This window comes from Rutidosis leptorrhynchoides, chromosome 9 (genome assembly GCF_046630445.1).
Source record: "Rutidosis leptorrhynchoides isolate AG116_Rl617_1_P2 chromosome 9, CSIRO_AGI_Rlap_v1, whole genome shotgun sequence".
Classification (NCBI taxonomy): domain Eukaryota; kingdom Viridiplantae; phylum Streptophyta; class Magnoliopsida; order Asterales; family Asteraceae; genus Rutidosis; species Rutidosis leptorrhynchoides.
The window spans coordinates 173,675,968-173,748,056 of record NC_092341.1 but is presented as its reverse complement, the minus strand read 5'-3'; positions in this window follow the sequence as shown (position 1 = coordinate 173,748,056).

Here is a 72,089-nt window from a genome sequence, read left to right as displayed (position 1 = left end):
AAGTAGTCAAGGGTCAAATGGTTTCATTTAACCTGTTCCAAAAATTTAGAGAGTCAACTTTACAGACTTTGCTTATCGTGTCAAAATAATATAAAGATTAAGTTTAAATTTAGTCGAAAATTGCCGGGTCATCACAATTAAGGGAAATGTCACCTCGTCTAAGCCACCCAATGTCCCGGAAGCAATGCGCATGGCGCATACCTTAATGAACCAAATTATCATCGATGAACCGGAGAAGGCTAAGTCCGAAGCGGGTAGTAGCGATAAGCGTAAGTGGGATAACAACAAGGGGAGATCCTATGATCAAACCCCCGCTAAGAGGCACAACAATGGTGGGAATCCCAATCTGAACACCAACTCGAACCCCAACTACAAGGGTACCCTACCGCAATGCAAGAGGTGCTACAAGTACCATACCGGGTATTGTAACGTTATTTATGAAAAGTGCAAAAAGACCGGACATATTGGCAGAGACTGCAAGATCACCACCATGACTGGGAAGCCGAACCCCAATGGACCGAGAAAGTGTTATGAATGCGGGAAGACGGGCCACTTCAGAAATGAGTGTCCCAACAAGCGAAAGGACGGCGGACCACCGCGTGGTAGAGCTTTCAACGTTAATGCAAGGGATGCAAGTGAGAACCCCGACTTGGTGACAGGTATATTCACTATCAACAATCTATTAGCTTCTGTTCTGGTTGATACTGGTGCTGATAGAAGTTATGTATGTAGACACTTTTGCGATAAGATAAATTGGTCGTTAGTTCCTTTAAAGGAGAGTATGCTTGTAGAGGTAGCCAATGGAAAACTTGAGAAAGTTGACCAAATTAGCCGAGGAGCTATTATCAACATAGCTGGTGTAGATTTTGAGATTGACTTGATACCCATTAAGTTGGGAAGCTTTGATGTTATTGTCGGTATGGACTGGTTGACCAAGATAAAGGCCGATATTATCTGTGGAGATAAAGCTCTTCGTATACCACAAGGAGATGGTGAGCCACTGATTATTTATGAAGAGAGATGTATCTCGAAGCTGAACCTCATTAGTTGCATGAAAGCGCAAAAGATCATGAAGAAAGGACGTCTTGCTGTGCTAGCACATGTGAAAACGTTAGAAACTATGGTGAAGAGCGTGGATGACGTAAGAATTGTGAACGAATTTTCCGATGTCTTTCCGGAAGAATTGCCTGGATTACCGCCACCGAGAGCAGTGGAGTTTCAGATCGATTTAGTGCCAGGAGCTGCACCTGTAGCTCGCGCTCCTTATCGACTCGCACCGTCCGAGATGCAAGAGTTGCAGAGCTAATTACAAGAACTGCTAGACCTTGGATTTATTCAACCAAGTTTTTCGCCTTGGGGTGCACCCATTTTATTTGTGAAGAAGAAGGACAGATCATTCCGCATGTGTATCGACTACCGTGAACTCAATAAATTGACGATCAAGAATCAGTATCCTCTTCCCAGAATTGATGATCTTTTTGACCAACTACAAGGATCGAGCATTTACTCTAAGATCGATTTGCGATCTGGCTATCACCAGTTGAGGGTGAAAGAGAGCGATGTGATGAAGACTGCATTCAGAACTTGTTATGGTCATTATGAGTTTCTCGTGATGACATTCGGTTTAACCAACGCACCTGCCGTGTTTATGGACCTCATGAATCGTGTCTGCAAGCTATACCTGGATAAGTTCGTTATCGTCTTCATAGATGATATCCTCATCTACTCCAAAAGCGAAGAAGAACATGAACAACATCTTCGTCTAGTGCTTGAACTCTTGAGACAAGAGCAACTTTACGCCAAATTCTTCAAGTGTGAATTTTGGTTGAAGGAAGTCCAATTTCTGGGTCATGTTGTGAGCGACCAGGGTATCAAAGTGGATCCCGCCAAGATTAAAGCTATCAGCAAGTGGGAAACCTCCACTACTCCGATTCATATCCGCCAATTTTTAGGTCTCGCCGGTTACTACCGAAGATTTATTGAAGGTTTCTCTCTGATTGCGCGTCCTTTGACCGTGCTGACTCACAAGGGAAAGAAGTTCATTTGGGAACCCGAAAAGGAATCAGCATTTCAAACCTTGAAAAAGAAGTTAACCACCGCACCTATCTTATCACTTCCTGAAGGCAGTGACGATTTCGTCGTTTATTGTGATGCATAGAAAAGTGGTTTTGGTTGTGTACTGATGCAATGCACAAAGGTTATCGCTTACACCTCCCGATAACTAAAGATTCACGAGTGAAACTACACTACTCACGATCTCGAGCTTGGAGCCGTTGTCTTTGCATTAAAACTGTGGAGACACTACCTTTATGGAACAAAGAGCACTATTTTCACCGATCATAAAAGCCTGCAACACATCTTTGATCAGAAGCAACTGAATATGAGACAGCGTTGATGGATCGAGATGCTAAACGACTATGATTGTGAACTTCATTATCACCCTGGCAAGGCCAATGTTGTAGCTGACGCTTTGAGCCAAAAGGAGAGGATGGCACCTCTTCGTGTTCGAGCCTTGAACATCACCATTCATTCGAATCTCAATAGCCAGATCCGAGCAGCCCAAGATAAGGCTCTCAAGGAGGAGAATATATCTCATGAACACCTGAATATTCTCGTCTCTCGATTCGAGGTTAAGGAGACAGGACTTCGGTACTTCGCCGGAAGAATTTAGGTACCTTATTATGGAGATCTACGAAACCTTATACTTGATGAAGCCTACAAGTCTAGATATTCGATTCATCCCGGAGTAGGCAAAATGTACCACGATCTTAAGGAGCAGTATTGGTGGCCGAATCTTAAGAAGGACGTTGCAACTTATGTTGGTAAGTGTTTGACTTGCTCGAAAGTTAAGGCCGAACATCAGAGGCCTTCTGGATTACTTCAACAACCAGAAATCCTGCAATGGAAGTGGGAGAGGATAACGATGGACTTCATTACTAAGATACCAAAGACGGTGAGCGGATACGATACCATCTGGGTTATCGTTGACCGTCTCACTAAATCTGCACACTTCTTAGCCATGAAGGAGACTGATACGATGGAGAGACTTGCTCAACTATACATCAAGGAGGTTGTATCTCGTCATGGTGTACCTTTATCGATCATCTCAGATTGCGATCCCCGTTTTGCTTCCAGATTTTGGCGTTCTTTACAAGAAGCCATGGGAACCCGTCTCGACATGAGTACCACATATCACCCACAGACCGACGGGCAAAGTGAACGCATGATTCAGACTTTGGAGGACATGTTGCGTGCATCTGTTATCGATTTCGGAAAGGCCTGGGAAAGGCATTTGCCACTCGCCGAATTTTCTTACAACAACAGTTATCACTCGAGCATTAATGCTGCACCTTTTGAAGCATTGTATGGCCGCAAGTACCGATCTCCTATTTGTTGGGCCGAAGTAGGCGAAAAGCAAATCACTGGACCCGAGGTAGTCTATAAAACAACGGAAAAGATTGCTCAGATTCAAGAGAGACTTAAGACGGCCCGTGATCATCAAAAGAGTTATGCCGACCTTAAACGTAAGGACTTTGAATTCAACGTGGGTGACCGTGTAATGTTGAAGGTCGCACCTTGGAAAGGTGTGATCCGTTTTGGAAAACGTGGGAAGCTCAACCCACGATACATTGGTCCTTTTAAAATCTTGGAACGTGTTGGACCCGTTGCTTACCGTTTGGATCTTCCAACTCAACTGAGCTCAGTTCATCCTACCTTCCACGTATCAAATTTGAAGAAGTGTCTTGCTGCACCAGAACTTATCATACCACTGGAAGAACTTACAATTGATGACAAACTTCACTTCATGGAAGAACCTGTCGAGATTATGGACCGTGAGGTCAAAACTTTGAAACGCAACAAGATTCCGATCGTCCGAGTACGATGGAATGCCAAATGAGGACCTGAGTTTACCTGGGAGCGAGAGGATCAAATGATGCAGAAGTATCCTCACCTCTTCCTAACTCCTCCATCTACCTCAGCTTAAAATTTTGGGACGAAATTTTCTTTAACAGGTGGGTAATGTAACAACCCAGAATTTTCCAATGTTTATTATTAATATTTATTATTAATACTTGCGCTTTAATAAATGTATTTATATACATTTACTTGTTATCGTATTTGACTTACAATGCCCGACTTGTCTTTGTGACACGCGTACTTTTCACGAATAATATTTTTGAATATTATTTACATTCATGATTATTTATTATTAATCATTTTTAATTAACTAATGTTAGTAGTTAATTACTTGGGCCTTTTAGTTATTTGTTGGTTACTTGGGCTTATTTACTTAATTTTTACACATACTTGGACTTTTATTTCATGGACTAGTAAGCCCACCACTCTTAATGGACTTGTGAGCCTAACATAATAACTAGTAATTCATTAAGGATAAACATGTATTATTTAAGTTAATTTAGAGACAAAGTACTTCAAGCATGCTAGCATCTTTCTCCATACACTTTAACTTATACCTCATTCTAGCTAACACATCCTTCCCATGCTTGAAAGTTACTAGTTGACTTCCCCCATTTATCCACAAAAAAACCGCAGGCCTTTTTACAAGGAGGGAGTTTTTTTTTTTTTTTGTTACATATCTACTTGTATTTCACTTCATTTTCACTCACACTTATTTGCACTTACTTTTCTCTCTAGCATTTTCTCTCAAACTTGGTATGTAGCAACATTACTTCTCCTTCTTTTCTTCTCTAAAAACCGTAGCATATAGCTACATCATCATCATTTGCTTGTTGATTACTTGTTACTTGTGTTTGTTGGTTGTTATTCAAGATCAAACTTCCTAGTTTACATCTCCATGAATCTTGCTTTCTTCAATCTTTTGTTTGATGAAGAAACAAGAACAAGAATCTAAAACTTGTTAGTTTGTGGTTCTATACTTAAGTGTTTTCAAGATCTAGAGTTCATAAACTTGATGATTTTCTTTATGATCATGTTTTGTAGACTTGAATTCTTAAGATCTAAACTTTGGTTTGAATCTTCTCAAGTATGAAGCAAATATGAACATAATACTTGTAGCTTTAATTTATTTCTTCATTTCATTTATTTAAAGTTGTGATGTTGTTGATTTGGTCAAGTATTACTAGTTAATCTTGATCTCATATTTCTTGAAACTACTTTGTAAGTTCAAGAACATGTAAGTAAAACTTTTGATTATAACTTTGTACACTTATGATAGATCTAGACTTTTGGGTCTAGGATCTTCAAGATCTAACTAAGAATTATGTTCTACAAACTTAAGATCTTGTTTATATAAGTTTACTTTCAAGTTTATAGCTTAATATTACTTTTATAACTCTTGTATGTGTTGGATCTAAGATCTTGATGTAACTTTGGTTCATCAAACTTCATACAACTCTTAAGTGAGTTGTGCTACATATCTTAGACTTACACTAGTGTCATGATAGTCAAAACTTGGTTAATATTACTTTTAGAGTTCATGTATGTGTCGGATCTAAGATCTTGATGTAACTTTGGTTCATCAACCTTCATGCAACCCTTAATTGAGTTGTGCTACATATCTTAGACTTGCACTTGTGTTATGATGGTCAAACCTTGGTTAAGACGATGCAAACACATCAACGAGTTGTACACTTGAAGCTATATGCATCAAGGATGAGAACCGTGATGAGAATCGAGCACCAAGAACCCAACAGAACACTTAACCTACTATTTTTTGGGTCTGATCAGAATACCTGGTCTACTAGAAAGTTGATTTTCAGTTAGTTCGGTTCAAGTAGATGATTTTCCGTTTAAACCTCGTCTTAATCCGAGTTACGGTTTAGGATCTATAGCCTCCCGAAAGTCACTACACCCTAGTAATGTTGTGCTGAAATTTCTGATCTTAAACCATCACCACGGTCAAACGAAGATGAGTTTAGTTCTGGAAATTGGTCAGTACCTAGGGGACTCATATACGGAGCCATGGCCACTGGTCTCACCTCATTTCAGTTTGTATAGAGGTGGTGGCGACTGAACGAAGTCAGCCTTTGTTTCAAACCCTAGTCTTTACTTGAAAGTTACTTTACACTTTTTGTTAAATGATGAATGATGATGATACTTAAGACCTAATTTACATACTTTTAAACCTTTGGGAACGATTTACTAACTTAGCACCTTTTGACTTAGGTTGAGGACTTTCGGACCAACTACTTTGCTTACTTTAGCGCGTATCGACTTTTACTACTTAACCACTGTGAGTTATAGCATCCCTTTTTACTTTAACTATTTTGGGAACTGAGAATACATGCGCATTTTACGTTTTACATACTAGGCACGAGTACTTAAACTTTATATATGTGTGGGTTATACAACGGCATAAACTTTCCCCTTAGCTCAGTAATGTTTAGTCATTGGTCTTTGAACCGGTGAACGCGAATCTTAGATATGGATCCATAGGGTTTGACATCCCCACTCGGGCTAGTAGCGCTAGCATTTAATGGGTGTTTAATACTTCGTAAACATACGCACTCGCCAAGTGTACTTTTAGGGGGTGATAAACGTTAAGTTAGTTACCAAGTGCCCACGGTTATACATATACTTTTCATACTGTTTTGAAACGCTGTTGAAGCACTGAAATCTCGTGGCCTACCTTACATTACTGTTATACTTAAACTATAGCTCACCAACCTTTGTGTTGACGTTTTTAAGCATGTTTTTCTCAGGTGCTTAAGGTTGCTTTCTTCCGCTGTTGTACTAGTCTTGCTGATTAGCCACCCGCTGCCTTATTAGAGATGTTACCGCATGAAATATTTTATCTTGCATTCAAACTTTATTACTTTTGAACAATGATTTGTAACGACCTAAGGGTCACGTACTATTATTACTTGCTTCCGTTTATAGAAGCATACTTTTGGTTGTAAAACATTTGACGTTGGTTATGACGTCACCTTTTATCATGAATGCAAACATGTTTTGAAAACGCATATAGTGTTTGACCTTGTAATGATCCTGTTGTTGATGGTCTGTACATGTTGATTTAGTACGGGGCGTCATAGTTTGTGTGGGTGTCGGGTTAACTAGAGGTCTTGAGTTCGAGCCGGGGTTGGAGCAGTTTTTTTTGGAAAGGCTTTCAAAGGTTGAACCCTTTTACTTTTAATTCTATTATTATTGTTATTAATATTGTTATTATAAATTATTATTGTTATGTTGTATGCTATATATAATATAATTAATACTAGTATTAGAAATAAAATTATTATTATCATTAATGCAATTATTATTATTATTATTATTATTATTATTATTATTATTATTATTATTATTATTATTATTATTATTATTATTATTATTATTATTATTATTATTATTATTATTATTATTATTATTATAGTTATTATTATTATTATTATTATTATTATTATTAATATTACTATCATTAGTATTATCATTCTTATCATGTTAGTATTATTACAAATAGATATTTTTTATACATTACAATCATATTAATATTACATATCACTATATTTTTGCTATTAAATTATATTAACTAAACTATATGTAAAATACATCAATTAAAATATAAATATATATATTTTCTTTATTATATATAAACCTTAATATAAATTGGTATTATTAATATGTCATAATGAATATTAGTGATATAAAATATATAAATTAAATATATTAAACACATAATTTAACAAGTATAATTATTAATAATAATATATATAAACTTATTCAATTACGATTATATGTTTTAATATATATACTAGATATAGGTTCGTGAATCCGAGGCCAACCCTGCATTGTTCAGTATCGTCGTATGAATATTTTTACTACAAAATATCGTATCGTGAGTTTCATTTGCTCCCTTTTTAAATACTTTTGCAATATATATTTTTGGGACTGAGAATACATGCGCTGCTTTTATAAATGCTTTACGAAATAGACACAAGTGATCGAAACTACATTCTATGGTTGGATTATCGAATCGAATATGCCCCTTTTTAGCTTGGTAGCCTAAGAATTGGTGTTTATTATAATTGCCACCAATTGACGCGAATCCTAAAGATAGATCTATTTGGCCCAACAAGCCTCATCCGAGTTACGGATGCTTTAGTACTTCGATTTATCATGTCCGATGAGAGTCCCGGAATGATGGGGATATTCTATATGCATCCTGTTAAGGTCGGTTACCAGTGTTCACCATATGAATGAATTTTTAATTCGCGAGTTACGCGTGACAATATATGAAATCTTGTGGTCTATTAAAATGATGAAAATGAATGATTATGATAAAATAATGAACTCACCAACCTTTTGGTTGACACTTGAAAGCATGTTTATTCTCAGGTATTAAAGAAATCTTCCGCTGTGCATTTGCTCATTTTAGAGATATTACTTGGAGTCATTCATGACATATTTCAAAAGACGTTGCATTCGAGTCGTTGAATTCATCAAGATTATTACTAAGTCAATTATAGTTGGATATATTATGAAATGGTATGCATGCCGTCAAATGTCGATGTAATAAAAGTTTATCTTTTAAAAACGAATGCAATGTTTATAAAATGTATCATATAGAGGTCAAGTACCTCGCGATGTAACCAAATGTAATGTATTCGTCCAGATGGATTAGGACGGGTCTCTACAGGTGGTATCAGAGCGGTGGTCTTAGCAAACCAGGTCTTACATTAGTGTGTCTAACTGATAGTTGTTTAGATGCATTAGTGAGTCTGGACTTCGACCGTGTCTGCATGTCAAAAGTTTTGCTTATCATTTAGTGTCGAAAATTATTTGCTTATCATCCTTAAAGCCTAGACGCGTCTTACTACCTCTATTGCATAGACTGTGTATAGATAAATTCATATCTTAGCGTATCTGTTATTGTTACCATTGCCTGACAGCTTCCGTAGATTTCTCCGTAACTTATGGGATTTTAGTATTATATATGCATATGCAAATTATGTATTGCAGGGTACTAATCTACATCCTATAATCTATTTCTTATTGAAAAATCCTTCATCTGATCGTACGAGATGAATCCCTTAACCAGTTAGAATTCCTCGGATTCCGACAGCTATTCCGATATGGAGTTTCACCTAAGCTCCGAAAGCAGTGTCACCAGAATGAATCAACCAATTCATCTGATGGGTTCGTAGCCTACTTAACCATTAGAGACAAAAAGAAGGTGATCCTTTCCATCAACCAAATTCACCTCTTGGCGAAGAACCTGAAGCACTTACCGGTGAACCAGTACGAAATATAATTTTCACCCTCATTTCTCGAATATCTCCTCATGATTACATAATATCTCAGATTCTAAACCTTATTCATTCACTCGTTCCAACCGACAATAATCCCAGAATAATAGAAGAAGTCAACAAACTTTGCGCTCGAGAAATAAATTTGGAGAATATGATGCAAAATTTACCAGCTTCAGCAACATCACCGGCACCAACAGTACCACCAACAACCCAAGTTTCAACATCACACACCTCAACATCTCATTATGTACCTCGAGAATAATCATCGTTCTACATGACGTTCTACATCATTTATCTTCGTTCGACATGATGGTTATGTACCCTCTAATGTTTTAGAGATTATGTACTCTAGTTCTAAACGTAAACCAAATGAGTTTAATATCATATTAACTCATTAAATCCATGATTACATCTGAAAAAAATATATACGTATATATGTTTTCATAAATATTGTAAATAAAAAAAAATTATTTTGTACAAACTGTTAATGGTGAAAATATTTGAACAGGTAGGTAATACCCAAGGAATATTTAGATTTCACCTTAATAAGTTACACTGTACATTCGTCGAAGCTGATTCAACAGTCATTTACTATCCTACTTACAACCACCGATATACGTATCTGTTCACAGCAGAATAACCATTTTCATCCAATTTCATATTTAGATTTTGATTTACCAGAATCCAACAAGTGGCATAATGAAGAAAACATTGGACAAAATAATATTTGTTAGAAAAAAACAAATTAACTATGTAAAATTTTGTTAGAACCCACGCTAACTGTTCCTAGCTAACTGTTCCTAGCTAACTGATTACATTTTATTTATCGCAATTTAATTATCGCAATTTATATTCTCGCAATTTTATTTATCGTCATTTAATTTCTGTTATTTAATTTACGCACTTTAAATATCGGGACATGTATACAAGGTTTTGACATATCATATCGACGCATCTATATATATTATTTGGAATAACCATAGACACTCTATATGCAGTAATGCTGGAGTTAGCTATACAGGGTTGAGGTTGATTCTATAATAATATATATACTTTGAGTTGTGATCTAGTCTGAGACACGTACACGGGTCACGATACGTATTAATTAATTCGAATATTATAAATTAAACTATATATGAATTATGGGACTGTTAACTGTGGACTATCGACTGTGGACTAATAACATTGGACAATTAAAATGAATTAAAATATTGATTATAACATATGAAACTAAACATTTCTTCAAATTTGCTACTTGATTTCATCTTAAACCTCATTTGTATCTTGACGATTACAATCTGCATTCAAACCTTTCATGATTCTTGAAAACATCTCAATCGAGAGGATGAACCAATCGCACTTCATCTACGGAAGAAAGATTTATGCATACAGTTATGTACCTGAAAACACTTAGAACCTGAGTAAACGTATTTGTAATAGCTCCTTTGGCAATGCTATTACCGAAAATAACATTGCAATTCTTTTTCACAATAGTCAGTTTTGTCACAGCTCCAGCAAGTCAACTTCGACTTTTTGTTCGAATCAACATTATTATAACTTTAATATATACGTTTGCCATTGTTATTGTTACCGTGAAACCTTTTATATTCCACCATATTATCGGCAGCGTACCAGCAAACTCGTCGCTCCTTGGCTTAGATCTCTCTGACAAATCACTATATTTATCTATTGGAGTCGTATCATGAATTCAACGGCATCTTGTAACGATGATTACCTTACCAAATATCGGAAGGCATCAATCGATAATCTCAAATTTCTCAGCGATTCTACGACAACAATTATATATATATATATATATATATATATATATATATATAACTTCTATCTCCTGGGTTTACGAACTTCAATTCTGAATTTCTGAAAAGCGCTCTAGCCTATGAATCAGTTTTCTGAGTTTTGAAAAAGCTGATAAAGCAGTGAAAATTGGAGACTGCATTAACAGTCAAAAGTTTGATAATAAAGAATTGAGCAAACCATGAAGGAGACTCTGAACAAATCACAAGGACTAAACTTGTACATAAATAATCTTGATGATTATGTTCCTGATGAAATCTTTGGCGATTACCTTGCTCTTTAATCGCTCTAAATCATTGTGAATGAATTTATTCATCACGATTTGATTCAAAAATTCTAAGATATTATCGTATCTTTCATTATTAATAAGCTCAATATTTCTAAAGATATCTTCATAAATATACTCGTCCGATATTAATTATCTCTCCGCGTTATCTGTGTTATTTCATAAAAGGAAACTGTCTTAGTTTCTATATTCTATAAATCTTCGAATTTAAAATACGAATGTTTTGAAGTAGTGTTGGGAACTGAAGTATGAGTTAGTATAATATAATGACACTTGATCAACATGATTATATTACAGTAAATCATGCTGAGTTTCTAATGGAATGTGATGATTCACAGATCATAACGTCATCATGTGCCATATTACATGATTCTTACATTTTATCTAATCTACAAACATATCAAGAACATATTTTCTTGATAGTCCTATCTTTCCCTTGAATTCTGGTAATATAACTAACCAAGATCGTGCTATTACAATTCCTCTCTTAGAACATTAGTCATGTTCATTCGAAACTCCATACCTACGAATTCTGGATCATTGTTCGTTTGACTTAAAGTCGGGAAGAGAAAACAAAAGTATGGAACTCCAAAATATAAAGAAAATGAAGAGGGTGAATTTATAGTGAAATATCTGACAGAGCAATCGAAACAGATTATTGCATTTCACCAAAGAAGATCCAATTTCCTTAATTACCAAAGAATCAAATCTTATTATGAAGACTTTCTCTAAATTCCTAGAATTTCAAAAATCCACCATGACTACGTCACCAGTTGAGACGAACATGCATTTATTCATTTCACTCTCTTGTGATAGCTTCACTCGTACTCTTCATGAAATCAAATTGCTTTATCTATATTACTCACTGATGATAAACTGTAATTTATAGCTCGTATGTGACATGAAAACATATTTATTGTCAGTCATGACCATCCTAATCAAATTTCGGGACGAAATTTCTTTAACGGGTAGGTACTGTGACGACCCGGAAATTATCGACCAAATTTAAACTTGATCTTTACATGTTTCCGACATGATAACAAAATCTATAATGTTGAGTCTCAAAAATTTTAGAACTATGTTCATGTATTCAATTACCTTCGACCAGTTTCGACGATTCACGAACCATTAATTGTAAATAGATATGTGTGTGTGTGTGTGTGTGTGTGTGTATATATATATATATATATAAATGTAAGTAAATATAATAATTTGAAATTATAAAACATAATTTAAACATTTGTAAAATAAGATAAGTAATTAAGTGTAATTTAAAATGAATTTATATATAAGTAAATATGATTTCCATGTATAATTATTATTGTATGTATATTGTATATATAAAGAATTTATGATTATTAGATATTCAATAAAAGTTATTATATAACATATTATATGATATTACATAACTAATAATATATAATGCAAGTAAAAAATATTGTTGTTATATTAATATTACTACCTTCATTATTGTTATTAAAACAAATATTAATAATAATATTAATATCAATATTATTTATATTAGATACAATTGATTTGTTATATTATTATTATTATCATTGTTAATATCATTATTATAATTATAATTAGTAGTAAAAATATAATTTTAGTTATTATGATTAATATTAGTATTATTATTAGATATTATTATTATTGTTATCATTAAAAATTATTATTATTATAAATTATTATTATTATTATTGTTATTATTAGAAAATAATATATTTTATTATCATTAACATTAATAATATGATTATTATTATTATTATTATTATTATTATTATTATTATTATTATTATTATTATTATTATTATTATGTATTATTATTATTATTATGTATTATTATTATTATTATTATTATTATTATTATTATGTATTATTACTAATATATTATTATCATTAATATTTATTATATAAATTATAAAATCAAGAGGATAAAATCGAATCTGTTAATTTCAACAATCACTGTGTTTAATTTTTGTAAATGTCGGAATCAGTTACAAGTTGAAATCAAAATTTCAGTACAAAACAAATCCAGTACAGATTGATTCGAGCTTTAATTTTTATTTATTTATTCATTCTTGTCCGTTTGAAAGATGCTTGTCGACCATTGTCTTCCTTAAATCATTCAATTCTAGTTGGTAAACAAGTCATTAGAATGTTTCCCTCAACCCTAAAATTATACAATCCCTATCAACTGCTATTTGGTAATTTTAATCAATTTTTTTCTTTTATATATGCCGACTGTCCCTGTTCTTGATTCATTTAATCAAAACCTCAATTTTGTATTTAATTTAAAAATCTGTAATTGTAGTATTGTTAGGAATTGTCTACTTAATCTTTCTGCAAAATCTTATCTCCCAATTCATTATATCGAGTTTCAATTCTCGAGTCAAACTTTTAATTCAAAAAGTTAACCAATTGGTTCATGAAGAAATTTGAATTAGTTTTGACGTTTCAATTACAATTGATGATTCAACTAGTTTCTAATAACGATTTGGAAATTTTTTCGTGTTATAAGTATAGCCTTAAACATTCTAAAAGTTTGAGTTTGATTTTGAGTTCAAATTGTGTTCATCGCGTTTTAATTTGTTTCTGCTACTGCACTAATTTTTTTTACAGCTAATAAAAGAATCACAATTGTTTGGTTTTAAATTCTATTTCACATTTTAATTCAATTTTTAAAACTTATTATCATAATTGATTTGGGGACGTCGGTCGATTCAGTTGTATGAAGAAGAATAAATATAACAGAAAAATAAGTACGAGTTACATTTAAATTAATTGAGTTAATATCAGAAAATCATGTACAGTCGAGTGGTTTGTGTGGGTGTCAGGTTGACGAGAGGTCTTGAGTTCTAGCCGGGGTTGGAGCAGTTTTTTTTGGGAAAGGCTTTCAAAGGTTGAACCCTTTTACTTTTAATTCTATTATTATTGTTATTAATATTGTTATTATAAATTATTATTGTTATGTTGTATGCTATATATAATATAATTAATACTAGTATTAGAAATAAAATTATTATTATCATTAATGCAATTAGTATTATTATAGTTATTATTATTATTATTATTATTATTATTATTATTATTATTATTATTATTATTATTATTATTATTATTATTATTATTATCATTAGTATTATCATTCTTATATGTTAGTATTATTACGAATAGATATTTTTATACATTACAATCATATTAATATTACATATCACTATATTTTTGCTATTAAATGATATTAACTAAACTATATGTAAAATACATCAATTAAAATATAAATATAAATATAAATATATATATATATATATATATATATATATATATATATATATATATATATATATATATATATATATATATATATATATATATATACATATATATATATATAAATGGGTATTATTAATATGTCATAACGAATATTAGTGATATAATATATAAATTAAATATATTAAACACATAATTTAACAAGTATAATTATTAATAATAATATATATAAACTTATTCAATTACGATTATATGTTTTAATATATATACTGGATATAGGTTCGTGAATCCGAGGCCAACCCTGCATTGTTCAGTATCGTTGTATGAATATTTTTACTACAAAATATCGTATCGTGAGTTTCATTTGCTCATTTTTTAAATGCTTTTGCAATATATATTTTTGGGACTGAGAATACATGCGCTGCTTTTATAAATGCTTTATGAAATAGACACAAGTGATCGAAACTACATTCTATGGTTGGATTATCGAACTGAATATGCCTCTTTTTAGCTTGGTAGCCTAAGAATTGGTGTTTATTATAATTGCCACCAATTGACGCGAATCCTAAAGATAGATCTATTTGGCCCAACAAGCCTCATCCGAGTTACGGATGCTTTAGTACTTCGATTTATCATGTCCGATGAGAGTCCCGGAATGATGGGGATATTCTATATGCATCATGTTAAGGTCGGTTACCAGGTGTTCACCATATGAATGAATTTTTAATTCGCGAGTTACGCGTGACAATATATGAAATCTTGTGGTCTATTAAAATGATGAAAATGAATGATTATGATAAATTAATGAACTCACCAACCTTTTGGTTGACACTTGAAAGCATGTTTATTTTCAGGTATTAAATAAATCTTCCGCTGTGCATTTGCTCATTTTAGAGATATTACTCGGAGTCATTCATGACATATTTCAAAAGACATTGCATTCGAGTCGTTGAGTTCATCAAGATTATTACTAAGTCAATTATAGTTGAATATATTATGAAATGGTATGCATGCCGTCAAATGTCGATGTAATGAAAGTTTGTCTTTTAAAAACGAATGCAATGTTTGTAAAATGTATCATATAGAGGTCAAGTACCTCGCGATGTAACCAAATGTAATGTATTCGTCCAGATGGATTAGGACGGGTCTCTACATATTATATGTACATCTTTAATTGTATATGTTTTTAGTACAAACTAATACAATTATGTCAAAATCGCAAAAGAAGTAGAGCATGCATACATCTAAATATCTATAAGGATTAATAAGTAACGATTTTAACTTCAATTGACAAACATGAGTCCCTGCGTTTATATAATATTTTACAAATATTATATCATTTTGATTCTGCCATTTTCATGGCATCTCAATTTTATTTTAATTTTATTCTACTTAAAAAAAATTATACTTTTTGGTCGGAGGTCCACTCAGAAGCAATCTCTTTATCTGTCGAATAGAGAAAATGATGACTTTCTCTACTTTTGAGAGTGTTTTTTACTCTAGGTGGAGAAATGACTTATCTTTATTCTCAGATAGGGAAATGATTGTCTACATCTCACCTCCTCATACACCACACGTTGTGGTATTGTGTTTTGTTATTGTTGTTGTTGTTGTTGTTGTTGTTGTATTATATTAATGTAATTTTTTAAATTTGTGAGCAAACTGTAAATTAGTTTTATTTTATATAAAATATCATGTATAAATAATATTATATTGTTAAATAAAAAACACATCTATTTTATAATATGATATAATATAATATACTATTTTAGGTAATGAAATTTCTATACTCCATATCAAATTAAATTAGAAAATTTAATAATTCAATTAATAGATAGAAATAACTAATAGACTGACACGTGGCATGAATAAAGGAGGAGTTGACATGTGGCAGGAATTAATCAGGAGTTGACACGTAGAATTATTAGCACACGCTTTATATGAAGTATAGATTATTTAGGTTAAACTCAAGGATTTTCTAAACATTTAAGAAATACTCTCTCTATTTTAAATTTCTTTCATTATTAGATGTCTCGCTATTATTGTTTATTTTCATTTCATAAATGAAAAAACTAATATGATAAAGTCATTTTATGTCCTTACCTTATACATATAATACAAAAAAATAGGTAAAAATAGTGAGTAAAAAGAGAGTTAAAAAAAAAATTACATGTGATAGTAAATTTTTCTTAAACTATTTATATTTTTATCTGAGGATAATAGATTTGAGACAGATGGAGTATAAATGTTAAAAAAGTGGTAAAAAACTTAAAGTAGGGTGGTTATTAAACCAGTTACAACGCGGCGTCAGTAGGCCTTGGTGACGGCAACATGGCACCGATGACGCGGGCTAACGCCGCTAACACGGCATCACTGGTGAAAAGGAAAAAAAACAACGGCGTTAGATGTGATGTGTCGGCTTTTTATTTGTTTGATTGGTGTAAATAGGTGACCATTTTCTTTTTATGGGTTTGATTAGTCACTTTGTATCAAATAACATGGATGATCTTTTTTTTTTTTGCTGACTTCCTCGACCTCCATTTATTCATTTATTTCATGGTTGACCCTGAAACTAACTAGCGTTAATTTTTCCCGGTTGAGTAATATCATATGAGTGGCACATGAGGGCATTTTTGTGACGTCCTCCAGATAGGGCCTGGAAGAATAACGTCACTAAATATATCAAATCACGGTTGTATAAACGAGAATGACTCTATATGAGACATTTTATTGAGTTTTGCAGCGGAAGATAAATAGATTACATTGTATTTAATGAACAATGCATTAAATGTCTTTAATTGGTATGATATGTAATGAAGACTCCAAGTATGGCAAGCAATCATCATCAAAACAGCAGATATACAGTGGAAGCAACATTTAAGTACCTGAGAATAAACATGCTTAAAAAGTCAACACTAGGTTGAGTGAGTTCATAGGTTTGTCATAAATAATAATTTCAATAATAGTGTTAGACCACAAGATGTTGCTCATGTTCTTCTTCGCTCTCGGAGTAGATGAGGATATCATCTATGAAGACGATAACGAACTTATCCAGGTACGGCTTGCAGACACGATTCATAAGATCCATGAACACGGTAGGTGCGTTGGTTAAACCGAATGGCATCACGAGGAACTCATAATGACCATAACGGGTTCTGAATGCAGTCTTCATCACATCACTTTCCTTCACCCTCAACTGGTGATAACCGGATCGCAAATTGATCTTGGAGTAGACGCTCGATCCTTGTAGTTGATCAAAAAGATCATCAATTCATGGAAGAGGATACCGATTCTTGATCGTCAATTTGTTGAGTTCACGGTAGTCGATGCATATACGGAAGGATCCATCCTTCTTCTTCACAAATAAAATAGGTGCGCCCCAAGGCGAGAAACTGGGTTGTATAAATCCTCGATCTAATAGCTCTTGTAGTTGACTCTGTAACTCTTGCATCTCAGAAGGTGCAAGTCGATAAGGTGCACGAGCTACAGGTGCAGTTCCTGGCACTAAATCGATCTGAAACTCTATTGCTCTTGGCGGCGGTAATCCAGGCAATTCTTCAGGGAAGACATCGGAAAATTCGTTTACAATTCGAACGTCGTTCACACTCTTCACCTCGGTTTCTACCGTTTTCACATGTGCTAGGACAGCAAGACATCCCTTCTTCATGATCTTTTGTGCTTTCACGCAACTAATGAGGTTCAGCTTCGAGATACATCTCTCTCCGTAAATGATTAGTGGCTCACCATATCTTTGTGGTATACGAAGAGCTTTATCTCCACAGATAATGTCGGCCCTTATCTTGGTCAACTAATCCATACCGACGATCACGTCAAAACTTCCCAATTTGATGGGTATCAAATCAATTTCGAAATCTGCACCAGCTATGTTGATAATAGCTCCTCGACTAATATGGTCAACTTTCTCAAGTTTTCCATTGGCTACCTCTACAAGCATACTTTCCTTTAATGGGACTAACGACCAATTAATCTTATCGCAAAAGTGTCTACATACATAACTTCTATCGGCACCAGTATCAAATAGGACAGAAGCTAAAAGATTGTTGATAGTGAATATACCTGTCACCAAGTCGGGGTTCTCTTGGGCGTCCCTTGCATTAACATTGAAAGCTCTACCACGGGGTGGTCCGCCGTCCTTTCGCTTGTTGGGACACGCGTTTCTGAAATGGCCCGTCTGTCCGCATTCGTAGCACTTTTTCGGTCCATTGGGGTTCGCCTTCACATTCAGGGTGGTGAGCTTGCAGTCCTTACCAATATGTCCAGTCCGTTGGCACTTTTCACAAACAATGTTACAATACCCAGTATGGTGCTTGTAGCACCTCTTGCATTGTGGTAAGGTACCCTTGTAGTTGGGGTTTGAGTTGGTGTTCGGATTGGGGTTTCCACCGTTGTTGTTTCCTCTGAAACCCTCATGTCATTTTGCCGAGTTTTGATCATAGGTCCTTCCCCTGTTGTTATCCCATTTATGCTTCTCACTACTACCCGCTTCAAACTTAGCCTTCTCCGGTTCATCGATGAAAATTTGGTTCATTAAAGTATACGCCATGCGCATTGCTTTTGGAACATTGGGTGGCTTAGACGAGGTAACATTTCCCTAAATGGACTTATTAAGTCCCCACAAGTATCTCTCCATACGCTTGAATTCCGGGGTGACCATGGTAGGACACATCAGGGCTAGTTTCAAATATCTACGATTGTACCCATCGAGATCGTTTCCCACGACCTTCAACTGCATAAACTCAATCTCCATCTTTTGGATCTCGGTCCTAGGGCAATATTCCTCAATCAGGGCCCCTTTGAATTCCTCCTATGGAGTAGCAAACGCCTCATCAATACCTTTTGCTTGAGCCAACGTGTTCCACCACGTTAGTGGGCCGTCAGACAGAGTGCATGAAGCAAACTTGGTTTTATTCGCCTCTGAATAGTTACTAACTCGAAACATAGATTCTAATTTCTCGAACCATCTAGTGAGACCAACTGGCCCCTCCATTCCACTGAAGTTGTGGGGTTTGCAGCTTTGAAACTCTTTGTACGTGCACCCATTACGAATGGGCTGGATAACCAGTGGAAGTGGCGGTGGAGCTTGGAGGTTCCTTTCTGCTAAAGCTGCGGTGACTCATTCATTGATCATCTCCTCGATTTGGGCTACGGTAGGTGTTGATCGTCCATTGGCCATGATGTTCTAAACAAATTTTTTGACTCAAATCAAAATCCAGTATTCAAATAGTAATAATACAGTATATGGTAACCAACATGGAATCAACACATCACATGTTTATTAAGTAATGCAATCCAGGTACAAATACCACAGAATCATACAGTAACGTAAATAGGACACCGTGCAAAAATTAAATAACACAAAGTTCCATTCATTAATAATAAGTTGCATACATCAGCATAATTTTGTACAATACATAAGTGAAACATAAAACTACAACTAGATTACATAATGAAACCTACTACAAAAGCCCTACGGTGAAGGTGGGTGTAGGATGTCCAATACATGAGACATCTGGTCCTCGAGCTCAGTTACCCGAGCACGGAGGATCTCCACCTCCCTTGTCAGTTCCTCAACAGTGGGAGATGGTGGGGCAGGCGGTGTAGTCGATAAGGTTGTTGCTGGTGGAGCTGGTGGTGCAGACGGTCCCACTCCAGATGTAGAGGCTGCGAAGCGGTAAGGCTTACGGATGAAGGGATCAGCAGGATACGGCACAAGCCGCTTACGGGCGGTAACCCTACGACACCGACCATATGCATCAGTGAATGCCCGACCTCCATTAATCCATGGAATGACGGTACCATCGAAACGGTACCGCTTCTTCGGCGGGGTGGAGGGTGGCTGTACAGGTGCATCATCAGGGTCCTCCTCGTCGGAGTCATCGTCACTAGAGTCGTCTGTGGATGAGTCGTCGGATGACGGTTTATCTGAATCATGTGGAGGTGGCTGCACGGGTGGCTGTACTGGCTCTCCTCGGGCAGCCATCATCTATCGGTATCGGGCGGGTCCGATCAGTACGAGATGTCCATCACGGGCGCGTCAGCACCAATGACGATACTGATTACGAAATGAACCTTCCCCAAATTTCTCGAGAATCACAACACCACCGGGATGGTGCTGTGGCTCCTTAGGTACCGGGGCAAGTGGAGCTGGAATCTCCGGGAGGTCCTGGGCTCCATCTGCAGTACCCACTGGGGCAGGCGCATGACTACTAGCTCCGGAGGACGAAGCGCCTGGGTCACTAGAGTGTGTCGCCGACAGGATCGGGAGATCGGCAACAGTGGTAGGTGAAGTGGCTGAAGTGTCTAAATCGCTGCCCAAAATGATAGCAAGTGGAATATCCGACATCTGAACAAGGAAAAATAAATTTTCCATGTCAGTAAGTCATAAAGCAAGCACGTATTAGGCCAAGTAACTACAACAGTCTAAATCATGTGTAACGGTAAGTAGCATGGCAATAACGACAAGTATCATGCAATCGAAAGCAGAAAATAGCATGCAGTAGTGAAATCATGTAATAGCATACGGCATATAGCAGTAAAAGTAAGCAGCAGCATGCAGTAAGTTCTGCGGAAACAAGTAAACTAGCAAGTTGTAGATTAGTCCTATTAGTGAATCCTACTCGGGTCGGTCTTAGACTCACTAATGCAACCTAATTCCCTACAACCAATGCTCTGATACCAAATGTAATGCCCCATACAAAACCATGGTGTACGAATCATCAACAACATGATCATTACAAGGTCAAACACTATATGCGTTTTCAAAACAAGTTTGCATTCATGATAAAAAGGTGACGTCTTAACTAACGTCAAATGTTTTACATCAAAATATGCTTCTATGAATAGAAGCAAAGATAATAGTACGTGACCCTTAGGTCGTTATAAATCATAGTTTCAAAAGTAATAATGTTTATGAATGCAAGATAAACGTTCATGCGGTGACATCTCTAAAGCAGCGGGTGTCTACAGCAAGGCTAGTACAACAGCGGAAGCAGCTAACCTTAAGCACCTGAGAAAAACATGCTTAAAAACATCAATACAAAGGTTGGTGAGCTATAGTTTAAGTATAACAGTATGTAAGGTAGGACACTAGATTTCAGTGCTACAAAGAGAGTTTCAAAACAGTATGATAAAGTATATGTTTAAGCGTGGGCACTTGGTAACTAACTTAACGTTTATAACCCCCTGAAAGTACACTTGGCAAGTGCGTATGTTTACGAAGTATTAAACACTCGTTAAATGCTAGCGCGACTAGCCCGAGTGGGGATGTCAAACCCTATGGATCCATATCTAAGATTCACGTTCACCGGTTCAAAAACCAATGACTAAATGTTACCGAGCTAAAGGGAATGTTTATGCCGTTGTATAACTCACACATATATAAGTTTAAGTACTCGTGCCTAGTATGTAAAACGTAAAATTCGCATGTATTCTGAGTTCCCAAAATAGTTAAAGTAAAAAGGGAATGCTATAACTCACAGTGGTAAAGTAGTGGTAAAGTCGAGTCGGGAAGTAAGCAAGTACGTAGGTCCGGAAAGTCCTCAACCTAAGTCAAATAGTACTAAGTTAGTAAATCATCCCAATAGGTCTTAGTGTATGTAAATTAGGTCTTAAGGGTCATCATCATCCATCATCAAACAAAAGGTGTAAAGTAAGTTTCGTTCATGAAAAGAGTTTAAAACAAAGGATGACTTCGATCAGTCACCACGGCCTCTATACCTACTGAAATAAGGTGAGACTAGTGGCCATAGCTCCGTATATGAGTCCTCTAATTGTGGTAAAAATTCCAGAATCAAACTCGTCTTCGTTTGACCGTGGCGACGGTCTAAGTACGAGTATGTCAGAATTTTCAGCACAACGTTAAAAGACATAGTGACACTCGGAGGGCCATAAATCCTAAACCGTAACTCGGATTAAGATGAGTCTTAAATGATAAATTATATACTCGAACAGAGCTAACTGAAAATCAACTTTACAGTAGCCCAGGTATTCAGGTCTGTTCCAGAAAATAGTAAACAGTAGGTTCCGGTGGGTTCTTGGTGCTCGATGCTTATCACGGTTCTCATCCTTGATGCAAATAGCTTCAAGTGTACAAATCGTTGATGTGTTTGCATCATCTTAACCAAGGTTTGACCATCATAACACTTGTGTAAGTCTAAGATAAGTAGCACAACTCAATTAAGTATTGCAAGTAGTTTGATGAACCAAAGTTACATCAAGATCTTAGATCCGACACATACATAAACTATAAAAGTAATATTGAACTACAAACTTGAAAGTAAACTAACTAATCAAGATCTTAAGATGTAGATCATAGTTTTTTAGTTAGATCTTGAAGATCCAAGACCCAAAGGTCTAGATCTAAAGTTATTAAGTTAAATCCTAAGTAATAATACTTGAATCTTTACTTTAATGAAACCATAAGCTACAAAACTTAGATTTTCATCTTGTAAAGTGTATGTAAGCTTACAAGCTTTTGTTAATGACAAAATAAGTAGACCATAAGCTATAGAAACTTAGATCTTTCATAAGTATTTGAAGTTATAACTAGAAAGTTATACTTTTATGTTCTTGAACTTTTAAAGTTAACTTTTGTTCAAGAAAAATGAGATCAAAGTTAACTAGTAACACTTGACCAACAACAACCATAATCACGATTTTAAAACATGAACAAGTGAAGAAATAAACTTAAATAAACAAGTAAATAAGTCATGGTTGTTCATACTTTAAAGATTCAAGCCAAGGCTTGATCTTTAAGAAAAGTAAACTTTAAGTTTACAATCATGAATCATAAGTATGGGTTTTACAACACATGAACTTTAATCTTTTAAAACTTTAAAGGTAGAACCATAAACTAGTAAGTCTAGATTCTTGTGTGTTCTTGTAAATACAAGATAATATGAAGAATCAAACTAAAGAGTTTGATTCTTAACAATATGTAAGTAATCAACAACAACTAACAAGTATCAAACAACAAACAAAGATAAGTAAATGATGATGATTAAGTGTAGCTAGGCTACGGTTTTGGACAAGAGAAAAGGAAGAAGAGATGTTCTTGTTACTTACAATTTAGAGAGAAAAATGAGAGCAAGTAAGAGTGTGTGTTTGGAAAAGTGAAATGAACTAGTGAATACAAGTGAGTAAGTAATGTAAAAAAAAAAAGATTTTGAATCCCCTTTGGCACAAGTGAGCTGACGGTTAGCAAAGAAAAGGGGAGAGGGAAAGAGTCCACAAGGTCCTTGCATATTTATGGCTTAAAAGATGGTTACAAGGGGTGTTTTCATGGGAAAGATGTGCAAGTGACATGTAACTAGATTCTTTACTAAGTTAATCTATCTAGTTTAGTTTTAAGTAATACTTGCATTTATAAAATTGTCTAATTAGTCCATTAAGGATGTAGGGTGGGCTTCTAAGTTCACTAATCACAAGCCCAAGTCCAATTATGTAATAATCCAAGTAAAAGCCCAAGTAATTAACTAGTAACCTTAGTTAATTAAAATGATTAATAAAATAATCATGAATGTAAATAATATTCAAAAATATTATTCATGTAAAGTTCATGTGTCACAAAGACGAATCGGGGCATTTAAAAGTCATGTATGGTAACAAGTAAATGTATAACAATACATTTATTTAATCACAAGTATTAATAATAATAATTATTAATAAGTAAACGTTGGAAAATTCAGGGTCGTTACAGTTGCGCATGTATTCTCAGCCCAAAAATGTAAATAGTAAAAGGGATCTATAAACTCACAATACGATACGATAGTTTGTAGTAATTATGCGTATGATGGAACTGTACAAGTACAGAGTTGTCCTCGGATTCACGAACCTATATCAAGTATATATATTAACACATATACTCGTAATCGAATAAGTTTATATATATTGTTTCACTTGTTATATATTTCTGTATATATATTTGTATATATATTCTATATATATAAGTATTTGTTTGATAAAATGATCTTTAATACTGATAATGTATAAAGTGTTGTATTGTTTTGTAATAACAATAATAATGATAATGATACTGGTAATTAAATGTTAATAATAATAATGATATAGTTTTAATGATAGTAAAAATGATAATTTTACTAAAAATGATAATAATACTAGTAATACAATAATAATAATAATAATGATAATATTAGTAATAATAATCTTTTTAGTAATAAAAATAATAATAATAATCATAATTGTAATTATAAAAATGGTAACTAATACTTACTAGTAATAATAATAATAATGACTTTAATACTTAGTGATAATAATAATAATAATAATGACTTTAATACTTAGTGATAATAATGATAATAATTAATAATCATAATATTGGTGATAATAATAATAATCATAATATTGGTGATAATAATAATAATAATAATAATAATAATAATAATAATAATAATAATAATAATAATAATAATAATAATAATAATAATAATAATAAATATTAAGGAACTACCTTAGGAGCTTTCCTAAAAAAATGCCAACGCCCGGGCTCGAACCCGTGACCTCTCGCTAAACCGCAACACCCTTAACCATGGATCCATTTCTGTTTTCTAGTTATAATCTGGTTTATATTTATTTTTTATACCATATTACTTGTGTGTTCATCTTCTTCTTTTTCTTCAAAATTTAAATCGACCAGAAACAAATCACAATTTATATCCGTGATTTTGGAGTTTTGAATTAGGATTTATAAATAAAGTATTACCAACAAAATGTAAATGATTTGATAAAAAAAAATTATAAAAGCTGCAACAGCAGTCTGTTCGTAAAAAATATATATATAAACTAAAAATCAAATCTTGAATTCTCGAACGTTTTAGATAATGCTTATAAAATGAAATATGTTTTAAATCATTGTTAGAAACTATCTGGATCATAAATTGAACTTATAACATCAAAACACTTACGAATTTCTTGATGAACACATCTTTTGACTTTCTGAAATTTAAAGTTTGACTCTGAAATTCAAATTCGATAAAAGGAATTGGAGGCTAAGATTTTGCAGAAAGTTTGAGTATAATAATTCTAACAACACTGCATTATTACATTTTGAAATGGCTTTCGAATTCTAGCTTTGAGAAAATATGAACAAAAGCAGAGAGAACGACGGGTTTTTATATATAAAAATAATGTATATGTCTGTGATTCAATTATGATTCAGAGAACGAATTTTATAGCATGATTGTGGTAATTAGAAACAAAATTAAAACCAGTAGAGAATAATGTAAAAGAAGATCAGAGAAAAAAATATAAACAGATCGTGGAAGAAGAAAAAAAATAATAAAAAGAAATCAAGATTATATAAAAAAACTAAAAGCAGTTCACTATGGAAAAAATATTGAAAGCAAATTTTGATCAATAATGCAGATTATGTTAACTAACAAGTTTTTGTATTTTTCTGATTAGTATTAGTATATATATATATATATATATATATATATATATATATATATATATATATATATTAATAATACTTTTAATTAAATTAATAATAATAATAACAATATCAAAATAATACTAATAATAATATAAATAATAATTCTGATAATATTATTTGTAATAATAAAAATAATATACTAATAATCAAAATAATAATCAAAATAATAAAATGATCTTAAATATAATAATTTTTGATAATAATAACTATATAATGTTAATAATAATAATATAAGTAACAATAATAATAATTTTGATAATAATAATATTAATAATAATATTAATAATAATGACAATACTGATAATGATAATTGTAAATAATAATTAATGATAACTATAATATTAATGATAATAATTTCTATTGTTGCTATATAATAATAATGATTATAATAATAATAGATTGTAGTATTGATAATACTGATAATAAAGATATTAATTATTGATATATTATTTAAAAATATAATAATAATAATAATAATATCATTATAACAAATAAATGTTAATACATAATTATTTACAAATAATGGTTTGTGAATCGTTGGAATTAGTCGAAGTTAAATGAATTCATGAAAAGATTTTGTTTAAATTAACTCGAAAATTTTCGGGTTGTCATAATTTTCATCCATTCAACTCATGTTTTTTCTTTTCTCTTTCTCTTCATCTTCTAACAAAACAAACCCTAACGCCTTTAAATTCAAATAAAAAGCTTAAATGAAATCCAAATAAAAAAACACCGATTAAACCTCAAAAAGTGAAGTAGTATCTTGCTCATTTACTTATATCCAGAACTTTTTACCTTAAATGTACATTTGAGTAGTATGCTACGTTTTTTCTATTTCTTGTTTTTACATTTTAGTGGGGAATCGCAAGTACTCTGTTTTGTTGATTTTATATTTTAAATAGTCCATCCGAGGCAGCTACAGCTAAAGATGCTTTACAAGCTACATTTGTGACATCCATAAATGCAATTATGAGCTTTTGTTGTTTGATTAAATTATTGGTCATATGTTTGTAAGAAAATATATACGAAACTGAAAATAAGAATACATATTATCACAAACATAATAATATGTATAATAAATTAAATAATCAAGATAATAATAAATAATCAAGATAAGAGCGGAAAGTTAAACGATCTAACCGAACTGAAGGTTGAATCGGGCTTGTGTTTGACACAATTTCCTTAAACAGATTCTTCGTATGTTTCCAGGGTACACCGGTTCGAAGCATCGTACTACCGGACTTGAACACTTGTCTGAAAGGTAACTGGAATGGGGAGACCTTGTTGCGGCTGAGAGGAAAAACTATTGTGTTTTTGCTCTTAGTATTTGGTGTATCATTATACAAAGCCTGTGGCCTTTATTATATAGTAGAGACTATAGCCTTAGGTTTGCTCCCATAACCAATGTGGGACAAATACCAAAACTTCTAGAGTTTGCACCAAACTAGCAACTTTGAGACTCGATATCTCATTCGCCTTTAATCCGTTATGGACACCCCTTAATCGTTTTAAAGCCCTTGTCAAGGACTATAAAAATCCACCAAATAGTTGCAAATATATGTTACTTGACCGTATAATTATTTATGTCCAATGTTTGGTGAATGATAGTGCTCTAAATGAACATATATTTAGGCGCAATATCCTTCCAATATGTAAAGTTTTCAGTTGAAATTGTTATATTTTCAAGTAATATCCGTTTAAATAAATAAGTGCGAAGACAAAAGAAGAAAACGAAGATTTGAAGACGCAAACGTCCAAAAAAATCAAATGTACAAGATACAATCCAAGTAGTTCAATTTATTGATAAGAAACGTCTAATAATGAGAAAAGTACAAGTCGCGAAACGCAAAGTACAAGGTATCTAAGCATACGAAAAGGCGTTCGAAAATCCGGAACCGATACATGAACCAACTATCAACGTACGACTCAACGGAGCTAAAATTACAGGTCAACTATGCACAAGAATATAATATAATATATATATATAATTCATAATAATAAATAAATATAATATAATATAATAAATATAATATAATAATAAAAAGTTATAATCATTTGAGTGTGAATGATACATGCTGGATGAATGATACAATAATTCTCGGCACCAAAATTTAATAATAATAAAAACAAAAAATTGGCAAAGAAGTCAACAAAAGATCAATTTCAAATGTGCTATAAATAGATGCATTCGACGGATAGTTTAAGGTACACCTTCACATACTTATTTCTCTCTATATGTAATATATATTTATAATTATAATTTTAATTTAAGTTAATAATAATAAGGTTATTGTAAGAATGTTTTACGGGTTTTAAAGTCGGAGTTCTGTCCGTGTAACGCTACGCGATTAATAACCACTGTAAGCTATGTTCTTCCTTTTTAAATTAATGTCTCGTAACTAATTTATTATTATACTTATTTGAGCCGAAGTAATTGTGATGTTGGACTAAATATTAAGACGGGGTTATTGAATTTTTTTTACCATAATTAGGGTTTGGACAAAAGACCGACACTTGTGGACATTGGACTATGGACTATTAATAGATGGGGGTATTGTCTAATCAAATGACAACTCATTGGAATCTGTCAAACCAATATTCAAATTAGTTAATCTAATAATTATTAAATGATTATGAATGTCCTATTTAGTGACGTTTATATGACATCCTTTACAATCATTTAATTAATTATTCGGGTTGGGTAATTGATTATTCAAACTAATCAAGTGGGTAAATTAATATTCATATCTCATTAAAATAGGGGTGGATTACATACAATGGTAATTGGTGTAATTGTTAACAAATTATTAAAACCTTAGATTACACGCAGTCGATAACCTGGTGTAATTATTAACAAAGTATTAAAACCTTGTTACAGTCTGAATCCCTAATTAGTTGGAATATTTGACTTCGGGAATAAGGTTAATTTGATGAGCATTTTATAATTATGACCGATGGACTATTATGGACAAAAACCAAATAGGTATCAAATAATCCAGGACAAAGGACAATTAACCCTTGGTAATAAATTAAAATCAACACGTCAAACATCATGATTACGGAAGTTTAAATAAGCATAATTCCTTTATTTTATATCTCATTGCACTTTTATTTATCGTCATTTTATTTATCGTACTTTAAATTATTGCACTTTTAATTATCGTACTTTTATTTTATTGCATTTTTATTTATCGTCATTTACTTTGCGCTTTAAATTAAGTTATTATTTTGCATTGGGACTTAAAATCAACAAACCGGTCATTAAACGGTAAAACCCCCCTTTATAATAATAATACTACTATATTACTAATATATATATATATATATATATATATATATATATATATATATATATATATATATATATATATATATATATATATATATATATATATATACAAATATAATTGTTTAAAAATATAGTGTACACAATAAGTAGATCCCTGTGGAACGAACCGGACTTACTAAAAACTACACTACTCTACGATTAGGTACACTGCCTATAAGTATGGTAGCAAGGTTTAGGTATATCCCATTCTATAAATAAATAAATAACTTGTGTAAATTGTATCATATTTAATAGTATTTTGTAATATTAATAATAGTATTTCGTATACACCGCTGCACACATCAAGTTTTCGTGGAGTGCTAAAACGCTATATTTTTAATTTATATTTTTAAAAATATAATTAAAAAAGCGTTGTACCCTCTAATATTACGTGTATCAAATATAGATTTTAATGGACTGAGTTAATATTTATTTTTAGCTAAAATTACTAAATTGACGTATGTATAATAAATTATTCAACCGTCAAGTTTTTGTAATTATTTAAAGTTTGAGTACAGACAAGTATAATTCATACAAATTTTCTAGTCACATTTGTAATAAGCATTTGTAATATAGCATTTGTAATATAACCATTTGTAATATAACCTCAAGTAGTGAAATGTGTTAGTTTTTAGTTTTTTTTATAGTAAACACGAGTTCACCCACTCCTCTACATATTCTCCATAAGATTTAAAACAATTATTATAATTCGTACTACTAAAAAAAATAAAAAATTCGATTTGAGCCTGCATTTGATTTGAATATGCACTCCTAATTTTGAATCTGCACTCCCAATTTGAGCTTGCATCAAATTTTAAAATCGATTCATTAAAGGTTTAAATATTACATTTCATAAAAATAAATCAAGTGTAACAATAGTGGAGTGGCTAAGTGCCTTTGAAGTTACTTGGTTGGTCACGGGTTCAAGTCCCAGGAAACCCCTTTCATTTTTTTCCTTATTTTCTTTTTATAGTTTTTAAATTAATTTAGATAACTAATATAGAAATTAAAATCAAATTAGACTCGTTAAGTGTAAATTTAATTTTTGTTATCTTTATAGTTTTTGTATAAATTTAGTGTTAGTTTAATAAATTAGTTTAGATAGTTAATATTGTAGGCTAAATCAAGATAACTAAGTTAATTATAATTAGTGCATAAAATTTAAATCTTAAAATCTTGAAAAACACAAAAATATTATAGAATTTAGTGATTTACCAAAACAGTATATAATTTAATTCACTTAAGCTAGCTACTTCCATAGTTTTAATTTCCTTTAGTTTTAGTTGTATATTTTCGTTTGTATTTTATTTTTTTAGTTCGTAGTTTCTAATTTTGGTAGTTTCTAATTTTGGTAGTTTCGTAGTTATAATTCTAGTTTTAGTTTTTAGCAATTAAGTTTATAAGTAAATTTAAGGTTCTTAGTTTAGTATAGTGCCGTAAAATTTCCCGTTAGAATCTTTTTCTTTAATTTTTTTTAGGATCCTCGATTAAATCGCCGTTTTTAGTTTTAGTATTTAGAATAGATTTTAAAACTTTAGATTTTAAGTCGTCGTATTTCCTTAGAATCCAGTTTTAATTACCTTAGAATTTAGTTGCCGTTTTCCTAATAGAATTGCATTTAAGTTTTAATACATTAAGGCGCAACTTTTTAGACTTTTAAGTTTCGACGTTTTTCTTTCTCATTTTTATTTTTCGACATTTTTTGACGCTCTTTTTCGTTTCTACGCGCTAGTTTTTAGGACATAGAATTTTCTTTATCTTCTTTAAATTTCGACGAAAAATTCTTTTAAGCGGTTAAATTGATAGACATCCAAAATTTTCTGGTTAGTGGCAAGTTGTGGGCTTCTGATTTAAAGGGTCCTGCTACTTGCTGCATCTATTGGCTATTCGAAACGTGGGCAAAATCAGAAAAGTCTATTAATTTGATAAATTATATAATTTTTATCTTTATAACTAATAGGATATTCAGTGAATGCACCGAGCAAAAAGTTTACCACCTTCCGTACGTTCACCACCTGTAACCCGATCAAGACTTCTAGCCAATATTATCGCCATTGATTTTTCTTTAGAATCATCGTCAAGTCGAATAAGTACTCCAATTCAAAAATCCGATAATCCATTTTTTGAACCCGAATTCACAATTGAGAACCCGGAGGATATTCAAGGACAATTCCAAGATCCTGAACCACTAATCATTTCTCTTGAACCACAAACCGTTAAATTGGAATCTTCTAGAGATTCGGATTCAACAAACTCAGATATGGCAGAAATGGAACCTCAAAGTATGGAAGACCGAATGAGAGCCACACGCACGGGCCAAGGTCACGCTATTATTAAGCCAGATGTTAATGCGCCAGATTATGAAATCAAAGGACAAATCCTACACATGGTAACTAATCAATGCTAATTTAGTGGTACACCAAAAGAAGATCCAAACGAACATCTTCGAATCTTTGATAGGATCTGTACTCTATTCAAAATTAAAGAAGTTGAGGATGAACAGATCTATTGTGTCGACCCGAAAATTTTTGACCAAATTTAAACTTAATCTTTATATGGTTTCGACACGATAAGCAAAGTCTGTAATGTTGAATCTCAAAAGTTTTGAAATACTTTTATATATTTAATTACCCCTCGACTGTTCCCGACGATTCACGAACCTTTAATTGTAAACAGAAATATATGTATAAATAATCATATATGTAAACAATTATATATAATAAACTAAATATATTAATGTACTAGTATGTGATTTAGTTATTATGAACGATAACTTAAAATGAATAAAAGTTATTATTTTGAATATAGAGAGTAGATTGAATATACGTAATTTATCAATGTTAACAAATTAATTAAATGTTATACTCAGATATTATTTGTTTCAATATATATAATTAATATAATTATCTACTTAATACTTAAAACATAGTTGTATATATAGTAGTATATATATAAATGAATTATATTCATAATTGGTAATTATAGGGATATAATAATATATTAAAATGTATAAATAATAAATACTCAAAATATGTTATTTCAAGTTTAAAGTATAGTTGTATTAGTAATATTATTATTACATTAAATAATAATATCAATATTAGTATTAGTAATAAATATATATCATATAGATATGAAATTAGTATATAAATTGTTATATTATTATTATTGTATTATTGCTATACATTTATGGTCGATATCATTAATAATATTATTATTTCTATTATATCATTATAAATTTGTATTATTATTATTATTATTATTATTATTATTATTATTATTATTATTATTATTATTATTATTATTATTATTAAGAGTATTATTATTATAGATATATTTATTAATAATATTAATTATAATCTATAAAAAATAATAATAAATAAATATATAAATATAATAGATATACATATATAGAGATAAATATATACAGATATATATATATATATATATATATATATATATATATATATATATATATATATATATATATATATATATATATATATATATATATATATATATATATATATATCATACATATACGCAATTATACAGATATAATTTTAGGAAATCAGTAATAATTTTATTTAGATTATTATTATTAATATAATTATAATTACTATTATTTAAAATTAATAAAATTCTTTTTATTAATATCTATTTATGATTAATTCATGAAACTAGGAACTGAATCTGTTTTAAATCGCTATCTGTACTATTAATTCTGTCTGCTAATCGAATCCTTTATCAAGAACCATTCCAAAAACAGTTGCAAGCCGACGTCTACTTTATTTATTTTATTTTTTTCGTACGTTCCTTCCTCTGATTTATTCTGTATGACGACTAAACTATCACAAGAAACCAAGGCTCGATCAAATCATGTTGCTGTTCCAATTATTCGATTACCATCCCTAAATACCACTATCCCTTACTGCATTGGAAGAAATAAAAACGAAAATACAGAAAATAAGCTTGAAACCTTTGTACCTTCAACTTTTTGTCAAAAACTCGAATTTAAATCGTTCTTCAAAATGTATTAATGCAGGTAGGTTGGAAATCATGTTTTAAAACTATCTGCAAAGTTTGAAATTCCAATTTTCTACATTGAATTCCAATTTCGAAGTCAAAGTATCAAATTGAAAAAGTCAAACATCGTGTTCTTGGCGAAATTTGAATTTAATTGGATGTTTTAGGTTCAATTGAAGTTACAGAAAGTTTCTAGGAAGGATTTTTGATATATTTCATGTTGTTATCGAAAGCTAAAACTGTCTAGTTTATTGAATCAATTTTGAAGTTCATCATCGACCTAAAATAGGCTGTTACAGCATTTTTTTTATTATTAAGTCCAAACATAATCAAATGAATTCTGGTTCGGTTAAGTATTTTAAAAACATCACTTGATTTGTTTATGCTTGGATTCGATCTCCGGTTGAATTAATCTCGAAGATGATAAAGAAAATGGAGTAATAATCATACGGGTTATATTTAAATTTAATTGGGTTTATATCAGAAAAGAAACAAACGGAAGCATGGTTAAGGTGTTTGTGTGCGTACGAGAGTTCTCGGGTTCTATCCCAGCTTGGTGCATTTTTTTTAAAAGGAATTCCTAAGGTAGTTTATTACCAATTTTATTATTATTATTATTATTATTATTATTATTATTATTATTATTATTATTATTATTAGAATTGTGATTACTATTGCTAGTGTTAATTATTGTTGTTAAAATTGTTATTATGACTAATATTATTATCATTATTTAGTAATATTATTATTATTATTACTGATATTAACATATGTATTATTGTTATTATAATTTTGATCATTATTATTATTATTATCATTATTATGAACATAATACAAATTATCATCATAAATATTATTATTAGTATCATTATATAAATTATTAGTATTATTATTGTTATTAACAACAAAAGTTTTAGTAATAAATTCATTTCATTATTATTGATACTATGATTATTAGTATAGTAACAATTAAACTAATTATCATTTTTATCATTAGTAGTAAAATTTTTGTATTCATAGTTATTATTATTAGTATTACTACAAATAGATATTTTTATACAAGATTACATTGCAAGAATATTAATATCTCATATCACTATAATTTTATTATTAACAAGATAGTAACTAAGCTATATATAAAATATATCAATTAATATATACATATATATTTTATCATATATAAAATCTAATATAAATTATTATTATGAAAGATAAATACTAGTTAAATAAAATAAGTTAAATAAAATATATAAATTAAATATATCTATATCTATATAACAAATAATTTAACAAGTATATTATTAAAAATAATATATATATTTATTCGATTTCGATTATGTGTGTTAATATATATACAAATGATATAGGTTCGTGAATTCGAGGCCAACCCTGCATTTTTCAGTTCTGTCGTATGCATATTTTTACTACAAAATATTGTATAGTGAGTTCATTTGATTCCCTTTTACTCTTTACATTTTTGGGACTGAGAATACATGCGCTGTTTTTACAACTTCTTTATTAAATGCTTTTGAAATATATTTTTGAACTGCGAATACATGAAATGCTTTTATAAATATTTGACGAAATAGACACAAGTACTTAAAAACATTCTACGAATGAGTTATTGTGAGTACACCAGATATCACCCGTTTTAGTCTGGTAATCTAAGAATTAGGAAACCAAGCTCCTAATTCACGCGAATCCTAAAGATAGATCTGTGGGCACTAACTAGCCCCAGTCAGAGAATTTAAACTACTTTAGTACTTCGAAATAGGTATACAACCACCAGATTTAAAAGATATGATCTGTTTGTGAGGTGTACACAACCATCATATTTAAAAGAGTGGCCTGATTGTATGCTTTTTGCATGACCGTACAGAATGCCGGTATGCGGGGGATATTCTAGATGCATTTTGTTAAGGTTGATTACCAGGTGTTTGTAGTTCGTATGAATGACTTTTATACACAGGTTATGTGTATTAGTTTTTGTGCACGAGATATGTGTACGATTATTAAAAATTGCGAGGTAACCTACGGGGGAGAAAAGGATACGAACCTACTCTGCTAAGCATTATGAAATATGGTTTCGTACACGAGATAGGTGTACTGTATTTAAATCTTGTGGTCTATTAAAATGTTGAATTTTATTGTTTACAATAAACCTATGAACTCACCAACCTTTTGGTTGATACTTGAAAGCATGTTTATTCTCAGGTATGAAAGAAACCTTCCGCTGTACATTTGCTCATTCTAGGGATATACTTGGAGTCATGCATGACATATTTCAAAAGACGTTGCATTCGAGTCATTGAGTTCATCAAGATTATTATCAAGTCATTTATAGTTGGATATATTATGAAATGGTATGCATGCCCTCAACTTTCGATGAAATGAAAGTTTGTCTTTTAAAAACGAATGTAATGTTTGTAAAATGTATCATATAGAGGTCAAGTACCTTGCAATGAAATTAATTATTATGTAACGGGGCATTTCAGTTGGTATCAGAGCGGTGGTCTTAGCGAACCAGGTCTTGCATTAGTGTGTCTAACTGATAGTTGTTTAGATACATTAGTGGGTCTGGACTTCGACCGTGTCTGCATGTCAAAAGTTTTGCTTATCATTTAGTGTCAAAAATTATTTGCTTATTATCCTTAAAGTCTAGACACATCTTACTGCCTCTATTGCATAGATAGTGTATAGATAAATTCATATCTTAGTGTATCTGTTATTGTTACCTTTGCTTGACAGCTTCCGTAGATTCCTCCGTAACTTATGAGATTTTAGTATTATATATGCATATGTAAATTATGTATTGCAGGGTACTAATCTACATCCTATAATCTATTTCTTATCGAAAAACCTTCATCTGATCGTACGAGATGAATCCCTCAACCAGTTCGAATTCCGACTGCTATTCCGATATGGAGTTTCACCTAAGCTCCGAAAGCAGTACCACCAGAATGAATCAACCAAGTCATCTGATGGGTTCATAGCCTACTTAATCATTGGAGACAAAAAGAAGGTGATCCTTTCCATCAACCAAATTCACCTCTTGGCGAAGAACCTGAAGCACTTACCGGTGAACCAGTCCGAAATACCATTTTCACCCTCATTTCCCGAATATCTCATCATGATTACATACTATCTCAGATTCTAAACCTTATTCATTCACTCGTTCTTACCGACAATTATCCCGGAGTAATCAAAGAAGTCAACGAGCTTCACGTCTGAGTAATGATTTTTGGAGAATATGGTGCAAAATTTACCAGCTTCAACAACATCATCGGCACTAACAGTACCATCAGTAACAGCACCAGTACCATCAACAATCCATGCCTCAACATCTCATTCTGTACCTCGAGTATAATCATCGTTCTACGTATCGTTCTACATCAATTATCTTCGTTCTTCATGGCGATTATGTAATCTCTAATGTTATAGAGATTATGTATTGTAGTTTTGACGGTAAACCAAATGAGTTTAATACTATATTAACTCATTAAATCCATGATTACATCTGAAGAAAATATATATGTCACTATATTTTCACAAAGATTGTAATTAAAAATTCTTTTGTACAAACTGTTAATGGTGAAAATATTTTAACGGGTAGGTAATACCCGATGAATATTTAGATGTCACATTAATAAGTTACACTGTACATTCTTCGAATCTGATTCAATAGTCATTTACTATCCTATTTACATCCACAGATATACTAATCCGTTCATCGCAGAATAACCATTTTCATTCAATTTCATATTTGGATTTTGACTTATCAGAATCTAACAAGTGGCATAACGAAGAAAATATTGGACAAAATAAAATTTGTTAGAAACAAACAAATTAACTATGAGAAATTTTGTTAAGAATTCACGCTAACAAAATCCTGGCTAACTGTTCCTAGCTAAATGTTAATTCCTTATTACATTTTAATTATCGCAATTTATTTTATCGCAATTTAATTCTTGCAATTTTATTTATTGTCATTTAATTTCTGTTATTTATTTTACGCACTTTAAATATCGGGACACGTATACAAGGTTTTTGACATATCATATCGACGCATCTATATATATTATTTGAAATAACCATAGACACTCTATATGCGGTAATGATCGAGTTAGCTATACAGGGTTGAGGTTGATTCTATAATAATATATATACTTTGAGTTGTGATCGAGTCTGAGACATGTATACAATGGGTCACGAATACATATTAATTAATTCGAATATTATATTGAATTATTGAATTACTAACTGTGGACTACAAACATTAGACAACTAAAATAAATTAAAATATTGATTATAACATATGAAACTAAACATCTCTTTAAGTTTGCCACTTGATTTCATCTTAAACCTCATTTGTATCTTGACGATTACAATCTGCATTCAAACCTTTCACGATTTTTGAAAACACCTCAATCAAGAGGATAAACCAACCGCACTTCATCTACGGAAGAAAAGATTGATATATATAGTTATGCACCTGAAAACACTCGGAACCTGAGTAAATGTTTAACACGTATTTTTGCTAGCTCCTTTGGCATTGTTATTACCGAAGATAACTTTACAATCCCTTTCCAAATTAGCCAATTTTGTCACAGCTCCAACAAATCAGCTTCGACTTTCACTCGAATAAGCCTTATTATAACTTTGTTATATAAGTTTACCTTTCATCATCGTTACCGGAGAACCATTTATATCCCATCACATTAGCAGTAAACTTACCAACAACTTCATTACTCATTAACTTAAGTCTCTCCGAAGAATCATTATTTTTGTTCATTAAAAACCCTATCATACACTCATTCATATCTTGTAACGAGAATTGCCATACTAATTACCGGGAATCAGCAATCCGTATTTTGAAATCTCGCAGCGTTTCTATATCAACAATTATATGTATACATATAATATTTATCTCTTAGAATTATGATCTTCCATTTTGAAATTCTAAAAAGCACCCAATCTACGAATCAATACTCTAAATTTTGAAAATTTCTGATGAAACAGTAAAAACAGTAAACGACCATAACAGTTGAAAGGTTGATGATAAAGAATGGAGTGTTGGAAACGCACAATAGAAAATTTAGTACCAAAAAGCGAATTATGCGAAACCATTAAGGAGACTCTGAACAAATCACAAGGACTAAACTTGTACATAAAGAATCCTGATGATTCTGTTTCTGATGAAATCTTTAACGAATACCTTACTCCTGACTCTACACTTTTACGGATAATCTTCATCATCATCCATCGATATTAGAAATTCTATGATATCATCGAATCGTTCATTATAAAATATCTTCGATATTTCTGAAGATATTTTCATAACTATTCTTATCTGAAATCATTTATCTCTCCGCGATATCAGTGTTACATCAGAAAGGAAATAGTTTTCGTATCTAAATTTTGAAAAATTCGAATCAAAATATGAATGTTTTTTGAAGTAGTGTTGGGAACTGAAGCATGAGTTAGTATAATATAATGACACTTGATCAACGTGATTATATTACAGTAAGTCATGCTGAGTTTCTAATAGAACGTGATGATTCACAGATTATAACATCATCATGTGCCATGTTACATAACTCTTTCATTCTGCTTAACTTCGGAACATATCAAGAAAGTATATTCTTGATAGTTCTATTCTCAGTGATTCTGGTAATTTGACAAATCAAATCGTGCTATTACGTTCTTTCTTGTTTAGAACATTAAGTTCGTTCGAAACTCCATACTTACGAATTCTGGACCATTACTCGCTTTACTAGAGGTCGAGAAGAGAATAAAAAGGCAAAGAGCTCTGAAATATAAAAGAAAATATAAAGCCCAATAACAACACAGAAGTTACAAAGAGTGGATATTAATACGAATAGCAACATAAAGACATGGTAGAATTAAGAATAGTATCACCCCAAGGTAATAGAAAGAGTAAACAGATTTTTCTGGTGGAAGATTGAAAAGAAGGATGACAGAAATGATAATTAGGAAAATATCAAGGATTAGAACTGGATTAAGCATTTTCACAATCTTTTGGATGTATGAACTAAGAAAGAAAATATAGGAATGGTGAAAGTAATGGAATGGAAGAAGTTAATTTATAGTGAAATATCTGATAAAGAAATCAAGGCAGATAATCGCATTTAATTAAAGAGATTTTATTCACCAAAGAATCAAATCTTTCATATCTCAACGATTTTCTCTAAATCCCTTAAATTTCGGAAATCAACCATATTTACGTCAAAAGATTTGACGAAACACTATTTACTCATCTCACTCTTTTGTGATAGCTTCACTCATACGCTTCGAGTAATCGAATCAGTTTATCCATATTACTCTATGGTAATAAATTCTATTTTTATCAACTCATATTCTTCATGAAAACATTTTTATTGTTAGCTATGATAACCACAATCAAATTTTGGGACGAAATTTCTTTAACGGGTAGGTACTGTGACGACCCGAAATTTTTTGACCAAATTTAAACTTAATCTTTATATGGTTTCGACACGATAAGCAAAGTCTGTAATGTTGAATCTCAAAAGTTTTGAACTACTTTTATATATTTAATTACCCCTCGACTGTTCCCGACGATTCACGGACCTTTAATTGTAAACAGAAATATATGTATAAATAATCATATATGTAAATAATTATATATAATAAACTAAATATATTAATGTACTATTATGTGATTTAGTTATTATGAACGATAACTTAAAATGACTAAAACTTATTATTTTGAATATAGAGAGTAGATTGAATATACGTAATTTATCAATGTTAACAAAGTAATTAAATGTTATACTCAGATATTATTTGTTTCAATATATATAATTAATATAATTATCTACTTAATACTTAAAACATAATTGTATATATAGTAGTATATATATAAATGAATTCTATTCATAATTGGTAATTGTAGGGATATAATAATATATTAAAATGTATAAATAATAAATACTCAAAATATGTTATTTCAAGTTTAAAGTATAGTTGTATTAGTAATATTATTATTACATTAAATAATAATATCAATATTAGTATTAGTAATAAATATATATCATATAGATATGAAATTAGTATATAAATTGTTATATTATTATTATTGTATTATTTCTATACATTTATGGTCGATATCATTAATAATATTATTATTTCTATTATATCATTATAAATTTGTATTATTATTATTATTATTATTAAGAGTATTATTATTATAGATATATTTATTAATAATATTAATTATAATCTATAAAATAAATAAATAAATAAATATATAAATATAATAGATATATATATATATATATATATATATATATATATATATATCTATATATATATATATATATATATATATATATATATATATATATATATATATATATATATATATATATATATATATATATATATATCATACATATACGCAGTTATACAGATATAATTTTAGGAAATCAGTAATAATTTTATTTAGATTATTATTATTATTAATATAATTATAATTATTATTATTTAAAATTAATAAAATTCTTTTTATTAATATCTATTTATGATTAATTCCCGAAACTAGGAACTGAATCTGTTTTAAATCGCTATCTGTACTATTAATTCTGTCTGCTAATCGAATCCTTTATCAAGAACCATTCCAAAAACAGTTGCAAGTCGACGTCTACTTTATTTTATTTTATTTTTTCGTACGTTCCTTCCTCTGATTTATTCTGTATGATGACTAAACTATCACAAGAAACCAAGGCTCGATCAAATCATGTTGCTGTTCCAATTATTCGATTACCATCCCTAAATACCACTATCCCTTACTGCATTGGAAGAAATAAAAATGAATATACAGAAAATAAGCTTGAAACCTCTGTACCTTCAACTTTTTATCAAAAACTCGAATTTAAATCATTCTTCAAAATTTATTAATGCAGGTAGGTTGGAAATCATGTTTTAAAACTATCTGCAAAGTTTAAAATTTCAATTTTCTACATTGAATTCCAATTTTGAAGTCAAAATATCAAATTGAAAAAGTCAAACATCGTGTTCTTGGCAAAATTTGAATTTAATTGGATGTTTTAGGTACAATTGAAGTTACAGAAAGTTTCTAGGAAGGATTTTTGATATATTTCATGTTGTTATCGAAAGCTAAAACTGTCTAGTTTATTGAATCAATTTTGAAGTTCATCATCGACCTAAAACAGGCTGTTACAGCATTTTTATTTTATTTATTTTTTATTATTATTAAGTCCAAACATAATCAAATGAATTCTGGTTTGGTTAAGTATTTTAAAAACATCACTTGATTTGTTATGCTTGGATTCGATCTCTGGTTGAATTAATCTTGAAGATGATAAAGAAAATGGAGTAATAATCATACGGGTTATATTTAAATTTAATTTGGTTTATATCATAAAAGAAACAAACGGAAGCATGGTTAAGGTGTTTGTGTGCGTACGAGAGGTCTCGGGTTCGATCCCAGCTTGGTGCATTTTTTTAAAAGGAATTCCTAAGGTAGTTTATTACCATTATTATTATTATTATTATTATTATTATTATTATTATTATTATTATTATTATTATTATTATTATTATTATTATTATTATTATTATTATTATTATTATTATTATTATTATTATTATTATTATTATTATTATTATTGTTATTAATTATTATTATTATTATTATTATTATTATTATTATTATTATTATTATTATTATTATTATTATTATTATTATTATTATTATTATTATTATTATTATTATTATTATTAGAATTGTGATTACTATTGCTAGTGTTAATTATTGTTGTTAAAATTGTTATTATGACTAATATTATTATCATTATTTAGTAATATGATTATTATTATTACTGATATTAACATATGTATTATTGTTATTATAATTATGATCATTATTATTATTATTATCATTATTATGAACATAATACAAATTATCATCATAAATATTATTATTAGTATCATTATATAAATTATTAGTATTATTATTGTTATTATCAACAAAAGTTTTAGTAATAAAATCATTATTATTGATAATATGATTATTAGTATAGTAATAATTAAACTTATTATCATTTTTACCATTAGTAGTAAAATTTTTGTATTCATAGTTATTATTATTAGTATTACTACAAATAGATATTTTTATACAAGAATACATTGCAAGAATATTAATATCACATATCACTATAATTTTATTATTAACAAGATAGTAACTAAGCTATATATAAAATATATCAATTAATATATACATATATATTTTATCATATATAAACCCTAATATAAATTATTATTATGAAAGATAAATACTAGTTAAATAAAATATATAAATTAAATATATCTATATCTATATGACAAATAATTTAACAAGTATATTATTAATATATATATATATATATATATATATATATATATATATATATATATATATATATATATATATATATATATATATATATATATATATATATATATTCGATTTCGATTATGTGTGTTAATATATATACAAATTATATACGTTCGTGAATCCGAGGCCAACCCTGCATTGTTCAGTTCCTTCGTATGCATATTTTTACTACAAAATATCGTATAGTGAGTTCATTTGATTCCCTTTTACTCTTTACATTTTTGGGACTGAGAATACATGCGCTGTTTTTACAACTGCTTTATTAAATGCTTTTGAAATATATTTTTGAACTGCGAATACATGAAATGCTTTTATAAATGTTTGACAAAATAGACACAAGTACTTAAAAACATTCTACGAATGAGTTATTGTGATTACACCTGATATCACCCCTTTTAGTCTGGTAATCTAAGAATTAGGAAACCGAGCTCCTAATTGACGCGGATCCTAAAGATAGATCTATGGGCACTAACCAGCCCCGGTCAGAGAATTTAAACTGCTTTAGTACTTCGAAATAGGTATACAACTGCCAGCTTTAAAAGATATGATCTGTTTGTGAGGTGTACACAACCATCATATTTAAAAGAGTGGCCTGATTGTATGCTTTTTGCATGACCGTGCGGAATGCCGGTATGCGGGGGATATTCTAGATGCATTTTGTTAAGGTCGATTACCAGGTATTTGTAGTTCGTATGAATGACTTTTATACAAAGGTTATGTGTATTAGTTTTTGTGCACGAGATATGTGTACGATTATTAAAAATTGCGAGGCAACCTAGGGGGAGAAAAGGATAAGAACCTACTCTGCTAAGCATTATGAAATATGGTTTCATACATGAGATAAGTGTACTGTATTTAAATCTTGTGGTCTATTAAAATGATGAATTTTATTGTTTACAATAAACCTATGAACTCACCAACCTTTTGGTTGACACTTGAAAGCATGTTTATTCTCAGGTATGAAAGAAATCTTCCGCTGTGTATTTGCTCATTCTAGGGATATACTTGGAGCCATGCATGACATATTTCAAAAGACGTTGCATTCAAGTCATTGAGTTCATCAAGATTATTATCAAGTCATTTATAGTTGGATATATTATGAAATGGTATGCATGCCGTCAACTTTCGATGAAATGAAAGTTTGTCTTTTAAAAACGAATGCAATGTTTGTAAAATGTATCATAAAGAGGTCAAGTACCTCGCAATGAAGTCAATTATTATGTAACGTTTTTAATCGATATGAATGGGGCATTTCATCTATCTCATGTTGTTTCCCTGGACTTTAAAGGGAGAAGCCAAAGATTGGTTAGAGTCGTTACCCGAAGGAGCGATTGATACATGGGATGTTTTAGTTGAGAAATTTCTTAAAAGATTCTTTCCGGCATCTAAAGCCGTAAGACTTCAAGGAGAAATTGTTACGTTAATGCAAAAGCCAAATGAAACATTATATGAGGCCTGGACAAGATTCGGGAAATTGTTGAGAGGATGTCCTCAGCACGGTTTAGACACTTATCAAATAGTACAAATATTCTACCAAAGTGTCGACGTTACTACACGAAAAGACATCAACACAGCAGCTGGTGGTTCCATTATGAAGAAAACCGTAACCGAAGCTCACAAAATTATTGATAAAACAGCCTCCCACTCGCATGAGTGGCACCAGGAAAAAGATAGTTTTCGTTCATCTAAAGTGGCTAGAGCCGATTCTAGCCATGACTTTGATTCCGTTTCCGTAAAAATAGATGCTTTTGAGAGACAAATGGAAAAGATGACTAAAGATATTCACGCAATACGAATCAGTTGTGAGCAATGCGGTGGACCACACTTAACGAAAGATTGTCACATTGAGCAAACGATGGAACAATGTGAGAATGTTTCCTACATGAACCAAAAGCCGGGAAATAATTATCAAAATAATTATCAACCGCCAAGGCCAAACTTCAATCGAAATCAAAACATTCTTTACAATCCAAATGGACCCAATAATAACTCGTACAACCAATAAGGTCTGAATAATCAACCAACTCAAAACAACACTTTCAATCAACAAAGATCTGGCTTGTATAAACCCCCACAACAAACCGAAGAGAAAAAGCCAAATCTGGAAGAAATGATGACAAAGCTAATGGAATCTCAAACACAATTTATTACAACTCAAACCCAAACGAATGAGAGGTTTGATCAGTCATTAAGAACTCAACAAGCTTCCATTCTGAATCTAAAAAAACACGTAGGTACTCTAGCTAGCTTGATGAGAAAGAGGGAATAAGTAAAGCTACCGAGTGATACTGAAGTAAATCCTCGAAATGAGAATGTTAATATGGTGTCAACAAATTCTGAAAAACCAGCTCCAGAAGATGGGAAGGTTTTAGATGTGAGTAACAATGAAGAAGTTACACCACCACCACCACCCGAGTATGTAAAGCCAGTGGTAGCACCATACAGACCACCCATCCCGTTTCCAAGAAAAGGAGTTGAGTATGAGCAAATGATAGGTAATAAAATTTGTGATACCTTAGGAAAAAAGAAGAAGAATAAGAAAGTGCAAGAAACAAAAACCGTAAAAATAAACTCGGAGAAGACAGTTCCACCAAAACCTCTACCCAGGTTAGGTGATCCGGGTGAATTTATTGTTCCTTGTCTACTTAGTGATTGTGTCATGTATTGTGACGACTCGGAAATTTCCGCCCAAATTTAAACTTAAATTTTTATATGGTTTGGACACGATAAGCACAAACGGTAATATTGAGTCTCAAAATTTTTGAACTGTTATATGGATTCAATTGACCTTCGACATTTCCCGACGATTTACGAACAACTATTTGTAAATAGATATATATATAAATATAAATAAAAGTATATATAATAATTTGAAATAATAAAATACAATTTAATTAATTGGAATTAAAAATGTGTAATAATGAACAGAATAATTAAGTTGCTATTAAAATGAATATATATATATATATATATATATATATATATATATATATATATATATATATATATATATATATATATATATATATATTAATATTAAATCTATACATAAGTAATAGCATATATTTAGTAATATATATATAAAATATCCAATATTCAATAATATATTATTATATAATATATATATATATATATATATATATATATATATATATATATATATATATATATTACATATTTATTAAATATTACATTAAACTAATTACAAGTTAAAAATTTAAATTAAACTAATGTATTGTGACCATATTTTGACCCCCTATGAACCAATGACTAATCACAGATCAATTGTTATTTTTATTTATATCATCATACATGCATTTGGAATAACAAACAACCAAAACACAGTTCCTTGTTAATGCTTATGATCGAGTCATCACTATCTTAATTATTTATTTATTTTTTTCACCTTTTGAAAACAATGGCAACCCAATTGTTATTTATATTCCTAGCTTTCATGTGAACAAACACTACCCTACAAATTTGCCAGCTAATTATTTCACTTCACACGTTTTCACTTTTTGATTTTATACAATTGTGTACTGTGTTTGTATCTATTACCTTTTATATATGAGCTGCATTTACAACTCATCTTTTTGCTACTAGAACCCCACTATTTTGTATTTTTCCTTTCCGTTACACATCGTAGTCATCTTTGTCGTTATTCATTTTTATTTTTTATTTTTTCCTGATTCGAATCTATGCTCGTACAACCATGTCACTATCCCTTTTCCATTTTTAATCTTCTTCTGCTTCTGATTGATAACTCTTGTAGTGACCCGAGAATTTCCGACCAAATTTAAAGTTAATCTTCATATGATTTTGATACGATGAGCAAAGTCTGTAAAGTTGAGTCTCAAAATTTTGGAACAGTTTACATTAATGCATTTGTCCTTTGACTATTCCCGATGATTCACGAACAATTAGTTGTAAATAAATATGTATATATACATAAATGTAATATATGATAATTTGATATTGTAAAAACATAATTTAAACATTTAAAATTAAATATGTAAAATAAGATATAAAATAATTAAGTTGTACTTAAAAATAAATTTATATATATGTAAGACTTCTATAGATAATTATTATAGTATGTATATATGTGAGAATTTAATATTCAATATAAGCTACTATATATATATATATATATATATATATATATATATATATATATATATATATATATATATATATATATATATATATATATATATATATATATAATTATTAAATACTACATAATTAATAAATTGTATATATAAAGTGTAAATATAAGTTAAGGATATAGTCGTTATAATAACCATGTTATTACTTTCATTATTAACACTAATACTAAAAATCAAAATCAATATCAGTTTTATGTATATATCATAATTGTAATCTAAATATTACCAGTTATTATAATTGTTATCATTACCAATATCATTATTATTATAATTAATAATAAAATTTTAAATTTAAGATATTATGATTACTTGTTATTATTTTTCAATATTATTATTATTATTAGTATTAAAATAGTTATATTTATTAGAAAATAATGCAATTTACTATAATTATCATTAATAATATTATTAATGGTATTATTTGATAACATTAATATTATTAATACTAATTTTATTATTTATATTATTATAATTTTAATTTTAATTATTATTATAATTATAATTATTAAATATTAATCAAATATCATACGTACATAGGATAGGAATCAAAAGTTGTTTAATGTAACTATCACACTATTTTAGATTGTCAAATTAGGTACCAATCTATTCCACAAACAACAAATTCAGTTAGCCATAATTTTCAATTTTATATTTTTTTATTTATTTATCTGATCATGGTTGATATTTCCTGTCGACTGAAATTATATATAACACGATTTAATTCAATTGTAAAGAAAACCACTTGACTCACCACTATCCTTATAAAATTATACATACACCTTTACAGCTTCTAAATCGTTGAATTGAAAAAAAAAATTAGAAAAGAAACAGGTACTGCTCTGTACTCGATTTGCTTTGTCAAGGTTCGAATTCAAACAAATATTCGAAAATCAAAGAATGCAGTATTGTGAGGATTCATATAGTTAAACTATCTGTAAAGATTGAAACTGCAATTCTTTCTGTTGAGTGGGAATTTTTGGAGTCAAAGTATTTTGATAAAAAGTCAAACATTGAGTTCATCCTAAAATTTGAATTCATGTTTATGTTTCCAGTAAAATTAATTATCCAGAAAGCTTCTAATAATGATTATGAACTCTTTTCATGTTATAACTTTGATCTAAAATGCCATAGAGATTGAAATTTGAATTTGAGTTCATAAAGGTATTCGTATTGTCTGTTATGATTTTTTTCGCTTTCTGATTATTAAACAACTATCATAGCAGTCATTTTTCTATTTTATTGACACATTCCATTATGATCTAAAATCATTTGGTTAATTGGCGAATTGAATGGATTATGATCTCTGTTGAATTGGATTTTGAAAGAAGAAGGTGAGGAAGAACAGTTAGATATTCGGGGTATATATTAATGTGTTGGGTTTAAATCAGAAAACTAGGTGATGGAGGATTGGTTTGAATGTGTGTTGGGTAAGCGGGAGGTTGCGGGTTCGAGTCCCGTCACGGGCAGCTTATTCTCTTTTTATGCTACTAAGGTATTAATTAGTATTTTAATTGTTAATATTATCATTATTATTATTATATTATTATTATTATTATTATTATTATTATTATTATTATTATTATTATTATTATTATTATTATTATTATTATTATTATTATTACTAATATTATAAATATTAATATTATTATTATTGGGATTGTTATTATTGTTATTGTTATTATTAATTAGTATTATGGTTAAATGTAAGTATTATTATCATTATTTCAAATGTTATCATTAACTCAGTTATCATTAATAGAATGTATTATTATCATGATTATGATTGTTATTATTATAGTTATTATGAAAGATAACACAAGTTATTATTATTATCAAAAGTAGTATTAATATCATCTTATAGGTATTAGTATTATTCTTACCATTAATAGTTGTATTATTATTATTATGATTAAAATTAGTAATGTGAAAATAATACGGTTTATCATTATTTTAGTATTAGTATTATTTTCGTAACTATTAGTATAATTATTATTATTAAACAAAAGTATCCTTATTAACAATATCATTATTATTATTAATGTTATTATTTTAATAAAGTTATTATTAATATTATTAGTAAATTATTAATATTAAAAACTATTATTTTTAAACAGATAAATAATTTATACATAAAATGAAATGTCCCGTTCTTATTGATTAAAAATGTTCCATATCAATTGATTTCGTTGCGAGGTTTTGACCTCTATATGAGACGTCTTTCAAAGACTGCATTCATTTTTAAAATAAACCATAACCTTTATTTCATAAATAAAGGTTTAAAAAGCTTTACGTAGATTATCAAATAATGATAATCTAAAATATCCTGTTTACACACGACCATTACATAATGGTTTACAATACAAATATGTTACATCGAAATCAGTTTCTTGAATGTAGTTTTTACACAATATCATACAAATATGGACTCCAAATCTTGTCCTTATTTTAGTATGCAACAGCGGAAGCTCTTAGTATTCACCTGAGAATAAACATGCTTTAAACGTCAACAAAAATGTTGGTGAGTTATAGGTTTAACCTATATATATCAAATCGTAATAATAGACCACAAGATTTCATATTTCAATACACATCCCATACATAGAGATAAAAATTATTCATATGGTGAACACCTGGTAACCGACAGTAACAAGATGCATATATAAGAATATCCCCATCATTCCGGGACACCCTTCGGATATGATATAAATTTCGAAGTACTAAAGCATCCGGTACTTTGGATGGGGTTTGTTAGGCCCAATAGATCTATCTTTAGGATTTGCGTCAATTAGGGTGTCTGTTCCCTAATTCTTAGATTACCAGACTTAATAAAAAGGGGCATATTCGATTTCGATAATTCAACCATAGAATGTAGTTTCACGTACTTGTGTCTATTTTGTAAATCATTTATAAAACCTGCATGTATTCTCATCCCAAAAATATTAGATTTTAAAAGTGGGACTATAACTCACTTTCACAGATTTTTACTTCGTCGGGAAGTAAGACTTGGCCACTGGTTGATTCACGAACCTATAACAATATATACATATATATCAAAGTATGTTCAAAATATATTTATAACACTTTTAATATATTTTGATGTTTTAAGTTTATTAAGTCAGCTGTCCTCGTTAGTAACCTACAACTAGTTGTCCACAGTTAGATGTACAGAAATAAATCGATAAATATTATCTTGAATCAATCCACGACTCAGTGTATACGTATCTCAGTATTGATCACAACTCAAACTATATATATTTTGGAATCAACCTCAACCCTGTATAGCTAACTCCAACATTCACATATAGAGTGTCTATGGTTGTTCCGAAATATATATAGATGTGTCGACATGATAGGTCGAAACATTGTATACGTGTCTATGGTATCTCAAGATTACATAATATACAATACAAGTTGATTAAGTTATGGTTGGAATAGATTTGTTACCAATTTTCACGTAGCTAAAATGAGAAAAATTATCCAATCTTGTTTTACCCATAACTTCTTCATTCTAAATCCGTTTTGAGTGAATCAAATTGCTATGGTTTCATATTGAACTCTATTTTATGAATCTAAACATAAAAAGTATAGGTTTATAGTCGGAAAAATAAGTTACAAGTCGTTTTTGTAAAGGTAGTCATTTCAGTCGAAAGAACGACGTCTAGATGACCATTTTAGAAAACATACTTCCACTTTGAGTTTAACCATAATTTTTGGATATAGTTTCATGTTCATAATAAAAATCATTTTCCCAGAATAACAACTTTTAAATCAAAGTTTATCATAGTTTTTAATTATCTAACCCAAAACAGCCCGCGGTGTTACTACGACGGCGTAAATCCGATTTTACAGTGTTTTTCGTGTTTCCAGGTTTTAAATCATTAAGTTAGCATATCATATAGATATAGAACATGTGTTTAGTTGATTTTAAAAGTCAAGTTAGAATGATTAACTTTTATTTGCGAACACGTTTAGAATTAACTAAACTATATTCTAGTGATTACAAGTTTAAACCTTCGAATAAGATAGCTTTATATGTATGAATTGAATGATGTTATGAACATCATTACTACCTAAAGTTCCTTGGATAAACCTACTGGAAATGAGAAAAATAGATCTAGCTTCAAAGGATACTTGGATGGCGTGAAAGTTCTTGAAGCAGAATCATGACACGAAAACAATTTCAAGTAAGATTTCCACTCGAAATAAGATTGTTATAGTTATAGAAATTGAATTAAAGTTTGAATATGATTATTACCTTGTATTAGAAAGATAACCTACTGTAAGTAACAAAAGTTTCTTGATCTTGGATGATTACTTGGAATGGATTTAGAAATCTTGGAAGTAAACTTGCAATCTTGAAAGTATTCTTGATTTTATGAAACTAGAACTTTTGGAATTTATGAAGAACACTTAGAACTTGAAGATAGAACTTGAGAGAGATCAATTAGATGAAGAAAATTGAAGAATGAAAGTGTTTGTAGGTGTTTTTGGTCATTGGTGTATGGATTAGATATAAAGGATATGTAATTTTGTTTTCATGTAAATAAGTCATGAATGATTACTCATATTTTTGTAATTTTATGAGATATTTCATGCTAGTTGCCAAATGATGGTTCCAACATGTGTTAGGTGACTCACATGGGCTGCTAAGAGCTGATCATTGGAGTGTATATACCAATAGTACATACATCTAAAAGCTATGTATTGTATGAGTACGAATACAGGTGCATACGAGTAGAATTGTTGATGAAACTGAACGAGGATGTAATTGTAAGCATTTTTGTTAAGTAGAAGTATTTTGATAAGTGTCTTGAAGTCTTTCAAAAGTGTATGAATACATATTAAAACACTACATGTATATACATTTTAACTGAGTCGTTAAGTCATCGTTAGTCGTTACATGTAAATGTTGTTTTGAAACCTTTAGGTTAACGATCTTGTTGAATGTTGTTAATGAAAGGACCCGTCCTAATCCATCCGGACGAAGTCCATATCGATTATAAACGATTCACAACAGTTGATTACATCGCGAGGTACTTGACCTCTATATGATACATTTTACAAACATTGCATTCGTTTTTGAAAAGACAATCTTTCATTACATAGAAAGCTGACGGCATGCATACCATTTCATAATACATCTAACTATAATTGGCTTAATAATAATCTTGATAAACTCAACGACTCGAATGCAACGTCTTTTGAAATATGTCATGAATGACTCCAGGTAATATTTTTAAAATGATCAAATGCACAGCGGAAGATTTCTTTCATACCTGAGAATAAACATGCTTTCAAGTGTCAACCAAAAGGTTGGTGAGTTCATTAGTTTAGCATAAATAATCATTTCATAATTTTAATAGACCACAAGATTTCATATTTCCATTTCTCACAAACATACGTCCCATACATAGAGACAAAATATCATTCATATGGATTGAACACCTGGTAACCGACATTCACAATATGCATATAAGAATATCCCCATCATTCCGGGATCCTCCTTCGGACATGATATAAATTTCGAAGTACTAAAGCATCTGGTACTTTGGATGGGGCTTGTTGGGCCCGATAGATCTATCTTTAGAGTTCGCGTCAATTAGGGTGTCTGTTCCCTAATTCTTAGATTACCAGATTTAATAAAAAAGGGCATATTCGATTTTGATAATCCAACCATAGAATGTAGTTTCAAGTACTTGTGTCTATTTCGTAAAACAGTTATAAAAGCAACGCATGTATTCTCAGTCCCAAAAATATATATTACGAAAGCATTTAAAAAGGGAATAATGAAACTCACTTATTGTATTTTGTAGTAAAAATACATATGACGACATTGAACAAGTGTTGGGTTGGTCTCGGATTCACGAACCTATATTCAATCATGTATATTAATACATGTAATGGTAATTGAACAATTATGTATATTATTAGTGATTTTATTTGTTATTTTATATTATGTGTTTTATTAATAACTTAATTAGATATATTTATCCTTATATAGTTAATTAGTATATATTACAAAAGCATTAATATGGCGTCTTAAATATATTTTTATATAGAATAATCTTCATTTGATAAAATAATAATACTAATAATAATAATGATAAAAAAATAGTACTAATTATGATAATAATTATGATAATTCTAATATTAATAATAATAATGATAATTTTTAATATTAATGATAAAGATAGTACTAATAATAATAATTTTTGTAATTATGATACTAGTAACGTTTAATGATAATACTAACGATTATGATATAAATTTTTATTAATAATAACAATAATAATAATGATAATAATGATATTGATAATAATAATAATAATAATAATAATAATAATAATAATAATAATAATAATAATAATAATAATAATAATAATAATAATAACAACAACAATAATAATAATAACTTGGTACTAATACTAATATTAATGATAATGATAATATTTTGTGTTATTTTTGTAATAAAAATAATAATAGCAATAATCATAATAATGATAAATAATAATAGATGTGTATACCCTCAAAAGCTTTTAGTAAAAAGAAGTGCTCCAAACGGGACTCGAACCCATGACCTCTCGGATAACGCAAACATCCTCAACCATTGATCCATGCTTGTTTTTCTGTTTCACATGCAACCTATTTTTTATTTAATTTACTACTTATGTTTCTCCTACTTCTTTTTCCAAATACTCACAGCAAACCCAAGAGGAAAATTGAATTGGGTTACGGCCCAACAGACTAGCCAAACAGGCTCTCAGCCCAACACCAGCTTTTCTTGATAATAATAAAAAAATGTAGGGACCTGGGTTCGAACCCAGGACCTTTCCTTCTCTGTCAACACTCTTAACCATCCTTCTAATTTCCTTTTTCTGTTATAATTACGACTGTATATACATTTAACCCGTCTCTAATATCATACATCACTCCTTTTCTCCATCATAAACATAACTAACATCATTCTTTGATTTCATCATCCCACAACATCATGATCATCCGTAATTATCCTCTTCACCTCTCGACTCACCGTTGTTCTCCTTCTTCTACATCGTTCTCATAAAATCATGGTTATGATCACGATCAATTCATCATTTTCATTCTGCAGCGATTCCCATCATCTTTATTTCATTGTTATGGTACCGTATATCATCTATTATGATCATAAACATAATCATAATCGACAGCCATCTTCAACATCATTCCTTCGTTAACTCATAATCGTCCTCGTCTTCATCATCATTTAACATCATAATAATTATCATTACCCTTTCTGTTTCGCGTTTTTCTTCTTTGTTCTTACTGTTCTCGAACAACAGCAGCAGTACACGATCATTACTATCAAATCTTCTTCTTCTTTGTTATCTTTAATCAATGTTCATCATTGTGGGTTTGTGGTGGTGACGGTATCAAACAAAACAGAATTATAGAGGGTGTTTAATGGTGATAGAAGGTGAAGATTTCTGTGACTGTGTATGGTAGTCGATTAGAAACAGAAAACTATAAGTAGTAGTAGGATTCGAGTGGTGGGTTTGGTGTTCGATCACGATTCAAAAAAAAAAAATGAAAGTGGAGAGAGAGAGAGAAGAAGATAGGTGATGTTTGGTTGTAGAGTGGTAGTATAAAAGTGAACGACAGTTTCACTAAGGTGACGGGCGGCGTTTCGATGGTTGCAGGTGATTGTTGGTCTCTGTTGTTACAACCGCAGCTTTTTGGTGTTTCACTTGGTGGTTTTCGAACAAGTTAGAAGATAGAAAGAGAAGATGAAGACGGGTGGTGATGGTAGCGTGTGGTGGTGTTTACAGGTTGCAGGTGATGACCGGTGGTTTGATGATGGCGGAGGTTGGTTAGCCGATGAGTTGTATGGGAGAGATGAAGAGAAGTACTCTCCTTCAATTCAATAATCAAGAAGTTATAATATAACTAGATATAAATTTGACATGAGTGGACAATAATTAAAGACAATAATTAAAGTAAAAGAGTATACAGCAAAGCCATCGAATAATTTAGCACTTTTCACATATTGCTAAATCGTACCCCATTGTTAAATTAGTGGCGGATAAAAAGGTTTCAGAAAAAATCCCAAACCTTTAATTTAAATGTCACTATTTAATTAGGTCATTATGGTATAAAATTTTGTCATTAATTTAATAAATAAAAAGTACATCAACTGTCCCTCTCATTTATGAGTAAAATATGAAAAGTGTTAAAATTAAATAATTAGATTCTAAATATACTTTTAATAAGACTATAACTTATATAACTCATTTTCGGATCACCGGTTATTTTAAAATCATATAAGTTTGAATTAAACTTGCTTAATATCAATCGGGACATCAAACGAGTATTACAATCATTAAATATTTATTTTCAACATACATTATTTATATATATAGATATATTTTAAATAATAATTATTATAATACCCTATTTTTATTTTATTAATATTTAATAACAGCAACATATAATAATTTATATTTTGATTTATTATTTATATATATACATACACACATATCTATTTACAATTAATTGTTCGTGAATCGTCGAGAGCAGTCGAAGGTCAATTGAATATATGAACATCGTTCCAATGTTTTCTAGACTCAACATTACATACTTTGCTTATCGTATTGAAATCATATAAAGATTAAGTTTAAATTTGGTCGGAAATTCCCGGGTCATCACAGTACCTACCCGTTAAAGAAATTTCGTCCCGAAATTTGAGTGAGGTCGTCATGGCTAACAATAAATATGTTTTCCTGACAAATAAGAGCTGATCAAAAGAGTTTTATCATCATTGAGTAATATGGATAAAACAATTCGATTATTCGAAGAATGAAGCTATCATAAAAGATCGTGATGAAAAAAAATGAAGATTTTCCATAACTTTTGACGTAGTCGCGATTGAATTTAGAAAATAAGGTGCGTCTTAACTTTTGACGTAGAGGGTTGAATTCTGGAATTCAAGGGATTTTAAAGAAAATCTTCGAAATCTAAAAGATTTGATTCTTCGGCGAGTAAGGAAATTAAGATCTCTATAATTAAATACGATGATCTGCCTCGATTACTCTGTCTGATATTTCCATTATAAATTTACCTTTTCCATTCCATTTGTTTTCACCACTTCTATACTCAATTCCCACATTCAAAAGATTTATGAAAATGCTTAACCCTGTTCTGATCCTTGTTCTTATTCTAACTATCGCAATGATCGTTCTTCTTTTCTAACTCCCACCTGAAGAATATGTTTATTTCTATTTTGCTCTAGGGATTATTATATTTATAATCCTCCCGTGTCTTTATATTGCTATACGTACTAATATCCACAGTTTGTAATTTCTGGGTTGTTGTTGAGTTTTATGTCTTCCCTTTTATTTCAATGTCCCTGCTTCTGTCTCCTATAATCATTGTCATCCACAGTTAATGCTCTCTCTTATTTGCTGCTATTTATACCCCTTTTCTATTTCGGAGCTTCATGCTTTTGTTTACTTTTCGCAAGTAGTGGTCCAGAATTCATAGGTATGGAGTTTCGAATTATCATAATATACAAGGTAGAAAGGAAAGGTAGTAGCACGATTTATTTTGTCAAATTACCTGAATCACTGAGAATAGAACTATCAAGAATATATTTTCTTGATATGTTCAGAAGTTAAGCACAATGAAAGAATTATGTAACATGGCACATGATGACGTTATAATCTGTGAATCATCGCGTCCCATTAGAAACTCAGCATGACTTACTGTAATATAATCACGTTGATCAAGTGTCATTATATTATACTAACTCATGCATCAGTTCCCAGCATTACTTCAATAACATTCATATTTTAAGCTCGAAAGTTTACAGAATATAGAAACTAACAGTTTCTATATGATGTAACACTGATATCATGAAGAGATTAATGATTTCAGATAAGAATAGTTATGAAAATATCTTCAGAAATATGGAGGATATTTATAATGAAAGATAAGATAATATCTTTGAATATTTAAGATCAGAGGATGATAGAAACTATTGTCTGCAAGGGTTTAGAGTAAGGAGCAAGATATTTACCAAAGACTTTAGCAGACATTGAATCATTTGGATTCTTTGAAGTCAAACTTATTCTTTGTGATTTGTCCACGGCTTTCTTCCTAGTTTCGCATATTCTACTTTTCGGTACTAAATTTTCTATTGAATGTTTCCAATATAATGATACACGGGAAGCACGAGGAGGTATATAATTTCGGACGAGAATATTTATGAAAATATCCTCAGAAATATCGAAGATATTGATGATGATATTTTGGAATTTCTAAGTTCGATGGTTGATGGAGAAAGATTTTCCGCAAGATTTTAACATGACTTCGGAGCAAGATATTCTCTAAAGATTTCAACGAATCCAGAATTACCTGAATTCTTTGAATATAGGGTTTGGTCCTAGTATTTGTCCTTGGTCTCCTTCATGGGTAGCTCAATCTGTTTTTCAATACCCAATTTTCTATCGAACGTTCCTAACACTCCTTTCTTTATCATCAAACTTTTGATTGTTTAGACCATCTACCATTTTTTTGTTTCCTCTGTATTTACTGTTATGATATCTAAATCATCGGTTATTAATCCGAGGTGGTTTCAGGAAAATTGTATTTTTAGATGATTAAACGCTGATGGTAATATGGTGGAATATGAAAGGTTCCCTTGTAACAATAAAAGAGCACGCGTATATATCAACGTTATAATAAGGTTGTTTCGTACGAAAAGTCGAAGTTGTCTTGTTGGAGCTGTGACAAAACTGGCTATCTCGAACAGCAAATGCAAAGTTATTTTTGGTAATAATAACGCTAAAGGAATTAGCACAGCTACGTGTTAAACGTTTACTCAGGTTCCGAGTGTTTTCAGGTGCATAACTATATGCATCAATCTTTTCTCCCATAAATGAAGTGCGGTTGGTTCATCCTATCGATTGAGGCATTTTCAAGAATCATGAAAGGTTTGAACGCAGATTGTAATCGTCAAGATACAAATGAGGTTTAAGGTGAAATCAAGTGGCAAACTTGAAGAAATGTTTAGTTTCATATGTTAATATCAATATTTTAATTCATTTTTAATTGTCCAATCTTATTAGTCCACAGTCGATAGTCCACAGTTGACAGTTCAATAATTCATATATAGTTTAATATATCATATTTAAATTAATTAATACGTGTCGTGACCCGTATACGTCTCAGACTCGATCACAACTCAAAGTATATATATTATTATAGAATCAACCTCAACCCTGTATAGAGAACTCGATCATTACTGCATATAGAGTGTCTATGGTGATTTCAAATAATATATATAGATGCGTCGATATGATATGTCAAAACTTTGTATACGTGTCCCGATATTTAAAGTGCGTAAAATAAATAACAAAAATTAAATGACGATAAATTAAGTGCGTAAAGTAAATAACAGAAATTAAATGACGATAAATAAAATTGTGATAATTAAATTGCGATAAATAAACTGCGATAAATAAAATGTAATCAGTTAGCTAGGAACAGTTAGCTAGGATTTTGTTAGCGTGGATTCTTAACAGAATTTCTCATAGTTAATTTGTTTGTTTCTAACAAATTTTATTTTGTCCAATGTTTTCTTCATTATGCCACTTGTTGGATTCTGATTGGTCAAAATTCAAATATGAAATTGAAGGAAAGTGGTTATTTTGCTGTAAACGGATACGTATATCTGTGGATGTAAATAGGATAGTAAATGACTTGAATCAGATTCGAAGAATGTACAGTATAACATGTTAATATGAAAGTTAAATATTTCCTAGGGTATTACCTACCCGTTAAACTATTTTCACCATTAACAGTTTGTACAAAAGAATTTTTAATTACAATCTTTATGAAAACATATATATACATATATATTTTCTTCAGATGTAATCATGGATTTAATGAGTTAATATGATATTAACACATCTGATTTACTGTTAGAACAAGAATACATAATTTCTAAAACATTAGAGATTACATAATCGCCATGAAGAACGAAGGTAATTGATGTAGAACGATACGTAGAACGATGATTATACTCGAGGTACAGAATGAGATGTTGAGGCATGGATTGTTGAAACTTGGGTTGTTGGTGGTACTGGTGTCGTTAGTGCTGAGGCTGGTGACATTACTGGTGTTGGTGATACTGCGGGTGCTTGTAAATTGTGTACCGTGCTCTCTAAAGTTAATACTCGAGCTCGGAGTTCTCTAACTTCTTCTACTAACCCTGGTTGGTTATCAGTGTGAGATAGAGGTCGGATATCTCCTCTATTTCCGTTAATGGTACCTTAAGACGAAAAATTCTTGCAAAAAGGGTATAAACGGTGTTGCGAACGGGTTCGTCGGTGAGCGGGTCAAGTACTCCAAGGTTAGGTGGTAGATTCGGTTCATGATATGGAGTACCTTCTTCCCTTCTCCATAGGGTGAGTATGTCGCGAACCAACCCCCATTTTCTCCAGTAATCACGGTAGTTGATTGGTTGGTGTGCTCCTGTCACGCTATCTTTGGAGTCAGATGAACTTGGTTGGTTCGTAGAGGCCATCTTACGCGATCTCAGAAAAGATTTTTGGTATGAAGAGTTTAATGACAGCAATTGATAGTTGAATGGTATTCTTAATGCATAATATGCATAGATATATAGTACCAGGTTCCCTTAAATTACGGAGAAATTTACGGAAGATATCAGGCAAGATCTACAGTAACAGATACGCTAAGATATGAATTGTCAGATACGCTAAGATATGAATTTTGTCTATACACTATTTATGCAGTCAATGCAGTAAAACGTGTCTAGACTAAGAATAATGAGCATGTAATTTCCTAAGGATGATAAGCAGATGTTTTTTTTTTTTTTTTGACAAAAATGATAAGCAAAACTTTCGACATGCAGACACGGTCGAAGTCCAGACTCACTAATGCATCCTAACGACTTATCAGTTATGCATACTAATGTAGACCTGGTTCGCTAAGACCACCACTCTGATACCAACTGAAAGGACCCGTCCTAATCCATCTGGACGAAGTCCATATCGATTATAAACGATTCACAACAGTTGATTACATCGCAAGGTACTTGACCTCTATATGATACATTTTACAAACATTGCATTCGTTTTTGAAAAGACAATCTTTCATTACATCGAAAGCTGACGGCATGCATACCATGTCATAATACATCTAACTATAATTGGCTTAATAATAATCTTGATAAACTCAACGACTCGAATGCAACGTCTTTTGAAATATGTCATGAATGACTACTGGTAATATCTTTAAAATGATCAAATGCATAGCGGAAGATTTATACATGAGAATAAACATGCTTTCAAGTGTCAACCAAAAGGTTGGTGAGTTCATTAGTTTAGCATAAATAATCATTTCATAATTTTAATAGACCACAAGATTTCATATTTCCATTTCTCACAAACATACGTCCCATACATAGAGACAAAATATCATTCATATGGATTGAACACCTGGTAACCGACATTCACAATATGCATATAAGAATATCCCCATCATTCCGGGATCCTCCTTCGGACATGATATAAATTTCGAAGTACTAAAGCATCCGGTACTTTGGATGGGGCTTGTTGGGCCCGATAGATCTATCTTTAGAGTTCGCGTCAATTAGGGTGTCTGTTCCCTAATTCTTAGATTACCAGATTTAATAAAAAAGGGCATATTCGATTTTGATAATCCAACCATAGAATGTAGTTTCAAGTACTTGTGTCTATTTCGTAAAACAGTTATAAAAGCAACGCATGTATTCTCAGTCCCAAAAATATATATTACGAAAGCATTTAAAAAGGGAATAATGAAACTCACTTATTGTATTTTGTAGTAAAAATACATATGACGACATTGAACAAGTGTTGGGTTGGTCTCGGATTCACGAACCTATATTCAATCATGTATATTAATACATGTAATGGTAATCGAACAATTATGTATATTATTAGTGATTTTATTTGTTATTTTATATTATGTGTTTTATTAATAACTTAATTAGATATATTTATCCTTATATAGTTAATTAGTATTTATTACAAAAGCATTAATATGGCGTCTTAAATATATTTTTATATAGAATAATCTTCATTTGATAAAATAATAATACTAATAATAATAATGATAAAAAAATAGTACTAATTATGATAATAATTATGATAATTCTAATATTAATAATAATAATAATGATAATTTTTAATATTAATGATAAAGATAGTACTAATAATAATAATTTTTGTAATTATGATACTAGTAATGTTTAATGATAATACTAACGATTATGATATAAATTTTTATTAATAATAACAATAATAATAATGATAATAATGATATTGATAATAATAATAATAATAATAATAATAATAATAATAATAATAATAATAATAATAATAATAATAATAATAACAACAATAATAATAATAACTTGGTACTAATACTAATATTAATGATAATGATAATATTTTGTGTTATTTTTGTAATAAAAATAATAATAGCAATAATCATAATAATAATAAATAAATGATAAATAATAATAAATGTGTATACCCTCAAAAGCTTTTAGTAAAAAGAAGTGCTCCAAACGAGACTCGAACCCATGACCTCTCGGATAACGCAAACATCCTCAACCATCGATCCATGCTTGTTTTTCTGTTTCACATGCAACTTATTTTTTATTTAATTTACTACTTATGTTTCTCCTACTTCTTTTTCCAAATACTCACAGTAAACCCAAGAGGAAAATTGAATTGGGTTACGGCCCAACAGACTAGCCAAACAGGCTCTCAGCCCAACACCAGCTTTTCTTGATAATAATAAAAAAATGTAGGGACCTGGGTTCGAACCCAGGACCTTTCGTTCTCTGTCAACACTCTTAACCATCCTTCTAATTTCCTTTTTCTGTTATAATTACGACTGTATATACATTTAACCCGTCTCTAATATCATACATCACTCCTTTTCTCCATCATAAACATAACCAAAATCATTCTTTGATTTCATCATCCCACAACATCATGATCATCCGTAATTATCCTCTTCACCTCTCGACTCACCGTTGTTCTCCTTCTTCTACATCGTTCTCATAAAATCATGGTTATGATCACGATCAATTCATCATTTTCATTCTGCAGCGATTCCCATCATCTTTATTTCATTGTTATGGTACCGTATATCATCTATTATGATCATAAACATAATCATAATCGACAGCCATCTTCAACATCATTCCTTCGTTAACTCATAATCGTCCTCGTCTTCATTATCATTTAACATCATAATAATTATCATTGCCCTTTCTGTTTCGCGTTTTTCTTCTTCGTTCTTACTGTTCTCGAACAACAGCAGTAGTACACGATCATTACTATCAAATCTTCTTCTTCTTTGTTATCTTTAATCAATGTTCATCATTGTGGGTTTGTGGTGGTGACGGTATCAAACAAAACAGAATTATAGAGGGTGTTTAATGGTGATAGAAGGTGAAGATTGCTGTGACTGTGTATGGTAGTCGATTAGAAATAGAAAACTATAAGTAGTAGTAGGATTCGAGTGGTGGGTTTGGTGTTCGTTCACGATTCAAAAAAAAAAAAAATGAAAGTGGAGAGAGAGAGAAGAAGAAGATAGGTGATGTTTGGTTGTAGAGTGGTAGTATTTAAGTGAACGACAGTTTCACTAAGGTGACGAGCGGCGTTTCGATGGTTGCAGGTGATTGTTGGTCTCTGTTGTTACAACCGCAGCTTTTTGGTGTTTCACTTGGTGGTTTTCGAACAAGTTAGAAGAGAGAAAGAGAAGATGAAGACGGGTGGTGATGGTAGCGTGTGGTGGTGTTTACAGGTTGCAGGTGATGACCGGTGGTTTGATGTTGGCGGAGGTTGGTTAGCCGATGAGTTGTATGGGAGAGATGAAGAGAAATACTCTCCTTCAATTCAATAATCAAGAAGTTATAATATAACTAGATATAAATTTGACATGAGTGGACAATAATTAAAGACAATAATTAAAGTAAAAGAGTATACAGCAAAGCCATCGAATAATTTGGCACTTTTCACATATTGCTAAATCGTACCCCGTTGTTAAATTAGTGGCGGATAAAAAGGTTTCAGAAAAAATCCCAAACCTTTAATTTAAATGTCATTTTTAATTAGGTCATTATGGTATAAAATTTTGTCATTAATTTAATAAATAAAAAGTACATCAACTGTCCCTCTCATTTATGAGTAAAATATGAAAAGTGTTAAAATTAAATAATTAGATTCTAAATATACTTTTAATAAGACTATAACTTATATAACTCATTTTTGGATCACCGTTTATTTTAAAATCATATAAGTTTGAATTAAACTTGCTTAATATCAATCGGGACATCAAACGAGTATTACAATCATTAAATATTTATTTTCAACATACATTATTTATATATATAGATATATTTTAAATAATAATTATTATAATACCCTATTTTTATTTTATTAATATTTAATAACAGCAACATATAATACTTTATATTTTGATTTATTATTTATATATATACATACACACATATCTATTTACAATTAATTGTTTGTGAATCGTCGAGAGCAGTCGAAGGTCAATTGAATATATGAACAGCGTTCCAATGTTTTCTAGACTCAACATTACATACTTTGCTTATCGTATTGAAATCATATAAAGATTAAGTTTAAATTTGGTCGGAAATTCCCGGGTCATCACAGTTAACCCATTGTTTATTATAAAAAATGAGATGTTAAATTGTTATATTATCATGATATTATGATATATGATATATAATATATCTTAGTATGATATATATACAGTTAAATGTTGTTACAACGATAATCGTTACATATATGTCTCGTTTCGAAATAATTAAGTTAGTAGTCTTATTTTTACATATGTATTTCATTGTTAATACACTTAATAATATATTTACTTATCATTTAACATAATTAACCAAGTGTATCAATATCTTAATATGATTCATATGTACCTAGTAAGACGTTGTTATAATGATAATCATTATATATATCATTTTTGAGTTTCTTAAATTAATAGTCTCATTTTTATGTATATAACTCATTGTTAAAACACCTAATGAGATACATACTTATAATAAAATCATATTAACTATATATATATAACCATATATATGTCATCATATAGTTTTTACAAGTTTTAACGTTCGTGAATCACCTGTCAACTTGGGTGGTCAATTGTCTATATGAAACCTATTTCAATTAATCAAGTCTTAACAAGTTTGATTGCTTAACATGTTGGAAACACTTAATCATGTAAATAACAATTTCATTTAATATATATATAAACATGGAAAATTTCGGGTCACTACAGTACCTACCCGTTAAATAAATTTCGTCCCGAAATTTTAAGCAGTTGGAGGTGTTGACGTATCTTCTGGAAATAAATGCGGATATTTATTCTTCATTTGATCTTCACGCTCCCAGGTGAACTCGGGTCCTCTACGAGCATTCCATCGAATCTTAACAATCGGTGTCTTGTTTTGTTTAAGTCTCTTAACCTCACGATCCATTATTTCGACGGGTTCTTCAATGAATTGAAGTTTTTCATTGATTTGGATTTCGTCCAACGGAATAGTGAGATCTTCTTTAGCAAAACATTTCTTCAAATTTGAGACATGGAAAGTGTTATGTACAGCCGCGAGTTGTTGAGGTAGCTCCAGTTGGTAAGCTACTGGTCCGACACAATCTATAATCTTGAATGGTCCAATGTACCTTGGATTTAGTTTCCCCCTTTACCAAATCGAACAACGCTTTTCCAAGGTGAAACCTTAAGCATGACCATTTCTCCAATTTCAAACTCTATATCTTTTCTTTTACTGTCCGCGTAGCTCTTTTGTCGACTCTGGGCGGTTTTCATTCTTTGTTGAATTTGAATGATTTTCTCGGTAGTTTCTTGTATTATCTCCGGACCCGTAATCTGTCTATCTCCCACTTCACTCCAACAAATTGGAGACCTGCACTTTCTACCATAAAGTGCTTCAAACGGTGCCATCTCAATGCTTGAATGGTAGCTGTTGTTGTAGAATAATTCTGCTAACGGTAGATGTCGATCCCAACTGTTTCCGAAATCAATAACACAAGCTCGTAGCATGTCTTCAAGCGTTTGTATCGTTCTTTCACTCTGCCATCAGTTTGTGGATGATAGGCAGTACTCATGTCTAGACGAGTTCCCAATGCTTTCTGTAATGTCTGCCAGAATCTTGAAATAAATCTGCCATCCTTATCAGAGATAATAGAGATTGGTATTCCATGTCTGGAGACGACTTCCTTCAAATACAGTCGTGCTCACTTCTCCATCTTGTCATCTTCTCTTATTGGCAGGAAGTATGCTGACTTGGTGAGACGATCAACTATTACCCAAATAGTATCATAACCACTTATAGTCCTTGGCAATTTAGTAATGAAATCCATGGTAATGTTTTCCCATTTCCATTCCGAGATTTCAGGTTGTTGTAGTAGACCTGATGGTTTCTGATGTTCAGCTTTGACCTTAGAACATGTCAAACATTCTCCTACATATTTAGCAATATCGGCTTTCATACCTGGCCACCAAAAATGTTTCTTAAGATCCTTGTACATCTTCCCCGTTCCAGGATGTATTGAGTATCTGGTTTTATGAGCTTCTCTAAGTACCATTTCTCTCATATCTCCAAATTTTGGTACCCAAATTCTTTCAGCCCTATACCGGGTTCTGTCTTCCCGAATATTAAGATGCTTCTCCGATCCTTTGGGTATTTCATCCTTTAAATTTCTCTCTTTTAAAACTCCTTGTTGCGCCTCCTTTATTTGAGTAGTAAGGTTAGTGTGAATCATTATATTCATAGATTTTACTTGAATGGGTTCTCTGTCATTTCTGCTCAAGGCGTCGGCTACCACATTTGCCTTCCCCGAGTGGTAACGAATCTCAAAGTCGTAATCATTCAACAATTCAATCCACCTACGCTGCCTCATATTCAGTTGTTTCTGATTAAATATGTGTTGAAGACTTTTGTGGTCGGTATATATAATACTTTTGACCCCATATAAGTAGTGCCTCCAAGTCTTTAATGCAAAAACAACCGCGCCTAATTCCAAATCATGCGTCATATAATTTTGCTCGTGAATCTTCAATTGTCTAGACGCATAAGCAATCACCTTCGTCCATTGCATTAATACACAACCGAGACCTTGCTTTGATGCGTCACAATAAATCACAAAATCATCATTCCCTTCAGGCAATGACAATATAGGTGCCGTAGTTAGCTTTTTCTTCAATAATTGACACGCCTTCTCTTGTTCATCCTTCCATTCAAATTTCTTCCCTTTATGCGTTAATGCAGTCAAGGGTTTTGCTATTTTGGAGAAATCTTGGATGAATCTTCTGTAGTAACCAGCCAATCCTAAAAATTGACGTATATGCTTCGGAGTTTTTGGGGTTTCCCACTTTTAAACGGTTTCGATCTTTGCCGGGTCCACCTGGATACCTTCTTTGTTCACTATGTAACCAAGGAATTGAACTTCTTCCAACCAAAATGCACACTTTGAAAACTTAGCGTACAGTTTTTCTTTCCTCAATACTTCTAGCACTTTTCTCAAATGTTCTTCTGCTCTTGATCATTCTTTGAGTAAATAAGTATGTCATCGATGAAAACAATGACAAACTTGTCAAGATATGGCCCAGACACTCGGTTCATAAGGTCCATGAACACAGCTGGTGCGTTAGTCAATCCAAACGGCATAACCATAAACTCGTAATGACCATAACAAGTCCTAAAAGCAGTTTTTGGAATATCATCCTCGTTTACTCGCATTTAATGATATCCAGAACGTAAATTGATCTTCGAATAAACCGACGAGCCTTGTAGTTGATCAAATAAGTCGTCAATTCTCGGCAGTGGATAACCGTTTTTGATGGTAAGTTTGTTCAACTCTCTGTAGTCAATACACAACCTAAATGTACCATCCTTCTTCTTGACAAACAAAACAGGAGCTCCCCATGGTGATGTGCTTGGTCGAATGAAACCACGTTCTAATAGTTCTTGCAGTTGGCTTTGCAGTTCTTTCATCTCGCTGGGTGCGAGTCTATAAGGAGCACGAGCTATTGGTGCAGCTCCTGGTACAAAATCTATTTGAAATTCAACAGATCGATGTGGAGGTAGTCCCGGTAATTCTTTCGGAAATACATCGGGAAATTCTTTTGCGACGGGAACATCATTGATGCTCTTTTCTTCAGTTTGTACTTTCTCGACGTGTGCTAGAACAGCATAGCAAACTTTTCTTATTAGTTTTTGTGCCTTCAAATTACTAATAAGATGTAGCTTCATGTTGCCCTTTTCTCCGTACACCATTAAGGGTTCTCCTTCTTCTCGTACAATGCGAATTGCATTTTTATAACATACGATCTCTGCTTTCACCTTCTTCAGCCAGTCCATGCCAACTATTACATCAAAACTCCCTAACTCTACTGGTATCAAATCAATCTTAAATATTTCGCTACCCAGTTTAATTTCTCGATTCCAGCATATATTATCTGCTGAAATTAATTTACCGTTTGCTAATTCGAGTAAAAATTTACTATCCAATGGCGTCAATGGACAACTTAATTTAGCACAAAAATCTCTACTCATATAGCTTCTATCCGCACCCGAATCAAATAAAACGTAAGCAGATTTATTGTCAATAAGAAACGTACCCGTAACAAGCTCCGGGTCTTCCTGTGCCTCTGCCGCATTAATATTGAAAACTCTTCCGCGGCCTTGTCCATTCGTGTTCTCCTGGTTCGGGCAATTTCTAATAATGTGGCCTGGTTTTCCATATTTATAACAAACTACATTGGCATAACTTGCTCCGACACTACTTGCTCTGCCATTACTCGTTCCGACACCATTTGTTCCTTTCGTTCTGTTATGAAATGTCCCGTTCTTATTGATTAAAAACGTTCCATATTAATTGATTTCGTTGCGAGGTTTTGACCTCTATATGAGACGTTTTTCAAAGACTGCATTCATTTTTAAAACAAACCATAACCTTTATTTCATAAATAAAGGTTTAAAAAGCTTTACGTAGATTATCAAATAATGATAATCTAAAATATCCTGTTTACACACGACCATTACATAATGGTTTACAATACAAATATGTTACATCGAAATCAGTTTCTTGAATGCAGTTTTTACACAATATCATACAAACATGGATTCCAAATCTTGTCCTTATTTTAGTATGCAACAGCGGAAGCTCTTAATATTCACCTGAGAATAAACATGCTTTAAACGTCAACAAAAATGTTGGTGAGTTATAGGTTTAACCTATATATATCAAATCGTAACAATAGACCACAAGATTTCATATTTCAATACACATCCCACACATAGAGATAAAAATCATTCATATGGTGAACACCTGGTAACCGACATTAACAAGATGCATATATAAGAATATCCCCATCATTCCGGGACACCCTTCGGATATGATATAAATTTCGAAGTACTAAAGCATCCGGTACTTTGGATGGGGTTTGTTAGGCCCAATAGATCTATCTTTAGGATTCGCGTCAATTAGGGTGTCTGTTCCCTAATTCTTAGATTACCAGACTTAATAAAAAGGGGCATATTCGATTTCGATAATTCAACCATAGAATGTAGTTTCACGTACTTGTGTCTATTTTGTAAATCATTTATAAAACCTGCATGTATTCTCATCCCAAAAATATTAGATTTTAAAAGTGGGACTATAACTCACTTTCACAGATTTTTACTTCGTCGGGAAGTAAGACTTGGCCACTGGTTGATTCACGAACCTATAACAATATATACATATATATCAAAGTATGTTCAAAATATATTTACAACACTTTTAATATATTTTGATGTTTTAAGTTTATTAAGTCAGCTGTCCTCGTTAGTAACCTACAACTAGTTGTCCACAATTAGATGTACAGAAATAAATTGATAAATATTATCTTGAATCAATCCACGACCCAGTGTATACGTATCTCAGTATTGATCACAACTCAAACTATATATATTTTGGAATCAACCTCAACCCTGTATAGCTAACTCCAACATTCACATATAGAGTGTCTATGGTTGTTCCAAAATATATATAGATGTGTCGACATGATAGGTCGAAACATTGTATACGTGTATATGGTATCTCAAGATTACATAATATACAATACAAGTTGATTAAGTTATGGTTGGAATAGATTTGTTACCAATTTTCACGTAGCTAAAATGAGAGAAATTATCCAATCTTGTTTTACCCATAACTTCTTCATTTTAAATCCGTTTTGAGTGAATCAAATTGCTATGGTTTCATATTGAACTCTATTTTATGAATCTAAACAGAAAAAGTATAGGTTTATAGTCGGAAAAATAAGTTATAAGTCGTTTTTGTAAAGGTAGTCATTTCAGTCGAAAGAACGACGTCTAGATGACCATTTTAGAAAACATACTTCCACTTTGAGTTTAACCATAATTTTTGGATATAGTTTCATGTTCATAATAAAAATCATTTTCTCAGAATAACAACTTTTAAATCAAAGTTTATCATAGTTTTTAATTAACTAACCCAAAACAGCCCGCGGTGTTACTACGACGGCGTAAATCTGGTTTTACGGTGTTTTTCGTGTTTCCAGGTTTTAAATCATTAAGTTAGCATATCATATAGATATAGAACATGTGTTTAGTTGATTTTAAAAGTCAAGTTAGAAGGATTAACTTTTGTTTGCGAACAAGTTTAGGATTAACTAAACTATGTTCTAGTGATTACAAGGTTAAACCTTCGAATAAGATAGCTTTATATGTATGAATCGAATGATGTTATGAACATCATTACTACCTTAAGTTCCTTGGATAAACCTACTGGAAAAGAGAAAAATGGATCTAGCTTCAACGGATCCTTGGATGGCTCGAAGTTCTTGAAGCAGAATCATGACACGAAAACAAGTTCAAGTAAGATCATCACTTGAAATAAGATTGTTATAGTTATAGAAATTGAACCAAAGTTTGAATATGATTATTACCTTGTATTAGAATGATAACCTACTGTAAGAAACAAAGATTTCTTGAGGTTGGATGATCACCTTACAAGATTGGAAGTGAGCTAGAAAACTTGAAAGTATTCTTGATTTTATGTAACTAGAACTTGTAAAATATATGAAGAACACTTAGAACTTGAAGATAGAACTTGAGAGAGATCAATTAGATGAAGAAAATTGAAGAATGAAAGTGTTTGTAGGTGTTTTTGGTCGTTGGTGTATGGATTAGATATAAAGGATATGTAATTTTGTTTTCATGTAAATAGGTCATGAATGATTACTCATATTTTTGTAATTTTATGAGATATTTCATGCTAGTTGCCAAATGATGGTTCCCACATGTGTTAGGTGACTCACATGGGCTGCTAAGAGCTGATCATTGGAGTGTATATACCAATAGTACATACATCTAAAAGCTGTGTATTGTACGAGTACGAATACGGGTGCATACGAGTAGAATTGTTGATGAAACTGAACGAGGATGTAATTGTAAGCATTTTTGTTAAGTAGAAGTATTTTGATAAGTGTCTTGAAGTCTTTCAAAAGTGTATGAATACATATTAAAACACTACATGTATATACATTTTAACTGAGTCGTTAAGTCATCGTTAGTCGTTACATGTAAATGTTGTTTTGAAACCTTTAGGTTAACGATCTTGTTGAATGTTGTTAACCCATTGTTTATTATAACAAATGAGATGTTAAATTATTATATTATCATGATATTATGATATATAATATATCTTAGTATGATGTATATACAGTTAAATGTCGTTACAACGATAATCGTTACATATATGTCTCGTTTCGAAATCATTAAGTTAGTAGTCTTATTTTTACATATGTATTTCATTGTTAATACACTTAATAATATATTTACTTATCATTTAAAATAATTAACCAAGTGTATCAATATCTTAATATGATTCATATGTACCTAGTAAGACGTTGTTATAACGATAATCGTTATATATATCGTTTTCGAGTTTCTTAAATTAATAGTCTCATTTTTATGTATATAACTCATTGTTAAAATACCTAATGAGATACATACTTATAATAAAAACATGTTAACTATATATATAACCATATATATGTCATCGTATAGTTTTTACAAGTTTTAACATTCGTGAATCACCGGTCAACTTGGGTGGTCAATTGTCTATATGAAACATATTTCAATTAATCAAGTCTTAACAAGTTTGATTGCTTAACATGTTGGAAACATTTAATCATGTAAATATCAATCTCAATAAATATATATAAACATGGAAAAGTTCGGGTCACTACAGTACCTACACGTTAAATAAATTTCGTCCCGAAATTTTAAGCTGTTGAAGGTGTTGACGAATCTTCTGGAAATAGATGCGGGTATTTCTTCTTCATCTGATCTTCACGCTCCCAGGTGAACTCGGGTCCTCTACGAGCATTCCATCGAACCTTAACAATTGGTATCTTGTTTTGCTTAAGTCTTTTAACCTCACGATCCATTATTTCGACGGGTTCTTCGATGAATTGAAGTTTTTCGTTGATTTGGATTTCATCTAACGGAATAGTGAGATCTTCTTTAGCAAAACATTTCTTCAAATTCGAGACGTGGAAAGTGTTATGTACAGCCACGAGTTGTTTAGGTAAATCAAGTCGGTAAGCTACTGGTCCGACACGATCAATAATCTTGAATGGTCCAATATACCTTGGATTTAATTTCCCTCGTTTACCAAATCGAACAACGCCTTTCCAAGGTGCAACTTTAAGCATGACCATCTCTCCAATTTCAAATTCTATATCTTTTCTTTTAATGTCAGCGTAGCTCTTTTGTCGACTTTGGGCGGTTTTCAACCGTTGTTGAATTTGGATGATCTTCTCGGTAGTTTCTTGTATAATCTCCGGACCCGTAATCTGTCTATCCCCCACTTCACTCCAACAAATCGGAGACCTGCACTTTCTACCATAAAGTGCTTCAAACGACGCCATCTC